Source organism: Hippopotamus amphibius, chromosome 10 (assembly GCF_030028045.1).
Source record: "Hippopotamus amphibius kiboko isolate mHipAmp2 chromosome 10, mHipAmp2.hap2, whole genome shotgun sequence".
Lineage (NCBI taxonomy): Eukaryota > Metazoa > Chordata > Mammalia > Artiodactyla > Hippopotamidae > Hippopotamus > Hippopotamus amphibius.
In genome coordinates, this window is record NC_080195.1 from 103153069 (window position 1) to 103225157 (window position 72089).

The 72089-nt window shown below is 36.4% G+C and overlaps 3 protein-coding genes and 2 pseudogenes across 3 annotated transcripts; 3 read left to right on the forward strand and 2 right to left on the reverse strand.

Moving 5' to 3' along the window:
* Positions 1–143: 143 nt before the first annotated feature.
* Positions 144–488, forward strand: LOC130830424 (keratin-associated protein 13-2-like). Its single transcript, XM_057697627.1, has one exon. It carries the CDS (start codon positions 144–146, stop codon positions 486–488), a length of 345 nt encoding a protein of 114 aa, XP_057553610.1.
* A 14039-nt stretch (positions 489–14527) lies between these two features.
* LOC130830425 (keratin-associated protein 13-1-like) lies at positions 14528–15082 on the reverse strand. Its single transcript, XM_057697628.1, has one exon. The coding sequence runs from the start codon at positions 15029–15031 to the stop codon at positions 14528–14530; it is 504 nt and encodes a 167-aa protein (XP_057553611.1). The 5' UTR covers positions 15032–15082.
* An 8895-nt stretch (positions 15083–23977) lies between these two features.
* Positions 23978–24529, forward strand: LOC130830420 (keratin-associated protein 13-1-like). The gene has a single exon (XM_057697621.1). The coding sequence runs from the start codon at positions 24029–24031 to the stop codon at positions 24527–24529; it is 501 nt and encodes a 166-aa protein (XP_057553604.1). The 5' UTR covers positions 23978–24028.
* A 5295-nt stretch (positions 24530–29824) lies between these two features.
* Positions 29825–30313, reverse strand: LOC130830473 (keratin-associated protein 13-1-like; annotated as a pseudogene).
* An 824-nt stretch (positions 30314–31137) lies between these two features.
* LOC130829893 (keratin-associated protein 15-1-like) lies at positions 31138–36582 on the forward strand (annotated as a pseudogene).
* The last annotated feature ends 35507 nt before the right edge of the window (positions 36583–72089 follow it).

Genomic DNA, 72089 nt, shown 5'->3' on the forward strand with positions numbered 1-72089 from the left:
GAGGGAGTAGAAACGTAGGAATGATGACCTTGTACCTGTTAACACCTATTGCTGAGAGTATATAAATGCCACAGGCCAAGAGGTAGAAATGAACCTCAGAATATTCTCAGTCTAATTCAGCTGAACTCACATCTCCTGTCAACATGTCCTACAGCTGCTGCTCTGGAAACTTCTCCTCTCGCTCCCTTGGAGGCTATCAGCGCTGCCCAGGCTCCTTCTACCCCAGCAACCTGGTCTACAGCACTGACCTCTGCTCTCCCAGCTCCTGCCAGCTGGGATCCTCTCTCTACAGTGGCTGCTATGAGCCCATCAGGTGCCTTACACCCTGTGTGGTGTCCCGTCCCTGCCAGACATCCTGCTACCGCCTGAAGACCTCCAGGCTCTGCAGTCCCTGCTGGACAACTTATGCTGGGTCTCTGGGCTTCGGGTCCAGCAGCTGCCACTCCCTGAGCTCTGGATCCAGAAGCTGCTACTCACTGGGCTGCTGATCCCGTGGCTTCAGACCCCTGGGCTGTGGAGTCTGGGGCTTCCCTTCCCTGGGCTGTGGATCCAGATTCTGCCGTCCAACCTATTTTGATTTTCGACCCATCTGTGGATCTGGCATCTAGAGATTAATTTAGTGAATGTCTAGATCTTCTTGCAGACGACTACTATTTTATTCTCATAAGAAACAATCCTCTTCATGTCCCTGAAGACTGGGTATTCACTCACTCTGTTGCCACCCAGTCTAATTAATGTACAGATTGGTTCCTGTAGAATATGAAACTAAGTATCAGACCTAAACCTTAAATCATATAGCTGCACTGGTGATGGAAATCATCCAATTATTAGACATCCTTTAAAATTTAACCATATGTAATTATCTTAAAAATAAACACATTTATTCTGGCATCCGTATATATGTTGCTGTTGTTATTATTATTAGCTAATTATTGACCAGGTGTTTCTTTTACTGTTTATTGGGTTTACACATATAAAAGATTCATTTGATTTACAAAGCAAACTTTGGGATCCTAGGGATTGAGGGATTAGAAATAAAATTTTTGGTCTTTAGAGTCTTTTTGCCTTTTTATATAAACTTAGTATAAATACAGATCTCAAGAGCTATAAAAGCCTCATTTTTTAAATCATGTGAGTCTTTATATCTCTCTTCACAGGAGAAGAAAAGCACAAAAGTTAGTGGATATATATGGAATGCAGAGAGAAAGAATAAAATTTAAACATACTGCTAGGTTTGTACATAAAATAAAAATTAAATATAAATCTAACTTGTGGCTGTATATTTTCAGAAAATACTAAATATAAAGCTTAAGTAACCTCTATTAAGTTCATCCAAAGCTGGTTGGTAAAAGTGACCAATTTGTGAAGCTCAGTGAGTACTTTTCCATGAAAGTAATTTCTTTATAGCATTTTAGAAGGAAGCCAATTATTCTTCTTGTGAAGAATTTTGATTCAGTATGTGTGGGTTTTTATCTCTATGCTTTCCAATGGCTCAAACTATTTATGGCTGAGAAGCACAACCTTTATGTCAGCAAAAAGTGGATATCCTTTATTTTTACTTTTTTATAGTCATGTGCTAATCTTTTTTATAGGACACAGATTTCAGAAAATGATGCATTGCTGCTAGACACAGTTTGAAAAGGAGACAAATCTAATAATAAAAGGGCATTATCTTTGTGTTGAGCTAAATAAATGTTCAAAGAGATATTCAGGTCATTATTTCTTTAGAAATTTAAATAGCACTCAGAGGAAGATAAATTCTGTGTGCTACATATTGTTTTTAAACGTGAGGCGATGCAAGTTCAAAGGGAGTCAAGATCTGGCCAAAGATCCCAGTCTTATGGAGAAATTGATGTTCACCATTTTCCTAAAAAATGGAGCCTGCTATGAAAAGCAAAAACAGAAATAGTATCGGATGGAATAGAGAAAGTTTGGGAAAAGAAAATGGAATGGACAAAGCAGAGATATAAAGTTACCTGCTATGTTCACGGAACATTGGGGCAATTAATTTACAATGGGGCAATTAAGTAATTTGGCAAATAGGTTTATAGATAGCATTTATAATGACTGCACATTACTCCATCATTTTATTTATTTATTTAATTTTTTGGTTGCTTCGGGTCTTGGATGCGGCACACGGGATCTTTCGTTGCGGTGCATGGGCTCTTCATTGTGGGGTGCAGACTTCTCTCTAGTTGTGGCACATGGGTTTTCTCTTCTCTAGTTGTGGTGCATGCAGGCTCCAGAGCACATGGGCTCTCTAGTCTAGGCGCATGAGCTCAGTAGTTGTGGCCCATGGGCTTACTTGTGGGATCTTAGTTTTCCAACCAGGGATTGAACCTGTGTCCCCTGCATTGGAAGACAGATTCTTCACCACTGGACTACAAGGGAAGTCCCTACTCCATCATTTTGAAGATTGAGTTTTGAATGACATTAATCCTAGGTTTCCTATCTAGCTATTAAACTTACTGAAACAGATTTATTTCTAGTGATAATCTTCACTTCAGATTTCTTGTCTATTCTAAATAATTTTGCAAATATTGTAAAATAATTATTTTTACCAACCATCCTTATATATAGAAGTGTAACATGATATTATTTACCAAATATAACTTTTGTCAACATCAGAATGGGTAGTTGAAATCACTACTAGAATCCTAGTAAAATTGGATAAAATAATCTGTGCACAAACACTGGAGCAGTCATAGGTTAAGAACTGCTAGATCAAAATTAGGGGAGATTTTTAAGTCAAAAAAAATATTGGTATTTGGGCTGATTCCTTCCTATAAAGTTGGCCACTAATTCCAGAAACATTAATGGGGTCATAGTGTGAATGAACAGAATTAGTTCCCCAGGGCATTGTAAGGAGCTGGGAATATGGGTAAACATTCTAGGCTTTTGAAACATTCTCAGATTTTAAAGACTTTATTAGAATTTTAAGGGTAAGCAAATAGAATATGTTTCATAGGAACTGAAGTCAACCTTTGAATTACATCAGTCTTGATGATGTAACAATGTTAGTAATCTTACCCCAGCCTGGTACATACAAAGTAAATTCTTCTGCCAATAGACTCATTCGGAGCCTCAAATTATATATAGTTATTGATTAAAAATTATCAATGCTACAAAAAAAGCAAGACAAGAAAAAGATGAGACAACACACAGCACAAACAAGTCTACAGGAGATCCAGATAATGAACGGATTAGAAATGCACACAAAAATAATTGTGATTATTATTCTTAAGAAATTAAAGACAAGTTTAAGAACTTGCACAGTGTGCTTGAATATGTAAAAATGAAAATGCAAAAACTGTAAAATACAGTAACTAAAATGAACAACTCAAATGACTTCAAAGGCAAACTAAAACAGTCTGAAACTATGGGCCAAAAACCCTGCCAGCTGAAATAAAATATGATAATGAGCTCAGGTCAGAGAGTGGCAGCATACCTGGTCAAAGTATAGGCAAATTAGAGGTTCAATCAAGCTGATTAAAATTAGAGACAGAGCTTGCCTAACTCAGTTATTTGGGGAATCTTCTGATAAGCCCTTTACCTGTCAAACAGGCAGAAAAAACGACTTACACATTTCTGGAAAACATTCATCAAAATGTTTTCATATGTATATTTGTGTGTTTATGTGTATCAATTTTATAATTATATAATCATGTGTATATAAAAATATAAATATTTATACTACAAAATACACTGCTCTTTTATATACGTCTGTAATGCAATAAAACATTACAAAAAAAGTCAAAAAGCATGTAAATGTACCCTCATCAAAAGAATAACAGTCAATAAAGCAAATCACATTTAACACACATATTAGAATTAATTGGCTAAAATGCCCATGATGGATATGTGAATAATTTAAGAAAAAGACGGATATAAATAACAACTATACAGGGAATTTTAAGAGATATGAACATTTAAAAAAAAAAAACTAATGGATATTCTCAAACAGAAATTTAAATATTTAAAATAAAAAGTCAGCCTAGAATTTTGTATCAGTTCAAAATATCCTTTAAAAAATAAACACAAAAACATTTTCAGAAAAACGTTATCCTCAAAAATTTTCTATAAAGTAATTAATTGGATGCTGGCTGATTTGATTAACAATTTCTAGAAGCGGGTGCCTTGAAAAAGTACTATACTCTGTGGATAACACTTCTCATACCAGAAAAAATTGGATCCATATCTAAGGAATGCAGACTCACAAATAATTGCAAGTCATTATTTCCACAGTAAAGACCACACATATTTTGGAAATGCTCAGTTTTATAATGTTGACAAATAATTCAGTTTTGTTTTTTGTTTTGTTTTTTTTAAAAAAGCTACCCCTGGAAGCCTACCCTGTACAGAATAATCAGCTCAAGATTGGAGCTGGGTTGATCCAGCTCCCAGGATCTGAGTGCCTGGGAAGTCTCCTTCAACTGATAACCTCATCATTCACTGTAACACAAATGTAGAATTAGAGTTGAACATAAACTAGGAGAGAATGAGGCTACAAGCCTCTTTAATTGGTACAGAGGATAGGAACTAAGAATCTGTACCCTTTGAAAATAAATGGATTAACTTTCCACTTTGTCTAAGAGTAGTTCTGCTCCCTGCTTATCTTGTGATTACTCTTAAGTTTGCCCAGAGGGCTATTTTGAAGTGTTTGGAAAACAGGGAGGATGAGGAAGGCTAAAATATTTACCTCACTTACTGGGGAAAAAAATGAAAAAAATTAATTCTGCTTTGGAATTTAGAAAAATAAACATTTGCCCAAATAATTATATAAATTTTGTTAAGCTATTTGTCACTTCTTTTCTTGTATGATATTTCTTATAAAAATTAAAATAATTGATTTTATTGATTTTCTCAAAATTTAAATTTTGACCTTGTTGGTTTTTTCTGTTTTATAATTGACTTCTATTTCATTGATTTCTGTTCTTTCCTTCCTAATTTCTATCTTAAAATTACTTTGGGTTTAAATTGCTATTTTTGTTCTAACTTCCTCATGTGAAGTACTAAAAAATCAATTTCAAGCTTTCTTGAATTGTTATATGTACATTAAAATCTAAAAATTTCCTTCTAAACAGCTATATCTCTCAAATTTTACTGGGTTATATCATCATTACACATTTAAAAATATTTACCAGTTTTCATTATTTTTTTCCTTTGATGTTTTAATTATCATGAATGGTATTAATTAATTTACTGCCATATGTGGTTTTTTAAAAATTTTGTAGTTTATTATCTTACATCTACTGATTTTGCACCTTTTAAAAATGTATTGCCGGCAGTAGACTGAACAATAACCCAAATTTAAAGTCTAATGTCAGTATTTGTGATAAAATTTATTTCAATAGATTTTCTTCTCAAGATGAAATTCACATGAATTAAATATAGTGAATCTCTTAATCCAAAAATAATGTGGTGGTTTCTTATCTGTGTATTTTCTAATTTTGTTCTCTTGTCTATTTGTGGGATTAAAACGAAAGATCAATATTCCCCTGTGAATAGGCTTTGAATCCTAAGTTGTGCAAGGACTTAACTAATGTCTTCAGAATTTTAAGAGTCTTAATATAGTAATTTCCTGGAAGCTCATAATTTGAAGGCACAACTTTCTCTGGCTATAAATCTCAGAAGCAGAAGGGAGCTGAATTCACTCATGAACTGCGTGTCTGTATCTGCAGAAGGATGAAATTAGGAAGTTAGCATGTACACCAGTTATATAGAAAGCAAGGAGAGGGCTTCCCTGGTGGTGCAGTGGTTAAGAATCCACCTGCCAATGCAGGGGACATGGGTTCGATCCCTGGGCTGGGAAGATCCCACATGCCGAGGAGCCACTAAGCCCGTGAGCCACAATTACTGAGCCTTTGCTCTAGAGCCCACAAGCCACAACTATTGAGCCCATGTGCGACAACTGCTGAAACCTGTGCACCTAGAACCCATGCTCTGCAACAAGAGAAACCACCACAATGAGAAGCCCGTGCACCACAACGAAGAGTAGCCCCAGCTCATTGCAACTAGAGAAAGCATGAGGGCAGCAATGCAGCCAATCAATCAATAAAATAAATAAACAAACAAATAAATAAATAAAATAGAATTAAGAAAAGAAAGCAAGGAAATAATTTAGTTTATATGATTCGGTTCATATTAAAAGAAAACAACTAAATGAAGGACCTGTATATATTTGTAAACTTGAGAAAAGAATGCCTATGAGCTTTCAGTAACTAAAATTGAATTAGCACAATTTTGGTTGGCAAGAGTATCTGAATTTTGACAACCAAAACAGATATATGGGCTGCTCTAGAAGCTGTAGAAGGGTCTAGGTTCAGAAGGCATGGGTTTCATCTTGATGTTTTCCCAAGTCTCAAATTCAAAGCAGCTGAAAGTGAGCTTCTAAAGCTGCCCATATGTCTGTTTTAGTTGTATTTCACATGAAATTGGATACTATTTGATTTTTTATGGTTACTTTCTAAGCTTTCATAAATATATATATAATATCAGGAAACAATAAGTTGCTAAAAATACAACTTGTTGTAAATGAGCCAAACATAAAAATAAAATGCTATCTTTGTGTAGAGCCAAGGAATCTAAAGAAATTTCTTATGATTTATTTTATTATACCCTCAATCAGAACTGTGAGAAATTCAGCCATTATATTTTAAGGTCCTTTTAGTATATGAGAAAAGAAAGGCTCAAAGAGAATCAAACCTGCCAAAGATGGCATTTCTTTAAGAAAATGAAAATGTTCCGCTCTCTTCCTAAATGCATTAAATATGAGAGACACAAGTAGCTGTACAGATCCCCAAGTTGAACTTACTTATTGTATAGATGTAGAACTTGAGAACTAGAAGTTCATTTCTAGGTCTCGTGGGAAGTTAATGGTAAGGGTGACAACAGAACTCCTAATTCCTAAGTTTCATTTTAATGCAAGTTCAGTTCTGCCACACAATCTTATCTTCTCTCCCCTTCTGTCATTTCTCTCTCTTCTCCTCTCCATTTTCATCACCATCATCGTTACTACTAGAATACTTGGGAAATATCCATGGTATCTAGACTGCTACTGGGAAATCTAAAGGGATCAAAATAATGAGAGAAAATATAGAAAATTTTATCTGGCATCCCCTGACAGAAATTGAAATAGTAATGTCAGGTTGCTCCCCAATGAACGCAATCTTATTTTGTTTATAACTTCCATAAGTTTCAAAAGTAAAATAATCCAAGTTATCCTCACATGCAAATTCACACTTTGGCTAAGTCGGGGCAATCTCTGATGATTAAAAATTATCTGCATATTTCATGTGAAAGTGGTTCTCTGGCCTCTGGAAATACTCTAGTTAAAAAGCAAACTTCCTTTTAAAGAAGAATCAGGGATAGATTCAATAATATTTATACAGCCATAAAGTGAAGTACTCACACACAACTAGTAATTACAATGTTGGAAAAAGTAAACTTGTCATATCACAACTGGTGTTGAAATTAAATATAATAATGTTTCATTTAAGGATATAAGTGTCAAAGTATAAAAACTTCTATCATTATTTCTCAAGAAACTGTCCCAATCCCATACAACAGCTGCTCTAGAAACAACCAACTGCTACCTCTGAAACTGAGAAGGACCTTGTGGGGCTCCTGGGCACAAAAGCCTTTCTGTGTCCCCTTCCCTGAGTTCCAAAGGGTAGGTTCAAACAGTTGCTGGTCAGGGAAAGGAGGGGACGCAGAGATAAGGGAAGAGGGGTCAAGAAACAGTGGTGCAGCCTGGGGGCAGGGTCCTGGTTCCCCCTTACACAGAACGATACCTTTGAGTTCTTCTGCAGAACTAAAACCTCTACCAAATGGAAGATGTTAACTACTTGATGAAGCATTCTTCATTCCAGAGAAGGTCACGGTTCACCCATCATCACCTGATGCCACATGATCTCTAGATTGAAGGAATGGAGGCCCTACACGTACCCTGATGCTTATCAGCAACCCTCATCCTTGATTTTTTTTTTTTTTTTTTTGGCTGTGTTGGGTTTTTGTTGCTGCATGTGGGCTTTCTCTAGTTGTGGCAAGTGGGGGCTAGTCTTCTTTGCAGTGCATAGGCTTCTCATTGCAGTGGCTTCTCTCGTTATGGAGCACAAGCTCTAGTTGCTCAGGATTTAGTAGCTGTGTCTCATGGGCTCAATTGTTGTGGCTCGAAGGCTCAATAGTTGTGGCACATGGGCTTAGCTGCTCCGAGGCATGTGGGATCTTCCTGGACCAGGGATTGAAACCATGTCCCCTGCATTGGCAGGAGGATTCTTAACCACTGCACCACCAGGGAAGCCCCAGATCCTTGATTAGAAAACTCCTCACAATGGCCCACCCCCCCCCCCAGTTGTTGGGACACACAGTTTTGAGGGCATTAGCCCTCTGTGGCCCCTTTTGCCTGGCAAAGCAGTGAGTCTATTCTTTTCTACTTTACCCAAAACTCTGTCTCTGAGATTTAATCCAGTGTCGGGGTACAGAAGCCAGATTCAAATCTTTTGCAACATTCTGAATTTATCAGGATCAAGATAAGGTTTTCCCTATATTCCAGCAACAGTGATCCTGGATCTTCACTTCCCTACAAAAGCAGCCCTGCTCTCTACCAGATTCTCATTATCTCTCTCATAGATCCTGATCCTCCTAGACTTCTGATTTCCTCTTGCTGCATTCCCTGTCCATCTATTACACTCAGTGTCTCTGTGAAATTTGAATTCAGTGGTTCAGTTCCCAAGCTCCTGCTGCCTAAGCAACTTTATTTCCAGGAATTGCCAGTCATCTTTTTACCACCCAGCATTTGGTTCTTACTTCTAGGAACTAATGTATTCAGTTTCCCAGGAAACTCATCATGAGTCATTTCCATGTGACTGATTTCACCAATTTCTATTTATTTATTCTTGTCACATTAGTGTTTACAGATAACAGCTTTGTTCTCTTGCAACGTTAACTCCCATATTTTTTATTAGTCATGCCTCAGTAGTACCTTGTCAAACATCTTGTCAGCTCCACTCAGTCCTAAAAATAATATTCATTTGGCTCTGTTCTTAGGGAATGCATGATGAACAAATGTTTTATTACATTTTTTTCAGGCAGAATGTATTCATTCACATATTTCTCTATATTAAGGAAAATTTAAAACTGTTCTTTTAATGGGGTTTCCGTTTCTCTGAACTTACCAACTAGCAAGGTTAACCAAATAATGATTTAATTACAACAGTAATTAAAGCTGTTAATGAGCAGTTCCTCAACATATAAGTACATTTAATAATGAGACCTTAATAACAATTGGAGATGTGAACAAAGCTTCCCAGAGAAGGTATTTTATAAGCTGAGTCTGGACAATGAGTAAAAATAACTTGATCCGGGTAGAAACTGGAGGAAAGGTACCCAATTAGATGATTGCATCAATTTGAACAGAAATAATAAAACCTATATTTAAGAAATCAGCATATCTACATGTACCCATCCTATATTGCTATCTCTGTCTCTCATTTCTCCTTTTACTGTAAACCAACTGAATTTCAACTCTCCCCTGGACAGAAGTTTGTACTTTTCCCCTCTGCTTTGGTCATTTCACTTCATCTTCATGTATTTCCCCTTATCTATTCTCATAGCTCTTGTGTTTTTGATGTTTAAGAGAATCCCAACTTTTAGATTCATTTTTAATGCCATTTCTTTATAATTATTCCATTATCGAATAAAAGTTTTCTTTCCATCTTCTGAAATTGGAGCCAAACTGAGTTACAGTGAAATTTAAAGAGTGAGGTGATAGGGATAATACGGTATAGTGAGTATGGCAGTTTTGAATTAGACATTTAATTAGTAAATTGCTGTATATAAAGGCCCCATTTCCTGATCTGAGGAGAGTTTGAAAATGGAATTCCCAGGCTCATGGAGATAAGAGAGTAGGGTTTTTTTGCAAATGCCTTCTAAGTGAACTAGATTAACAATAATCATTTTTCATTCACTTCCCTGGTCAGATATAGTTTGATGCTATAAACAATGGGCTCTTAAATCTAAAAAGATACATATTTATTAATTGCGAATAGAGAAGGTAACACACTATCTACTCAAACAAACACACACAAAATCAGCCACATTAACATATTCCCACAACATTTCTAGTCATCATTGTACTATAGGTCTTAGCCAGAGCAGTAAGGCAAGAAAAACAAACAAAAGGCATAAATATCATCAAGGGAATAAAAAAGTTGTCTTTATTCACAGATATAATGATTGTCTACATAAAAAATCCTAAGGAATGTACAAAATTACTATAGAAAACTCTACCTTATTTCTATATACAAACCACAAATACATGAAAAATTATCTATTTTGTAGTGACAACAAAACATATCTAAGAATATATTTCAAAATTAAAGATTCCCATATTAATACTTATAAAATATTGAAGAAGGAAATTAAATGACTCAAGTAGAGACATATTATAGATTGAAAGCTGTTCATTATCCCTAATTTATAAATTTAATACATTCTGAACAAAAATGCCAGCAGGCATTTTAACAGAAATTGAAAAACTGATTTGAAAATTTATATGAGAGCAAGAATAGGCAAAATAATCTTTAAAAAGAGAATTAAATGTGGAAGACTTTTATTATCTCATTTTAGGACTTAATGTAAAGGTATATTAAGATATTATGGTATAGGTGATTATTTGGGGAACAGACTAGAATTCTGAAATAGATTCACACGTAAACTGTCCATTTCTTTTTACAAAGATGTCAATTCATATGTAGAAAAATGTATCTGTAACAAATGCTGTTAAAATCACTGGATACATTTAAAGAACTAAAAAAAAAAAGGAAAAATGTGTTGTACAACAATCTTATAGCTCTACTTAAAATCATTCAACAGCTCTCTTTGCTTTTAGAAGAAAGTGCAAGCCTGAATTAGACACTAAAGACCTGCAGAAAATGGCCCCCAAATCTTTCTGGTCTAATTTCAAGTCATTTTTTCCTTTCCTCTCAATGCCAGACAAATGGCTTTCAGTTTCATAATGCACATCTCAAGACTTTGGTCCTAACAACACTTGTTCTCTAAGCTCCACCTACCTATCCCCTACTTATTCTTTAGACCTGTTTCAAATGCAGCTCCTCTGGGAATCTTTTCTTGACTTCTAAGGCTAGGTGAGGTTCCCTTGATGTATGTTATTGCAGCATCAAGAACTCATTCACATTCATTATTTTGCATTTGCTTTCTCTGTTAAACTTTCAGTCTTGTTAGAACAAAGACCACACATTTTCTTATTCTATTTTTCATTATGGAGTAATACAATTTTATTTTAAAAAATACATTCAAAAATATATTCAACAGTGTATTTCCATAGCAGAAATTTTGGCTCATGGTAAAGGTTTAATGAAAATATTGTGAAAATAGTTAACAGTGGCAAAATGTTTGACAGTGTGTTCTGAGGCATAACTAATTTAAAAAAAAAATGGGTACAGGGAGTTGAGGAGGATAAAGCTGTTCTCTGTATTTTCTAATGAAATAAACATTGATAAGTAGAAATTGTTGTAATCAAGTGCCTAGAAATAACTCATGAGAGAATTACTTGGGAAACTGGCTATAATTCTTCTTGAAAATCAGAACTGGAAACGAGTTGGCAGGCAGATAATCAGCAGCTTCTGGAATTTTACTTGTGTGGGCAGCAGTTTGGGACTCAAACCCCTGGGTTCAGAGTCCACGGTGGTATTCATCTGTGAAAGCATGCAACAGGGGGAAACTGGAAGCAACTCGATGTAAGCCAGATAAGTGCCAGCTGGTCTCCTCTTAGCTGTGTAGAGTGGGTTTAAGTTAGTGAAATCTGGATGACCACTATACTATTCACTATACTATAATTAATTGAGGAAATATAGAAAGAATAAAATCTGTGCTCTGGGAAATTTATAGTATGCCAGAGACTTGGAACGGGTTAAGATGCAGTTTCCTGAGTGGTAATGGTAAGACATCAGCTCAGGTGTTGTGAGTTTCCTGTTGTAAAATAATACAGTTTTCTTATTTTGACTATCCATATGAAATGGGATATTACATTTAATTTCAGGCATAATTGTAGTATTATAAACTCATTGTCTCCACCATTGAATTTTAGTGTTTGTTTGTGATCACTTCATCATACTGCTAGTTACACTCAATCAATCTTTGAGTTGTTTTTATAAATTTGCTTGTTTACTAGTTTTGGTAGGAAGAATAATGGCCCCTTAAAGGTACTTATATACCTTGTGAATATGTTACATTACGTGGCAAGTGTAATGAAGGTAGCAGATGAAATTAAAGTTTCTAATTAGTTGACATTAAAACAGAGAGATTGCCAGGTGGGTTCAATATGATTATAAACATCCTTAAAAATGGAAGAGAGAGGCAGAAAAGTAGGTCAGGATCATACAATGGAAGATGGATTTGACCCTCCATTGAAAGGTTTGAAGATGGAGGAGGTGGGACATAGGCTAAGGAATTCGGATAGCTTCTAGAAAACAAACAAAAAAAAGGCAAGTAAATAGGTTTTCCCCTAGATCCTCTGGAAAGAAATGCAGTCCTTCCAGAACCATGATATTAGTCCAGTGAGACTGTCTGACTTTTGTCCTACAGAATTATAATAAATTTGTGTTTAATCTATATATATGTATATGTATATGTACATCTATGTATGTAGGGCTTACTTGATATAGTTTGTTATAGCAATAATTTAAAAACTAAGATATTACTATATTCCTAAAGTCAGAAAACTTTCCACTCCTGCATCTCAAATTGAGAGACATTAATAGTGGAGGCATCAGCTTGGCCAAAAAAGCTACAGTGTTTCCCCATGAGCGCTCTGCTGTTGCTTATGTTTTGAGGCACAAAATTTGATTACTTGTTTTGGTTGGAGATTATGCACATGAGATGAACTTGAATCATTAAGACTCATAAACAGGACTGTTTACAGAGGAGTTTACTGTTTATCATTTAAATTTTTAGAATGCAGTGGCTGATGATTTTTTCCCATTTTTTCATTATTTCTTTATTTTTATTCCTCTCACTATACAAGCCCCATAACTATTTTCTAAACATGGGGGAGGTAAAGGAGGAGGGAAAAGAAGATGCGGAAGAGGAAGAGCATATGGGGGGAGAGAAAAGAGAGAATGGTACAGTTAGATAGAATAAAGTCATTCTACTTCATAACTCTACAATAACTTGCTGTGTAATCTTGTAAAATTCTATTTAATTCTTTTATGCTTTAATTTCCACCTATGTAGTATAGATAGCTTGGATATGATGAACTCTACAGCTCTTTTTTATATTTTATATTTTATCACATTGGTAGTAAAGGAGGAAGTAAAGAGAACATGATGAGAAGACAGAAATACTTGTAAGACTAGGTTTTTGCTAAACCTCTCATACTCTGCATCCCATTTTCTAATTTCAGAGATGTTTGAGAATCTTATAAAATAAAGATAGGAAAATATTTAAACATTACTTGTTCTATATAGATATTAAGTTTCTGGTTATTATTACACTATGTTAGTACTTTACTTTCTCTAACACTTGGATGTAAGATAGACGAATGGCATAAAATAAAGAATATCCAATTTTATCTCAATATACAAGTGAAACATTCATTTTTGATGATATTAAAACTTTCTTGTTTGCAGTTAGATTCAGTTTCTATGTTGGCTAAGAACCCAGGTGCAACTTCACACCTGCTGAGCCTAGTTCCTTCTCATCTAAGTTTGTTGCCTGCCTTATACGAATGGTGATAATTAGAGCAGATTGAAAATAGTAATTGGGGTGCAGGGATTTAGTCAATTAAAAAAATGAGAAAATTTCCTCCACTGTGATTATCTAAAGCTCAGAGTTGCTCTTTCTCTAAAAATGTACACCTACACACTAGTCTTCCACTTTAATACCCTTCATGTACAGGCCTCATCATAGAAGTCTAACTTTTATTCCTACACTCTTAAAACCATTCTCATACATAATGTCTTTAGAGATGCATGGTCCACGTTTATTGTGTGAATAAAGATATTCAAATCTCTTGGATTTTCTTTTAAAGAAAGACTGTAGCTAGAAACTGAGGGCATCAGGGAAAACTCTTGCTTAAAGAAAGAAAAATATCTAAGCCTAACCAAAATCAGTGCATAGTCCCCCAAATCTGAGCTTTCCAAAGCCCGTTAACAGAAGCAATGACAATACAAATTCTAGTTGACACGTTACTAATGAATAACAACATTCACAGCATATTTGGGTAGCAGAATAAAGAGTTTATTAAAATCAAATTATTTGACTTTCCATCTATCTTTGGGAAAAGTGCAAAACCATAAATTCTATCGACAATTCAACTTGAATTTCTCATCAATTTTGTAGGTTGACAGAGTTAATCTATCACCCAGTGTTCGAGGGCTAGAGAGGTAAACAGTTGCCGGCGATCAGGGAATATTAGAATACTTTTCAATGGAGGAAATTAAGATAATAGACAATCACAGTACAGAATCTAAATTTCTCAAATGAATTTGGCTATTCTACAAGTTAATCAGTAGAAGCCAGATCTACAGATTGGCCAGTAACAAGATGAACAGAAACTCCTGGAAGGAAAGTTGATTGGGTGCCAGAATCTGGGTCCACAGCCCAGGGAAGGGAAGCCCCAGACTCCACAACCCAGGGGTCTGAAGCCACGGGATCCACAGCCCAGTGAGTAGCAGCTTCTGGATCCAGAGCTCAGGGAGCGGCAGCTGCTGGACTTAAAGTCCAGAGACCCAGGGTAAGTAGCCCAGCAGGGACTGCAGAGCCGGGAGGTCTTCAGGCGGTAGCAGGATGTCTGGCAGGGAAGGGACACTACACAGGATGTCTGGCACCTGATGGGCTCATGGCAGGTCTTCTGACAGCCACTGTAGAGAGAGGATCCCAGCTGGCAGGTTCTGGGAGAGCAGAGGTCAGTGCTGTAGACCAGGTTGCTGGGGTAGAAGGAGCCTAGGCAGCGCTGATAGCCTGCAAAGGAGCGAGAGGAGAAGTTTCCAGAGCAGCAGCTGTAGGACATGTTGACAGGAGATGTGAGTTCAGCTGAGCTACAACGAAAAGATTCTGAGTTTGAGTTTCATCTTCTGGAGAGGTGTGTATATATATACTCTCAGCAGTAGGTGTGGTAACCTACAGGGTCATTTTTTACATATTTGTGCTTCCTTGTTTACATGTGTGTAACTCAGTAATCTTCTCTGTAATTGCAGTTGGAATAGTGTCCCCATATTGTATTTATGGATGCTATAATTTTGGTGTTATAGTCAAGACCGATGAACTACACTTATGTCAGAAATGCTATGACTGTTTCACCCTAATGTTTATCCCATCATAGTCAGGAAAGCCCCTCCTTTTCCTCTTATTGTAATCTTTGGGTATTTTGTATCTGGCAATGATGAGAAAATGCTTTTCTCAAATGGTGGTTAAAAAAGATAAAAGTGTTTTTCTTCTTTGTTGATGGATCAGAGGCACAACTTTAGCTTGAATGAAGAACCTACTGAATATTGACCTTGCTTGTCTCCGTGCTTTCCCATTCTCCAAAACTTTATTGCCCATCTATTACATTCTATTACATGTGTCTCAGATACAATGCAGAGGAAAATATCTCAGCTAGGACAAATTGAATATCATTGACGGCTACTAGCAGAGGGAAACCCAGACAATTATTTGGAGGCATGCTGACAGTGAGGAACAGAATCAAGACAGAGTCCCAAGTGCAGGGCAGTTTGGAAGAGGATCAAAGAGCTAAGATATATTGAGCTAAGGGAAGGAAACAATTGAGTTTTAGATTCAGTGTATCTGATATGAGACCTGTAGTAGTCACAGAGTCTCATCTGTGTATGTAGCAGCCCTGAGAAGTTACTTCTCAGATCTTCATTCACGGGGATCTTGATTGACCAAGGGACCCCCACACTATGGTCCAAAATCCAACACTGCACTGTCATGGAAGCCTTCCTTTCCATGGGGCTGCTCCCAGGCCATGACTGGGCACAGCAGAGATATCAGAAAGGCTCATTCCTGGGGCACATGGGATCTTCTGATGGCCAACAACCAAGGATTCTCCAATGGCCTTGAGGAACTACCCTTAATCTGTGGCTACCTGGAGCATATCCTTCCCTCTCTTCTGCACTCGGGTCAGACTCGCATGGAAGTCTGACAAGTCTCCTAGCCTTCTTCACCCCCTCCCCCAGCTCTTTTCTCCAACAGACATTTCCCAATAAAATGCTTGTGCCTTTAATTCCCTGTTGGTGTCTGCTTCTTGAATGACCTGCACTAACACAGTAGGTTATGGAGTGACTTTTGCCAGCCCAACTATGTCTCTTCCAGGCCTTATGGATTTGTTACCAAGAAAGCTATCTGGTGTTACTGATTTTCCATTTCCTTTTTTGTTTTAAACAGTAAATTCTGCCCTTTTGATATTTCACTCTTTTGCTTAATCTGGGATTAATGTATTGATACTTTCCTATTTTCACTCAATATGGGTATGAATTCAGTGATTTTCAGCCATTCTTCTAAAGTGGATGCATTTAAGGCTGTAACTTTACCACTAAGCACAGTTTAATTTAGATATTTTCGATTTTATTGTGCTTTTTCTTTGAGGATGGATTGTTTACAAGCATAGGGCTTAATTTCCAAACATACGAGGATTTACTAGTTCATTTTGTTGTTCCTGTCGCTATTGCTTTTCAGCTTAAACCACTATCGTCAGCATATGATCTATTTTGGTAAATGCTTTGTGGGCACTTGAAAATAACTGATATTCGGAAGTTTGGACTTCAACGTCTTATGCATGTTAATTAGGCCATATTTGCTAATCATGTTGTTAATATTTTGTATGCCCTTAGTGCTTATTTGTCTGTCATCTGTTTCTATCAGAAGTGAAAGAAGAGTGTTAACATTTCTATTTATGATTGTGGATTTGTATATTTCTCTTTGTAGACTGTCATTTTTTGTGTGACGGCCTGAGCCATCTTTTTCTTTGTATTTATTGTGTTTGGAATTTGCGATGCTTCCTAAATCTGTGTGTCAAATAATACCCAGATGTACTTCTTTGTTTTGCATGTTAAACATTCTAAATGATTACTTTAAACGTAAGGGAGACAGTCATTAAACTTTGTCTTAAAGAAGCAAAGGCAAGATAAGATTTAAAATACAAAGGGGAGATTCTGGTGAGGGAAAAATGCAGGAAATCTGAGTACATTGAAAATTGTTTACACGTTTTTGGAATTAAACTAATTGGTTGGTGGGTAGGAAGACATTCAGAATGAACATTATGTCTTGTATATGCCATCCTGAGTTAAATAAAATTACTTCAGTTATTTAATAATCAAAGAAAACAAGTTGGGAGTTTAGCTTTGGAGCATTTTTTGCAGGCTGTCTCTGGGTAATGTCTGCTAAAGCCCATCTTTCAGCCATCTCAAATTTAGGCCAGCTTTTCTTATTTTCCTTATTACTATTTCACATTTGAGATGATGCCTTTCATCAATTTTGATAAATTCTCAACTATAATATCTTCAAATATTGTTTCTGTCTCACTCTTATCTCCTTTTTTTTCTGAGATTCTAATTATAAGCAAAATATACTATTAAACTATGTTATATGCACCTCTTATAGTCTTTTCTCTATTTTCAATCTTTTTGTATTTTTATGCTTTAGTTTGGGAATGTCCTTCTATTCCATCTTCTAATTATTGAATAATTGTCTATTCCGCAATGTTTAATCTCCTGATAAAACATAGCAATTAGGTTTTCCAAATCAGCAATTATTTTGTAAATTTCTAAAATTTCAACTACATTCTGTTGTCTGATTTTCAGTTTTCTGCCAAAATCCTCAATCTTATCTTTAATTCTTTAAACAAAATTATTCCTTGATAATAGTATTTTCCTATCTCATATTGTTAAATTCTTCACATGGGTATTTTAATATCTGATTTTGACATGTCCATTATATAGATTGTGTATTTCAAATTCTATTTCCTGGTGTTCTCTTTTGTTCCAGTCTTATTTTCTCATATTCCTGCTATATTTTGAGAGAAGTAGATCCTTCACATACATTTTAAAAATCTGGGTGACTTTACCTCCCTCCAGAAAAGATTTGCATATGTTCTTGGAAGGCTGATAGGATGAAGATATCAGAATTCTAGATTATTTCATTCCAAACAGGGATTGTGGTAATTCAAACCTGGGCTTCAATTCTTACAGGAAGCTGTCTATTAGCAATTCAGTTTTACTTCTAGGAACTGGTTCTCCAAAATCTGGGACATTTCTCATTGTCCCAACTCCTTGGTAAGCCTAAAATTCTAATTTTGTTTCTCTAGCACTCTTGGTTTATGGAAATTCTCTCCTCTTAGACAGTACTTTCAAAATCAGCATATAATTTTAAGGGAATAGCAACTCCAAATGTAGGCTCATTTTAAAAAAAATTTCAGTTGTGACCCATAGTCAAATCTCAGTTCTGTGACTTTGGAACACTTTGATATTTCTCTGAAGTTTTCAAACAGAGATTTCTAAAACTTTTTCTCTAGCTTTTCTATTCTCATTGAGAGGAATGGTTCAACATTTTAGGCAATGTTAACTTGCTAATTTTATACAATTTTGAAAGATTTATTTCTGTTTAGATTCATAAGAATGTTTCAAATAAGTGAGTAGCTATACTGAAGATGACTATTTAAAAGTCTGTTACAGTAGTTTAAATAGGAATAGATGACAGTTACCAAAAGTCATGAAATTTAAATGCTGCTGTTGTGGGTATCAGGCTTTCTTTCTAACTCCGTCTCCCATTCCCATACCACTTCCCAGGCCTTACATTGTGTTACATTATGGCCTAAACTCACCACGTGCCTTTCTGAGTTTCTCATCCCATTTTGTCCTTCCAGATTTTATCTTATTCCTTGCCATATTTATTGTATCTTTGCTTCTCTAAGTGACACCCCACCCCCAACAGAAGCTGTCTACACCCTGCCTACGTCTCGTGGGTAATCATCTGTACACTCTGAAGACTGATTCTTGGGGGTGATCTTGGGTAGACTTGGCCTGCAGAGGCTTGAAGCAGGGTTTTGGTTCCCAGCCAGGGACTGAGGTCGGATCACAGTGGTGAGAGCACCAAATCCTAGCCACTGGACCAGTGGTCAGCGACAAGGCCCTGGCCCTACTGATATGCAGAAAAAGAATCCCCACAAAGACGGAAAGTAGTGAAACAAGTAAAGTATTTATTAGGAGAAAAAAAAAGATTATGTGTGGATAGACACACAGGCAGCCTCAGAGAGAGAGTTGCACCCTCATGGCAGTTTAAAACACTTATATGGGGCATTTCTTCCGGGTTTCTTTTGGCCACTCATTTTGATTTGCCTGGTTCAAACTCCATATTTGGGATATCTCAGGATCTTCCCATGTGCGCACACATCTCTTAGCCAAGATGGATTCTACCCAAGACACCTATGGGTAGTGAGCAACACTTAGCATCACTCCCCTTTTGACCTCCAAGGAGTCTTTTTGTGCACCTGTAGTCCGGGAAGGGCTCCTGATTTCGAGAATGAGGAATTTGTGGTCTCTTATCTTCTATCTGGGCAGAGCCCAGCCTCCTCTCTCAATCCTCCTGCTATTCTCTTCTTGGAGTACCAACCATTTGCCCTGAGGGTCCCCTCTGTCTCCTGCCTCAGGGAAGGTTGTAAAATTCTGCCTAAGGACTTTTTCACTTCACAGGGGCATGCTGAGCAGTGCACAGGGAATTCTCCAGTATAACTGAGCTCCAGCTGTCTACAGTGGTGCCTGACTTAATAACACACCCTGTACTGCCTTCCTTCCATTTGCTTTCAATCTACCTCCACCCCTTACAGATGTTTACTGTGATCACCTCCCAATAAACAACTTGCCTTTGAATCCATGTTCTCAACCTTTGTTTCTAGATAATTTATAGAAAAACACATACTTGGATGGCTCATTAATATGTTTAGATAAATCTTCAATGTTTCTTCAGCTTATAAAACTGTAATTATAGCACAGGGAATTATATTCAATATTTTGTAATAACATAGGGGAAAAATCTGAAAAAGAATATATATATGTATATTATAAGTGAATCTGTGCTGTACACCTGAAACGAGTGCAATATTGTAAATCAACCATACTTCAATAAAAAAATAAAAATAATAGATTGCCGAGACCAGCTCGGCGACTCGAGGTGAGTGACGGGTGCCGCAAGCTTGAAGAAGACACAGACACAGACTGAAGAGAAAAGTGGGACCGGGGGGCTCAAGACCTCTCGGATCAAGAGCCCCGCTGACTCATCCCAGGCTGCTTTTATTGAGTTCGTGGGCTAACATTCTCAGGTTACACTCATAAACAGTCAAAGGCCTCACATGATTGAGGCAATTATCTTTGTTTACTTCCTGGGTCCGAGTTGAGCAGGTGTGGATTTGAGCTGGGGGTGGAGAGCAAAACAGCCCTGGGGGCAGGAGACCTCTCTCAGATATTAGGGGTCTGTGCCCCACCCGTGTTGGCCCCTCTGCGACTGTGCCTGTCTTAGGTTGTTCCTCCCTTGAGGAATCTTACCCGTCTCTGGCTAACCAGTCATCCTCCAGGGCCAAACACGGTGATATAAGGAAGGTTCTATGCACCACCCCTGTTGGCCCCTCTGCGGCTGTGCCTGTCTTAGGTTGTTCCTCCTCTGAGGAATCTTACCCGTCTTTGGCTAACCAGCCATCCCTCAGGACCAAACAGGGTGATATTAGTCTCCACGCCCTGCACCCTCAGCTCCTCCACTGCTCAAGAATCCCATCGCTCGGCCCACATCAAAAAGGTTCCCGAATGTCTTCCCACAATAGATAAATTGTAAATTAAAATTCCTAGGGAAAAATATTAAGAATATATTACAGAGAGAAATGTGCTGTAGTATTGCACGTGGCACATTTCAGAAAGTCAGCCATAATATTTTTGTTCAATGAATATATTTTTTAAGAATATAGAATTCAAAAGTCTTCTAACCTATGTTGGGTAATAATAAAGAACATATTTTGGGGTTAATAGGTAAAAATAGGTAGTGATTAAAGGGAATCTTTATATAAGAAGTGGCTTTTGTTTATTGAGTTTCAAACCTAGATGATTAATAAAAGAAAGATCCCCAGCATGTTAGTGACGAGTTGACTGCTAATTTTTTTTTTACTGGAGTATAATTGCTTTACCATGTTGGGTTATTTTCTGCTGTACAATGAAGTGAATCAGCTCTATGTATCCATATATCCCCTCCCTCTTGGACATCCCTCCCACCCCCACCTCCCAATCTCACCCATGTAGGTCATCACGGAGCACTGAGCTGAGCTTCCTGTGCTTTATAGCAGGTTCCCACTAGCTATCTATTTCACACATGGTAGTGTATATATGTCAATCCCAATCTCCCAAAGAGCAGAAGATGGGTTCCAACCATTGTAACTTTTAATTATGGATGAGATTCTGTTGGAAACACACCTCACATATCAAAACCATTTTGTTCATAATATAGTAATTAGACTCTGCAATTAAAATGTCAGAAGTCACTGGATGCACAGCCCAAAGTGATAAATTTTACATGAAATATCTCAATTTTTAATTGCTAGTAAATAACTCAGTTAAAAAAAAGAACAACAATAATGGTGGAGGTCTATATTACATAGAACAAACAACATAATCTCTGGGCTTAATTTAGTCCAAGTTTGGGGAGTTTACAAATTTTTCTTGAATTTATATTAATTTAAGGTAGATGAAAGTTTAGCAATTTAGAGCAAAGGGAGGAGAAGAATACCTCTTGCCAGAGAAGAACAAGGAAACTGGAGGAACTGAAGACAAATTCACTAAATTTCCCAGTTTTGCCAAATAATTTTATGCTCCTCTTTTAACACAGACATTTTACCTATGAGATTTAAAAATTTTTTCCAGCTTTATTGAAATATAAATGACAAATAGAAGTTGTATATATGGTGTACAACATGATGTTTTGCCATAGGTATATATTGTGAAATGATTACCGAAATCAAACTAACATACCCATCACCTCATGTGGTTACAATTTACGTGTGTATGTGTGGTGACAACACTTAAGATCATCTTTCTGAGCAAATATCAAGAATATAGAATAGTATTAATGGTATTATTAACTGTAGTTACCAGGCTGTACATCAGATCTGCAGAACTTATTCATTCTGCTTAACTAAAATCTTGTACATTTTGACCAACATCTGATTAATTTCATAGTTGTGTCTGAAAACAGAAAAAATGGAGAAGGAATAGTGTCCACAGTGTTGTATCAATAAGACATTTTACCTACTTGCTGAGGCACAGCAAGGAGAAATGAATTCAGGTCTTGAAGAACAGAAAATAAAGGACTCACCAAGTAGCTACTTGAATTGGGTGCATTTACTTTTTTCCTCAGTCCTCTTTTTTCTAAAAGATCTACATTATGTTACTTTGCAAATTGCTATAGATCTTACGGACAACATTCAATATTTTAAACATTATTATTTTTTGTAAGTTTATAATAGTTTTATTAGAAAACAAAATAAAGAGAATATTGCCATCAAACACAACACTACATTTCCTCGAGTCTGGAATATAATTTAACTGGTTTTATTTTAACATTGAATATTTTGTGAATGAACTTAGAAAGTAGCTGTTTATATTCTCAGAATATGATAAATCTAGCAAACTTTGTTTTTAAACTTTGAATCCATAGTTAAGAAGAGGAGATTTTATTTATATATATATGGATATATATACACATAGGAGACTATATATATATATATGCATGAAAAACAGAAGAGAAAATCTAAGTTAAACACAGAAAAAAGAAGAAAAAAAAGTGTAGGGTGGGAGCAGAAAGAAAGAAGAGAGAGAGAAAGAGGGAGAGAGAGACATTCATATATCCTGCAGAGGAAAAGAGAACTGGAAAAACAAAAACAAAAACCAACAACAACAACAAAAACTTCACATTTAGGCAGAAAATCATTCAAAGCCTGTGGAGAGAAAAACTAAAGACATTCTAAGACAATAGATGCCCTAAATATTTATAAATGTAGATGATAAAAGGGACAACATATCAAAATTTAAAAATATATACGAATTTTGAAAATTTTAACTATATTTTAATGTCTTTAATTATAAAGACATTAGGAAACAGACCATAATTTGAGCGCAATAGAAAAAAAAATTTCCTGGGCATTCTGTGTTTCGCTTTCAGTTGTTTCCTCCCCTCATCAGACTAGTGTTTTCCTTGTGGTTGAATAGAGATGGCCCACACTGATCTTCCTTGGCACTATTTCACTTGAGCCTTTTTTGGGTCATCTTATCTTTACATACACAGCAAGCTGTCTTTTAGTTTCTAGTCATTTCTCAGTCTTTTTGTTTTGTCTATTTTTGGTCTCTCTTCATTGGATTAGAGACAGGCTGTGTAACTGTGATACTTGGTGTATTAGTTTTCTATTGTTGCCATAGCAGATTACCACCAAGGTAATGTGGAGAATGGGAATAAATGTTGACAAGGTGGATCATTCCAGAAAGGCTTCCATCCAGGTAGAAACTGTGCCTCTGATCCACTGTATCAATACCAGAAGAAAATGGATGTTATCTCATTACCCACTCTTAGGAGGAAAGCATCCACCAGCCAAACCAGATGTGGATACACAGGAAGCAGATTAGCATAAACCAGTGGAAAAGCTTTCCTGGTCCTGATGCTTTCCTGGCCATGATGGGATGCGCATTAATGTAAAACAGTCATAGCATTTCTGACATAGGTGTAGTTCATTGGTTTTAGCTATAACAACAAAATTATAGCACCCATAAAAACAAATGTGGAAAACTATTTGAATGCAACTGCAATTACAGAGAAGACTATTGAATTACACATATGCAAAAGAGACATCTAATGTAGGAAACATGACCCCCTTGTGTGCCACACCCCTTGTTGAAAGTATATAAATGTCACAGTGCAGGAGTGACATTCAAACTCAGAATCTTCTCCCAGTAGCTCAGCTGAACTCACACCTCCTGTCAACATGTCCTACAACTGCTGCTCTGGAAACTTCTCCTCCTGCTCCCTTGGGAGCCATCTGCGCTGTCCAGGCTCCTTCTACCCCAGCAACCTGGTCTATAGCACTGACCTCTGCTCTCCCAGCTCCTGTCAGCTGGGATCCTCTCTCTACAGTCAGGAGACCTGCTGTGAGCCTGTCAAGTGCCAGACATCTCGTGTGGTGTCCAGTCCCTGCCAGACATCCTGCTACCGCCCTAGGACCTCGACACTCTGCAGTCCCTGTTGGACAACTTACCCTGGGTCTCTGGGCTTTAGGTCCAGTAGCTGCCGCTCCCTGAGCTCTGGATCCAGAAGCTGCTACTCACTGGGCTGTGGATCTCGTGACTTCAGACCCCCGCGTTATGGAGTCTCTTCTCTGAGCTGTGGATCCGGATTCTGTCGTCCAGCCTACTTTGCCTCCAGTGGATGCCTGTCATCGTGTTACAGACCAACATGTGGATCCGGTTTCTATCATTCAACTTGTTAAGGGTCTAGATCCTTTTGAGTATTGAGATCAAAGTCTCTACTTAGTACAGCCATCATTTTCATTTTCACCATTCACCACTGTTCTTTTATTCTTACATCATCAGTTTCTTGCATCACCAACTTTTGAGAGACTCTAAACTTAATGAATAACTCAGTGTGAAGTCCTGTCTGTACTATTGCTAGAATATATGCTATTGGATGTTCATGGAAGAGCAATTGAAAATGAAAATTTTAATCTAATAAATTTATGTCATCTGTCACCAAAGTCTATTGTTTGTCATTATTATTTGCCTATAGTTCATTCAAGGATTTGGGAATTTTAAATAAAGATCGATATGACTCTGAAACTGGGTTTGGGGACACACATTTTGACAGATTTGAGCCAATTTCTGTTGCCATGACATATGTTCCCTACTGGGAGTATTTATTTCCTGGAGGTACATATTTTGTATGTCTCAATATCAGTGATGCTTGCCTGAGAATGCAGGCATGGATTTCTGCTGATAAAGGAAATAAGAGAAATTGGTACATAACTAGAAACGCAGGCAACAAGAATACAATATAATTTATAAGCTGAGATTATACATAGACCAAAAGCATACCTGAAAGTCTAGTATCTGAGTGTAGATTTTCAACTGAGAGAAAATAGGAGCCTTAAACAATTCCTAGGATAGATGTTTTGCTCTCTGTTGGTTGGCAAAAGTGCCACGATCCTTCCCTGAGCCTGGTCCCTGAACATGACCCATTCCTGAGCTGCACCTATGAACATATGTAAAGAGATTCACAGTGATCTTAAGTGGGGACTAAGTGGGTTAAGGAGGTGTGGGATAACCTCCTGATGCTTCTCCGAGGCTCAACCTGAATCAACTAAGAGCAACACACAGAAACAGAGTTGACCACACATTTGTACCTATTGGTCTTATCCTGGATCTCTCTCTCCCCTAAAGCAAAGCTGAAGTCAAAAACCTAGGTATAGACAGTGTACGTAGGACGAGACCCCTGGGAGCTTGTTTGGGAGACCATGAAAGGTGAAAGAATCAAAGAGGAAAATCTTACAAAGGGACATATTTTTTTGTTGTTGACAATGGTGGGCAATGGGAACTTCATCTTTTGGGGCCTTTTTAGGAAGGTATAGAATGACTTTTGGAATTGTCCACCCCAGGATCTGATCAATAGGGAGAAGCATTTATCCACCTGCTCCTGTCTCCCATTGCTGGAATGTTGTCCCAGATGTGTGTTAACTTTCCGGGAACTCATTGACCATGTAAAGAGGATTCACAGTGCGTTCCTTTTGTTTTCCTGACTATGACCTCTGAGACGCCCAGGTAGAGAGTGGAAGAAATATTGTCTATGTGTGAAGGGAGATACTGTCTGTGCAAAGAGGGTTGAGGTCTGCATGAAATTGTTTACTAGAGCTGTGTTTGGGATCATAGGTGGGAGAATGAGGATACAGTGGAGGGTACAAGGGAACCAGATAGACCACTTGCATTTAAAGCTCAAACATCCTTGTGAGAAAGACAAACATTATATCCTATAGATCTTACTAGACATGAAGGAATGAAAAGTCAAAAATGATTAGAAGCTTGCCAAAGTTTGTACATCAAAGACCTAGCAGAATCGGATCTCTTGAATCAGTCTTTTCCTGTTCTTTCCTGAAGTTTTTTTTGTTTGTTTGTTTTTAATTCCTTGAGTACTTCTCTACAGAGATTGCTTTATCTGAATAGATTTCAACTTTTATTGGATCTAGTTTCATTAGCCTCATGAGTAGTATTCACAATAAAGAGAAAAATAAAAATAAACGTAGTGTTTAGAAGAAGAACACTAAAGAAAGATGAGCTAATTTCTCTTGAAAACATTTGCATTAACTGTAATACTTAATAATAGACCAAGAGAAATACTTGATTACCCCTCAGGAAGATATTGCTAGAAATCCTGAGTGCTATGACACATCCTATATTATCTACTTTAATTATCTTTATTAATGTCACATTATAATGTTCTCTTCCTCAATAGCTAATGCTAAGAACAAGAATAGTAAAAAACAAAACGAACACAAAAAACTCTTTCATAGCCACACATACAGAATTTCAACACCAGCAACCAAAAAACTGAAGATGATGAACTTCTCGTTAAAAATTTTTAAAAAAATGAGATAAAGATGATTCTTATATAACCTGACAGATTTCTTATCTTCTCTCCAAATTCACCCAGCACAAACATTGTCACTCCTAGAAGCTTTTCTCTGAAAAATTTAAAAAAAAGTAAAATTGCCAAACCGTGACATCTCACTAATCTGTAAACTGCATTCCCATTTTGGTAAGTCAGACTGAAGGAGCCAGGAGTCAATCAGGATAAAATCATGGGAAAGTCCTTGAGGAAAGAAAAGTAATATAAATAGATGCAAAAGTGACAAAAAATGTGGCAGAAAGACTGAGAATCAAGCATGGAAGAATGTACAGCCCAAGCAAGAGATAAAAATAATTCCCCTGCATGTGTGCTTTGTTATATAAAATAACATACTAATGATATGAAAATCAACAACACAAAAGCACGAGGAAAACAATATTAGAACAGAAGTGGATGAGGTGGCTGATGAGGTAAGGAAAAACATGCCAAAATAATCTACTCTGGGAATATACAAAAGTGTTTTAAAACTACAGCTTATGCTTTGAGTAGCAGAATACTACAGCATGTTTGGATGCAATTATGACTTACATGTTTACAGCAATTACAACTGTACTTTTTCTCCATAGGACTCTTACTTTATTGTTTTTACCATGATGTTGCTTGTCCTTCACCAAAATTTGTATTTTTATTGTTACTGTGACAACCAAAAATGTTACCTTTGAGAACTCTTTAAATGATTTTACATTAACGTTGTCAAATAGAGTATTATGAACTTTCAATAGCTTTACGTGGATTCTTTGGACTGGATGAAGAAATCAAACCATTATTAGAATTAATTCATTTTTGATTCGGAGCATTTAACAATACTGACATCATCCTGGCTTCGTTAATCCTTAATGAATTTTTTTGTTTGCTAATGGAGGAGCATATCATCAGCTACTGCTTCATGTGTTATTATATTTTGTTTTTGTTTTTGTTTTTTTGACTTGCACAAGAAAACTTGGGATTTAACATGAGTAAAATAAATAAAAATGATTTAGAATAGCTACATGACCTAAACGAAACGTATGCATCAGAGTGATATATTAACACAGCTTTTGCAATTGCTAGTGATAAATAATCATCTTTGGAAGTAACTGTCTTAAAATTTCTATCTTTTTAAATAGTGATGCTTCTTCAGAAAAATTGTCTTTCTTACTTTTCATATGGTAGGTGATATTTCTGACGCCCATGGTGGAAAGTAAATGTTATTGAATTGTTGTACAAGTCATTTATTCACCACCAACTTGCTTTAGTAATAGAAATTAAGTATTCACATTTTTGAATTAAATATGAACTTTTAGTTTTGGCTCACTGCTCCTAAAAAGATTTTTTTTTTGCAAAGTCTAAAGAAGAAAGATGTTCCCAAACAATAAAATGAATACTTGTAGATTTGAACAATACAATATGTAGCCAAGACACTGTAGTAAGAGCATTTAGATCAATCTTTATATGCCGTGAGCCACCCTCAATTTTATGCCCGTATTTTATATACACCTAATCAGTTATTCTAAATTTCTCACTATTTCCACGGACTAGTAGTTTGGTGTGTATTACTGCATCTCTTGCAGGCTGTGGAAAGAGCCACTGCAGTACTGGGCTAGGATAGAACAACAAATTACCCTCCACCAAGATTTGAACATGGGAGCTGTTCTACTGCTTGTATCTGAGTGTAATTTGTTTTCCATGATTCCTCTGCAATAAAAAGAGTTGTTCTATTTTGTTCAAGCAGGATAAGCAAAGAAAAGATAGGATATGGCTTCTCTTCTTTCAGATGTAACACTGATTAAAGTAAAAACTGTTCACTGTTCTTAAACTCCACTAGATGAAACCACAGCAAAAGCAAAGTGGAGGTTTCCTAAACTGATCATCACTATGTTAACTCAATTATTCATTATAAGTAAAAAGTAAAAAATCTAAGACAATTACCAAATGGGACTGGATGTTGAGATAAACGGAATAAACCAGGACATATGGTTACCCGGTGGGTGAGAATCTAGGTCATCGTACCTTTTAGTAATGATGTCCTTGACCTAATGGATAAAAGTTTGGAGCATAACTGCTGATTTGGATGTGACCAGCTGCCTAAATATTTAGCTGGATCTCGTAACAAGAGAATATTTGCATTGTTTTTGAGTTTTGTTTTCTTTTCCTTTGTTTTTTTCTAAACTAATATCAACAGAACAACTAAAAACAAAAAAGAAATAGTAGCAATTGGGACTCCATCAAACTTGTATAACTGATATATGGAAAATGTTGGGCTTCCTTGCTAATAAGTCCTGGAATGTGTTAGATGTTTCATTCATAAATCAATTAGAAATTTCATTTGATTTTTTATATGCTAGTAAAGCTGGAGGAACTGGAATTCTCACCAAATCTAACTCACTAACATCTAACTTCTTATTGAATATCCTCACTCCAATTTCTCAAATATTTTAGAATGTATTTATAATTAATCTTCCTCCCAAAATTAAATGATATAGTCAATTTAATATACCTTATAATTTGTAATTATTTTATATAAAAATATTCAAGTTTCTAAATCCCTACAAAAACCAAAGGTCACAGTTATTTGCAGTCTTAAAAATGTATTTTCAGATTTTATCATATGAAGGTATTAACAGATGGAGTAAACATAAAAGATGAAATACCTTCTTCCAAACTTAAAAGACACTGGACAATTTTACTTTTTAAAGTAAGGATTTTTTAAATGATGAATACAAGATACAGTAATATCTAGCCAGATATTTAGAAGCAGTTTTGAAGACACAGAGTAAACAAATAATATAAAAGCTAATATGTGGATACCATATACCATATTTTTATTTAAACTTACATTTTTTCTACTAGTAAAATTTGAAATAGATTCATTAGGAGAAATAAATAGGAAATAAATGTGCTTCAGTATCACATCTCTATAACTGCAAGGAAGTAGTTTTGGCATCTTTCTTCAATGAACATATTTCCAGTTACTGGTATTCAAATTATCCCTAATCTATAGTAGATAACAATAGAAGTCAAATTTATAAGCTAAAGGTAGGACAATAAGTCAACAGATAGTAAAGATATTGATATAGTAGGTGTTCCACTAAATTTTTTGATGCAGTAGGTATTGTGCTCAAGCATAATATTAGTAGATGCCAGACCCACATGTTGGTCGGAAAGAGACTGGTAGCCCCTAGAAGAGAAGTAGGTCTGACGATAAAAGCTGGATCTACAACTGAGGGATGAGAAAGCACTGAGGCCACAACCCACTGATTGGAAACCAAAGGACCCAGAGCCCAGAGATGGGACACCACAACCAGAAGATTGAAAGCTATGGTGCCAAAGCCCAGAGACCCAGAGTAAATCGTGTGGCAGGGACTGAAGATCACAGAGGTCTTTGGCTGGTAGCAGGATGTCTGGCAGGGACCGGACACCACGGGAAATGTCTAGCACCTGAGGGGCTCATGGCAGCCACTATAGAGAGAGGATCCCAGCTGGCAGGAGCTGGGAGAGCAGAGGCCAGTGCTGTAGACCAGATTGCTGGAGTAGAAGAGCCATATGAGGAGCCTGAGTAGCGCAGGTGGTCCCCAAGGGAGAGGGAGGAAAGGTTTCCAGAGCAGCAGTTGTAGGACATGTTGACAGGAGATGTAGCTTACAATGGGAAAGTCCTGAGTTTGTCACTTCTTTGACAAGGGCATTTACATACCCTTATCATTGACTGTGTCACCCACATGGCTCATAAAAACAAGTCACTTTCCTCTTTTTAATTGAATTGAAAAGATCAGCATAGTTACACATATGTAGTATTTGTGGTTTTACAGCTGGAAAATGCAGTCATATTTGTGCCTTGGGATTCTGGTAATAGTATTGAATCTTCAAAGCTCTTAGTCATCCTTCTGTACCAAAAGTCATGGAGCAGCTTGCTCAGAAAACTTTAGAGGTAGTGTTTGGGCTGAGGGAAGCTGACTTAATTAAAAATAATTGATACCCCTTTCACAATCTGTCTTGAAATCGCTGCCATCTGGATAACAAAGTTGCTAACTGATCTACTCAAAGTCATTTTTTAAAAATAAAAACATACATTGATTGTTATCAAGAAGTGGAAAGTTTACCTAATGGATAGTGCCATCAGGATGCAGCAATGGTAATATGCAAGATGTATGAGGGTTTTTTTTTTAAATTGGATCTCAGTTTAATGGCTTTAGTGAAATATTAACTGAGATCCACTTATTTCTGATGTTCCTGCTTAAAACTGTACCCAAACTAATGAGTCCATCTTAGCTTTTCTGTCTTCTGTGTGTGTCTTTACTGTAGAATGAGTTAAATATTGAGTGTAAATATAACTTTATATTATTTTGGAATGTTAGAGGTTATTTAAGATATTGGAAAAAAAAACATTAAAAATAAGGACAAAACACGAGGCAAAATGCCCAGTGTATTTCTCTCTAATCAGGGGCGATGTTTATCACTAAAAAGATTCCCCAGAGTCTGAAAAATGCTCCTGTTCTACAGAAAGTTTATACGGTAATTGCCTTGAAGTTTTGGAGCAAAGGAGCCATCTTAAGGAGATCCTTCCTTGGCCTCAGAAAGCAGCATACATCACTTTGACACAAATTGTTTTCAGGTGTTTCTGACAAGCATTACAAAATTTCTAAAATAATGGTCATTTTTTTTGTTGTTGTTCTATGACTTGTAGTCCCCCTTTATGCAGTAGGATAATGAAGATTGACAACCTTGAAGAAGAGGAGAGATTAAGAAGGTTTGTCTTTTTGTGGCTTCCGTGTGGTTTGTTCATTTCCTAGAAAAACATTTCCCTTCTACTTTTGAAAAAAAAAGTGCTTACGTGCAAAACCCCCCATTTTGTTGAGAAAAGAATGTTCAAAATTACTTAATATCTGGTCTCATAGAATATCTTCCACAGAAATAGCTTATGTAAGAGTGGATGACATTGAAACAAGCAAATTCAATTTAGCAGAGTTAAATATTTATACGGATATTTTGATGTTCAGTAATTTAATATCAAATAAAACAGAAAGGTTTGGAATGTAATAGAATGCTTTTCTTCTATGCATAATTAAGAAGCCTAATAAGTAAGAATTATTTAGTTTAGAAATGGAGCACATATCATGCTACCTAATATGTGGAACATGACTGGAGACCAGTTTGCCTACTCAAAATGTTGGGACTCATAAAGTCTACAATTAGGAAGGGAGTTTTGCGATTACCTCCAGTAATCCACCACATGGGAATCCCACTTGCAATATCTTATTAGATGGATATCTAATAACTGCCCCCAAGATGGAAATTTCTATTACCTGCAAAGATACATTGTTTTAGATTTTTAACTGAATCTTTCCTCAAAACTTCCACTTAGTGATCTCAAATCTTCATAGAATGAGTCTCAGCTCATTTCCATTGGACAATATATCAGTTTTTAAAGACGGATGTCTTAAGAGATTTGCCTACACCCACAGGTTATGTTAAGCCATTCCCTGTACCCACGCACTACTCTATTTATACTTAGCGATGATGAACTTTATGGGAGAGTCTAGAAAAATATTCATATTAGTTCCCCAGGCAGAGTATATATATGCCATTTGATATATTTACCATATCAGAGGTCCCAAAAGGATTCAGTCTCTTTTTCACATTATCATCCATTTTGATACACTCCACCCTCATTTCAATTTATAAAGATCATTTGTAGGTATAAATTTTTCTTGATCTTTCTGTGAAGTTTATCTGGGGTTAACACTTTTCTAATCTCTTGATTTTATTTACCTTTTGCAGTAAAAATCCCAGGCTATGAGTGAAAACTAAGGGAATAAAGACCCGTTTTTTTTGTTTGTTTGGTTGTTTGTTTTTTGGGGGGGTACACCAGGTTCAATCATCTGTTTTTATACACATATCCCCATATTCCCTCCCTTCCTTGACTCCCCGCCCCTCGAGTCCCCCCCCACCCTCTCCGCCCCAGTCCTCTAAGGCATCTTCCATCCTCGAGTTGGACTCCCTTTGTTATACAACAACGTCCCACTGACTATTTTACAGTTGGTAGTATATACATGTCTGTGCTACTCTCTCGCTTCATCTCAGTTTCCCCTTCACCCCCCGCCCCCTCCCATACCTCGAGTTCTCCAGTCCATCCTCTGTATCTGCATCCTTGTTCTTGTCACTGAGTTCATCAGTACCATTTTTAGATTCCGTATATGTGAGTTAGCATACAATATTTGTCCTTCTCTTTCTGACTTACTTCACTCTGTATGACAGATTGTAGTTCTATCCACCTCATTACATATAGCTCCATCTCATCCCTATTTATAGCTGAGTAATATTCCATTGTATATATATGCCACATCTTCTGTATCCATTCATTTGTTGATGGGCATTTAGGTTGCTTCCATGTCCTGGCTATTGTAAATAGTGCTGCAATAAACATGATGGTACAAGTTTCTTTTGGGATTATGGTTTTCTTTGGGTATATGCCCAGGAGTGGGATTACTAGATCATATGGTAGTTCTATTTGTAGTTTTTGAAGGAACCTCCAAATTGTTTTCCATAATGGCTGTACCAACTTACAGTCCCACCAACAGTGCAGAAGAGTTCCCTTTTCTCCACACCCTCTCCAACATTTGTGGTTTCCAGATTTTGTGATGATGGCCATTCTGACTGGTGTGAGGTGATACCTCATTGTGGCTTTGACTTGCATTTCTCTGATGATGAGTGTTGTTGAGCATCTTTTCATGTGTTTGTTGGCCATCTGTATGTCTTCTTTGGAGAAATGTCTATTTAGGTTTTCTGCCTATTTGTGGATTGGGTTATTTGCTTTTTTGGTATGAAGCTTCATGAGCTGCTTGTATATTTTGGAGGTTAATCTTTTGTCCGTTGTTTCATAGGCAATTATTTTTTCCCATTCTGAGGGTTGCCTTTTAGTCTTGTTTATGGTTTCTTTCACTGTGCAAAAGCTTTTAAGTTTCATGAGGTCCCATTTGTTTATTCTTGATTTGATTTCCATGATTCTAGGAGGTGGGTCAAGAAGGATCTTGCTTTGATGGATGTCATAGAGTGTTCTGCCTATGTTTTCCTCTAGGAGTTTGATAGTGTCTGGCCTTACATGTAGGTCTTTAATCCATTTGGAGTTTATTTTTGTGTATGGTGTTAGAAAGTGTTCTAATTTCATTCTTTTACATGTTGCTGTCCAATTTTCCTAGCACCACTTATTGAAGAGGCTGTCTTTTTTCCATTGTATACTCGTGCCTCCTTTGTCAAAGATAAGGTGCCCATATGTGTTTGGGCTTACTTCTGAGTTCTCCATTCTATTCCATTGATCTTCCTTTCTATTTTTGTGCCAGTCCCATATTGTCTTGATCACTATGGTCTTGTAGTATAGTTTGAAGTCAGGAAGCCGGATTCCACCAACTCCATTTTTCCTTCTCAAGATGGCTTTGGCTATTCGGGGTCTTTTGCGTTTCCATACAAATCATAAGATTTCTTGCTCTAGTTCTGTGAAAAATGCCATTGGTAATTTGATCAGGATTGCATTGAATCTGTAAATTGCTTTGTGTAGTACAGACATTTTCACAATGTTGATTCTTCCAATCCAGGAACATGGTATGTCCCTCCATCTGTTTGTGTCGTCTTTGATTTCTTTCATCAATGTCTTAAAGTTTTCTGCATACAGATCTTTTGCCTCCTTAGGCAGGTTTATTCCTAGGTATTTGATTCTTTTGGTTGCAATGGTGAATGGGAGAGTTTCCTTAATTTCTCTTTCTGCTCTTCCGTTGTTAGTGTATAGGAATGCAAGAGATTTCTGTGCATTAATTTTGTATCCTGCTACTTTACTAAACTCATCAATGAGTGCTAGCAGTTTTCTGGTAGAGTCTTTAGGGTTTTCTATATATAATATCATGTCATCTGCAAAGAGTGACAATTTTATTTCTTCTTTTCCAATTTGGATTCCTTTTCTTTCTTTTTCTTCTCTGATTGCTGTGGCTAACACTCCCAAAACGATGTTGAATAATTGTGGTGAGAGTGGACACCCTTGTCTTGTTCCTGTTCTTAGAGGGAATTCTTCCAGTTTTTCCCCATTGAGAATGATGTTGGCTTTTGGTTTTTCATATATGGCTTTTATTATGTTGAGGTAATTTCCTTCTATGCCCATTTTCTGGAGAGCTTTTATCATAAATGGATGTTGAACTTTGTCAAAAGCTTTTTCTGCATCTATTGAAATGATCATATGGTTTTTATCCTTCAAGTTGTTGATATGATGTATCACGTTGATTGATTTGCATATATTGAAGAATCCTTGCAACCCAGGGATAAACCCCACTTGATCATGGTGTATGATTTTTTTAATGTGCTGTTGTAGTCTGTTAGCTAGTATTTTGTTGAGGATTTTTGCATCTATATTCATCAGTGATATTGGTCTGTAGTTTTCTTTTTTTGTGATATCTTTGCCTGGTTTTGGTATCAGGGTGATGGTGGCCTCGTAGAATGAGTTTGGGAGTGTTTCGCCTTCTGCAATATTTTGGAAGAGTTTGAGAAGGATAGGTGTTAACTCTTCTCGAAATGTTTGATAGAATTCACCCGTGAACCCATCTGGTAAAGACCCGTTTTTAATGTACAATGTTTATCATTTTATTCTTAATGACATCAACACCACCAAAAATTACTTAAATTTTATGGGGATAGAGATTTTTTTGAGAATTAAATTTATCAATGACTTCTCTCAAGAAGCAAGTCAACTTCAGAAGAAGGATTTCTTGACTTAAGTATTTTTATAATGTAGTCTTCAAAGCACTCCTGCAAATATTGAAGCCTGATTCTTAAAGCAAAAACTCATGCACACAAAAGCAGCTTGGGTACCTGTGCTATAAGAAAATTAGGATGTAAATGTGTTAGACACTCATTTAATATTTGTATCAAGTAAGGATCATAAGTTGGTTATTTCTTCTGTAAGGTACCCAAGATTTGGGAGATGGGACAGATACTGAGGTTTTGTTTGTTTGTTTGTTTGTGTCCTTAATTTGGTTCCTAAACTTGGAACAAAATGAATGTCCCCTTCAGACTACAAAGTATTTTTAGAGCTTTAAACACAACAAAATTCTCACCATATTACGCATACAGTACAGTATCTTGAAGGATAGGATGAGTGAAACACCAATCTTATAGGTACAATTATGGTACAATTACAGTCATCTACCCAAGCTAGATGAACGAGAAATAACATTTTTGCTTCATGAACAATTACTTTGAAAAATTAATGCAAATCTTTCGTTTAAAAGTCTGCATTCATTAAAACAAAAAGGTCTTTGAAGGTCAATGCATTTCATTTTGACTAGAGCCTAATTAAGAATTGTTATTAAAATGGGCACATGCTATTACACCCATTGCTAGAGTACAGTATATAATTGTCCAGTGTAGAAGGTAAAATTCACACTCACAAACTTCCCTCTGCAACTCAGCTGAATTCAGAACTTCTGACAACGTCTTTCAACTGTAGTTCTGGAAATTTCTCCTCCCCCTCCCTTGGAGGTTACCTGGGATACCCACTTTCCATCCATGATTCTTTCTACTCCAGCAATATAATCTACTCCCCCAGCACTTTCCAGCTGGGCTCCTCTCTCCATGGTGGTTTCCAGACACCCTGTGCTGTGACCAGATCCTACCAGACATCTTGTTTCCATCCAAAGAATTTCATCTTCCATAGTCTCTGCCAAACAAATTACACCGATCTCTCGGTTTTGGAAATATTGGCCTTGGATCTTTGGGTTATGGAAATACTGGCTTCAGTCTCTGGGCTGTGGATCTAGATTCTGCCACCTAACTTACTTTTCTTCCAGGAGTTGCCAGTCATCTTGTTACTATCCAGCCTTTAGCTCTCGTTTTTTGGGGTCAACTTACTGAAAGTCTCCCGTTACCTCATGGTTATATCTGTACTTTATGAAACTTTTACATTCAGTCTAACATCTTTGATTACTGACCGTCTTCATCACCAGGACTGGCCATCACAGTCCTCCTGGAAGTATATGATTCACTGTGGACAAAGTAACCTTGACCTGTAACCTTTGCTAAATCAGACAAGTGAGATATATCTTGAATTTTCTTCCCTATGCCAGTGCTCAGAATCATTTCTGTTACTATTTTACTAAGATTCCTACTTTTCTCCTAAGATTCTTTCACTTGTGTATTTCAAATAGGTATGGCATTTAAAATAAACTTCTTTCTCTAGCATGAATTATGGCATTCCATTTTTTTTATTCATATGGTACATTTAGTGAATGAATCTAGTACCTTCAACTGTCTTCATTAGCTAAACATTTTGTTGTTGTTTTCTTTGTTTCATATGTTTCATTAATATTTTGCTAGGTAGAAAAGAGGAAGTTTAGAGAATTTAAGTATATGGCATATCTTACGTCTTAAGAGATTTCTATCCCCTCCGGGGTGCATTTGTTCATCTAATTGCTTTAGAAAATTTTGTTTGTAGATAGCCGTTCATTGAAAAATATTTATTGAGTTTCAGTTATAGACCAGGCATTTATGCTGAATGAAGACATAAATTCCCCGCCTTCACGGAATTCACACACTCACAATGTTAACTCCTTGTCACGTAGCAAGTGCCATAATGGTGATAAAAACATGTTTAAATGGGAATATAAAGAACAGAAACTTCAAAAAAGGGTGAGAATATCACATGAAACTCATTATTGACAACAGTAAGAGTAAATTACCAGTTCCTATAAAAGAATAACTCTTGCTGTTCTGATGTGTTAGTTGCAGTCCTTTGAGAAATAGCTGCCACCTAGGATTTGACATGACAGCTATTTGTTGGGGAAAATACCCGTCAGTGAAAATGAGGAGACAGCTGGAGAATTCTGGGAGAGCCAGCAGACAACTATGCAGGTGTGAACTCTGCGAAGGAACGAGGGAAGGGAGGAAGGAAGTGTGGGCTAGAATAATCTTCTTTAGGGCAGTTCCAAGACAGTTTTGGTAAGTCACCCACAAGTCACAGAGATGGACCTGCCTGAGTATCCCTGCCAAGCTCAGTCACTGGCCAAGAACAGGGCACAGCATGACCTTGGCATAAATGTGGGGGTAGATTCAGAGACTGGCAGCTGGGACTGTAAGTCAATTATACTCCCTGCAGTGGGAGATATGAGAGCTACATTTTCATAGCTTCCATGTTCATGAAATTTATTCTGATTTTAAATAAGCCAAAATAATGACAAAAGTAAAATAATAAATGAAAACAGACTTTTCCATGAATTAAGTTCAATATACTTTGTTTCATTGATCAAAAAATTAATTACTATATTAGACCCTATATAGACTCATTAGTGAAAGTCATTAGACTCATTGAGTGAAAATCAAACCCTACAATGGAATGTGAGAAAGAATTCAGAATTATGGGATGGCCATCTTTGGTTTTAAGTGCAACTGATGTATTAAACAGACTGGACCCAGTAGGGCATAATTAGGAAATTGCTTCATTTTTCTCCTGCTAGTGAACTTCACACTTGACCTGAGGGCTCTGACTTCTCTGAGTTTCTGAACAATACCATGGGCAGATTTATGATCACATTAAGATATTAAGAAACATTTTCTGGTACAGATGAACCCAATGACAGGGCAAGAATAAACATGCAGATGTAGAGAATAGGCTTGAAGACACAGGGCAGGGCGGGAGGGTGAAGGGGAGCGAAGGGGAAGCCAGGACAAAGTGAGAGAGTAGCATTGACATATATACATTACCAAATGTAAAATAAATAGCTAGTGGGAAGCTGCTGCATAACACAGGGAGATCAACTCAATAATGGGTGATGACTTAGAGGGCTGGGATAGGGACGGTGGGAGGGAATAGCGGGAGGGAGGGGATGTGGAGATATATGTATAAATACAGCTGATTCACTTTGTTGTACAGCAAAAACTGGCACAACAGTGTAAAGCAATTATATTCCAATAAAAAGTGTAAAAAAAAACAAAAAACAAAACTTTTATTTCATATTAGTAGTTAAGTTTAATCTAGTAAAAATTAAAAACCCGTCTTAACAGCCATATTAAAGCTCCTCCCTTTTCCCTGGGCTCAAGCCTGTCATGTGATTCCATAGGCCACCGGTGACTTGGAGGGGACCAATCATTTCATTTACCCTCTTTTCCCTCCTTTGTCTTTCATCAATAAGCTGCTCCTGGCTTCTCCTCTTCAAGCCAAAGAGAAAGGATGGGAGGAAAGGAAATGACAGTTGAGGCCATCTGTCTCATCCTGCTTTAGACCACCTGTGTCAACATGACCTAGTTGATTCAGGAAACTCTTCCTGGGAAAAGATGAGATTAAACCAATAAATCATTTCACTCTATGCTTCAGGAAACTCCTATAGTATTGGATACAATGGTCTGCAGACCTGAAATACAACTCCCTAATTAAGCAACAGTTAACTTTTCAAGAGACTCATGTCTTTGCCATGCCCATCACTTCTAAACTCTCAGCTAATAAATTTGCCTAGTCCCAATCAATTCTGTGCCTTGAAACCATCTGAGCCCAGAATCTCACTTCTAACACCTGTCTTTGGAATCACAGCTATATCTCTCTGTGCAATGATGTTCCCCTTTACTGCAGGAAGTTCAGATACACTTCATTTTGCTTAGTTAAAAGATTGACCGGTGATATTCTGAGGTGTCCAAAAGGGACATAAAAAGTCTTTTCACTTCACTAGTGCTAAGTGCTACCTATGGTTCTGTCTTTGCTGTTGAATATCCTCACTTATCACTCATGTCTGAATACTGTGTTCTTTCTGGTAGAGATGGTGGTATGTTTTCCAGAAACCACCTACTTACCACCCCGCCCCACTCCCTGGGACCCTCTGCACTGAACCATTTCCCTGACAGTTAGCACACACTTTCATAAATTTTCCTTAGCTCCTCACCCTCAGTTCCTGCTCACCACCAGGGCTGCACCCCACCCAGCTTTCCTCTTCTAGCATCCATTTGCTCTGGAGATGACCCCCTTAGCCTAGAGGAAACACACACACTTGCTATGCTATTCATGGAAGCAGAGTCTGGCAGAATGCTTCCAATGGGCAGAATTTCTTTTTCTCTAAAGCTCTTAATTGATTGAATGAGCCCTGCCCCTGTTATTAAGAGCAATCTCCTTTACTTAAAGTTAGCTGATTATAAAGGAAAATTCATTCACAAAATGTCTTTACAACAACAGCAAGACTAGTATTTGACCAAACAACTGGGCATCATAGCTTAGCCAAGCTGACACATACAATTAACCATCAAAGTCTCCATTTTCAAGAAAAATCTGGGCAGACTGTTTCTATTTCGTAAAAAGTATAGTTTAAATTGCTGCACAAGACTTAAAGCGAGAGTAGATTAAAATTTTACTTAGAAGTAATCTCTCGCAGTTTATAAAATTATTTTCATACTTGTTAATGATGATTTTCTGAGATTCTTATGTCCAATTTGTAAGAGAGATTTCTAGCACAATTTCACGATTGCTCCCTGGAAAAGCTAAACCTCTTAATAAAATGTCTATGTGTATTCACAAAAATAATTTCTTTTCTGCTAATGAGCCCTCTGGACTCTTTAGTTTAGTTCTGCTAAACACACAACTCTGACCCAGCTGTGCACAAGCGACTTATTAGGGCAGAGGGCAATGTTCAGAGAATTTATTTCCAAGATCATTTTAAATCTATTTGCCCAACTTATGCTATGTCTGTCATCACATTTCCCATATCGGCTTCCTTCATTTGCTTTTTCCACGTCCCCATTTTTTGTCATACCCTACTTTTATTATTTTCTACTTTTCTGCTTTGTTTCCTGTGCTTTATACAGATATTCATTCTCTTCACAGTTTCCCTAATTTTCGGCACTATTAACATTTAGGATGAGTACTACTTTGTTAGGGCTGTTTTGTGCATTATACGATGTTTAACAGCATCCCTGATCTCTTCCCACTAGATGCCAGTAGCACTACCATCCCTCCTCCACACCAGTTGTGACAATCATGCCTTCAGATATTGCCAAATGTCCTCTGGAGGCGAAATTACTCCATGTTTAGAACCACTGATTTAGATGGGTATTATGAGAAGGAGCTGTTTGGGTTCGTTTCTAACTGTGAACACTGGACCTACCCCACATTTGGGATTAGGGCTAGGACAGTAAAAATGCATTAGTATATTATTCCATGGATTAATGAGGCATTATGAATGATGACTACCCAATAACTGTATTTATACTTCATAAACTAAAATCATGCTGAATGCTTACTTGACAGATATTTTTCCACTGTTGCACACTGTATAGTAGTTGTGATTGTTTACAACGATCACCATTATAATGACCAGTTTAACTGCAACTAGAGAAAAGGAAAAGGTATTTGTGTGACAAGCTTCTCAGCCCTAGAACGTCTAAGTTGTCTGTTGGGATCACACCTATTCTGATCATCTGAGACCAAGAAGTAATAGTAAGGCTTAGGTTATCTTCTGACTCTATTTCAAATAGTAAAGACCGATTGAGGCCAATTGCTGGCTTATAGACTCTGCTGCAATATCTTTTGGACATTCTGAGAGATTTCTTCCATTTGTCTGACTCATTCTGTGTACTCCACAAAAAAGACTTCAACTCTTTTAGTATCTGCCAGCAGTGGTGAAGCTGATCATAAACCACATTTTTTCATTTTAGGGCTTTGAAGCTGACATCACAGGTTTTACTCTCTAAGGATCTCAACATCTCAATTCAATTCACCATATGGGTACTTTACTATGAACTTCTTCAGCTGTATCTACCAAATATTTCATGCTAACAAGCATCTACTCAAAGAGATTCATATTTCAAATATAAGAAAACAAGTTTACTTAAACAAACATTTGTTTGTTCCTTCTATATGCCGGGGTTAATGCTGGGGCCTAGAGAGTTTAAGTAATAATGTAATGGAACTGACGCAGAGCTATCAACAGTACTGTAAACTAGCTATAATTTTAGTTAGACTGATATAATCTCACAAGACAAGACATGAAGATTGGAGGACTTTTCCCAGAAAAAGTAAAGCTCAAGGCAGGACCTTGAAGATAATACATTTGAATAGGCTGAGTAAGGTCAAAGGAAAAGAAATAGGACAAGTGAAACATGCAAAGCGTACGAGGATACTCCTTTGCCCTTTGAGTGCGGAAAAGAAGCTTGAGCTTGAACTAGAAAGGTTATTTGGCCATGGATATCATGGTTACAAATTTAGATTATATTATATAAGAAACTGGAGATCAATAAAAATTTCTGAGTAATAATTTTAGAGTTTCATTCTGTCATCTAAGTTTAATGTGCATTTCGGGGAGCAGATTTTTAAATGAGAACTTTCATTTGATTGTTTTAGTCAACATTTATTCTGCAGTATATTTGCAATGCACTTTTTTTTTCATGTTTTATCATTTGGAATCATTCTGGCCAGAAAGGTATTAGAAATATTTTGTAGATTGTGGGCTATATCTTTTTTTTCAACTCTTGCTAGAAAGGAAGCCTAAAGACAAGAATTGTAACTTTTACGTAATTTGGTACTTTCAGAGTATGATTTAATAAAATGCTAACAATTGATTCACTCTTCTTTCAAGGGAGCACAGTACTCTAAATATAAATTATTTATTAAATGTAGAAAACTACCTTGATAGCTTCTATCCCTGAGAAGTTGTCTTAATCAACAAAAACCTCTATTTTTCCCCAGTGTTTCTGATGCATACCTCATTACTTTGCAAACAGGTCATGCTTCCTGATAAACAGAAGAAAACTTGGGAGACAGAGCAATCCTCTCAAAGGAGTTGAATGTTCCATCTCGGAAGCAGCACATAGTTCTTATTAATGACAATCTCAAGCATGCTTGTATATAAAGGGATAAAAGATGTTTTAAACAATGTCCCTCCATTAATACCACGTTATACTGTTAGGTTTTTATTGCTGGTTGAAAAAAAGATTACAACATTTAAAAAGTTTCATTGTAGACAAAAATAAAAATTAGTTACCACAATTACAACCATTAATTCATCCACTTTTGTGTTACTTTTAAAAGCAGTAGTGTAAATTCTGTGGGCTTTCATTTTTAATAATACATGTTATAACAATATACTATTATAATCTATAAAACAACACAAAAGGTTGGGTTCGGTATTAGTTCAGTTTTTTGTTTATTTTTGTTTTGTTTTTAAATAATGTACAGAGAAGTTAATTTGTCCAAGATCATCCAGGTACTTAGTGGTGTATTGTAAACTCAGTTTTCTTTTAAAATTCTATCTTTGTAACATATCACCCAATGCAAGGAGTGAAAATTAGTTAGAAAATAATACATCTCGATGATGGTGAACCATCACAATCTTCTGGGTAATAAAGTATCTATTTTCCTTGTCAATATTTTCTAGCATTTGACATCAAGGAAATAGCATTACTTTCTCAAAGACCTTGAAAAATGTAGCATTTTGTTATTAGGAATCTATGCTGTTAAAAAATTGCCTTTCTTCAAATTATTTTATAAAGCCCAGTAAAAGTTGCTGAAAAATATTCTGAATAATTATAGCCATACTCATGAGTATCTAAGAATATTTTTTCAGCAAGTGGAGCACAAATTGAGAAACGATGATATGAAAGAAATAATATGGAGAATTCGACAGTATTGCATGTAATCAAAGAGTTTCTATCGTACTTAAATTGTGACATCTCTACACAAAGACAGGAGCATTCCCGCAGAAGACCCAAGTAAAAGCAGGCTTTCTTACATATGATACAATGCATTCTCATTAAACCCATGTGGCTACCACGTTCTCATAACAACTAAATTAAGAGATTTCCAACTATTATGAGATTGACTTAAGTAATTGGATTTCACATAATTATAGAAAGAACACAAAAAGTACCAGCAAGAAAATGAAAACTATGAAACATTTTAATTTTGCTCTTTTGTATGTCATGCACAGAATATTTTTGCTGCCTACTGAAACAGAGGAATGCAATTTGGTAATGATAAATTCTAAATTGCTTAAGCTCATAGTACCAGGCTCCTGTGAAACAGTGGTCAAGTGATTGCAAATTTATTCTAGCCCCTTAAAAATTATGAAATAAGCCAATTTTGTACAAGTTTTATTATGAGGATTTAGGATTTATTTAGTTTGTCCATTGTTCACCTCAGCCTCTGAGATGCCTTAGATGTCTATATTTCTTATTTTGTTGCATATACAACCATTTAATATACACAACCATTTTATATTTATATATAAAATAAGCTATATTAAGAATAAAAATGTTTTCCGTTTTTAAAAGTTTTTTTCTGAAACCAATAACACCAAGTAATAAAGAGAGAGAAAGAGAAAGAGAGAGAGAGAGAGAAAAGCTGAGGTCCTGAATATTCTGTGAGCTGTGTCATGGTGGAAGGATGACCCATCTCCCAGTTTCCACATCTTCAAAAAATCTACTTACGTTTTGTTTTCCTTTTAAACTTAGTTATCAGGGGTGATTTCTTCCTGGCATACAGACTGGTGACCCTGGTGACTTCCCTCCCAGCCTCAATTTCTTCATTTTTATAATTGGATAAAATCATGTATTTGGCAGGATTGGACTAGGAATTAAAGAAGACATTATGTAAAAAATACTTATCTAATGGAAGGTGGTGACAAATGTTAGCCCCTTCTCTCTGTTATTTTTTAGTTTTAAATTGCACGTCCTAAAACATGGAGATTTCTTCAGTGGATACTTAACACTGAATGTCAACTGTGTAGCAGTCACTGTCCTGGCCCTGGGTTTACAAAACAAAGCAACATAGTTCTTACCCTCAAACAACTCACATGGTCGTTTAAAAAAAAAAAAGCCGTAGAGAGAAGGAAAGTTCTCATGTGTATTTAAGCTCATTAGAAACAATAGACTCCATCTAGCACAAGAAGAAAACGGTTTTCAAGTGCTGGAAGAGTAAAACGAACACTTTGCATAGGGATTTTACTATTTCTCTTTCTATGTATGAGTCTTTAAAACGGTATCCAGAACTGTATCTGCTATCCTACTAGCAGATTTCCCACATCATCCCTGCCACAGTGAGCTTCACCATGCAGGTAGGAGAATGGGAGACAGGGAAGCCTCTTGTAAGTTCAGAGGCTTTCAAATATGTGTGACCCTGACCTATACTGAGAAACATATTTTACTTCAGAAACTATTTCTCCTTCTTTCTTTCTTTCTGTGTATGTTTGTGTGTGTGTGTGTTACCTCTCTCAAGAACCAAACTTCCAGAAAAAATGTGTGAGATAACTCTGAACTTCTCTTTCCCATCTCATCCCATCCCATTGCATCATGTTCCATTTTAATCTATTCTATTATTTCTCACTAGAAGAAGTACTGGTCACCATCAATAAATAGATTTTGTGACCCACTAATGAAATAGAACTCACATACTGAAAACCTTTTCTAAGGAGATTATCCGCATGAGATTTATTGAAGCAGCTAGTTCAGTGTCTTCCTACTTGAACTTATTTCAAACATTTTCCATTATTTTATATAACATCCCACTATCTCTCTCCCAGTAAGTAGAACAAAATTCCTGTTAAACAACGGTTCTATCGCAGACCACTAGATGTTCATAGAAGAAATCTTAGATTTCTGGACACTTTTTATCAGATGAAATTACAAACCTTAGACAGAAAGATAATTTTCGACAAAATCAGAGTTGCTATTCTAAAAGGGATAAAAAAACAATTGGGAAAGTATATTGATGCAAATTTAAATCAATTAAAAAATAACTCACATGTCTCTGCTTATATTGTAATCAAGAAGAATATTAATCAAGTGCATATTCAAGCTTGAATTATTTCAAGTAAAACTCTTAACAAAGCTTAATGTTCCTTAATGTTCATATAATGTTTTACAGTTTATATAGTACTTTAATACACTTACATTACACTGTGAACACCATCTATGGTGCTATAGAAGACACAGATATTTACTTCTTTTACAAAGATATTGCATTACAACGTCCTTATAATGGAGAATTTGCAGACTGCTAATATTCAAAACTAGAAGAATCCCACCAAAAGGGCTAGCACATTGATTGGTAGGTCCCATAAATTCAGTAATAGGTCCTAGATGCTAATGTACCAGTCACAAGGTGACAAGTTTCTCCACATGGTGAGATATCATAAGTGATCATAACATAAAGATGGAAACCCAGGGGATCCTCTGCTCAGATAGTAGATTCCACTTCTATAATCTCACTATCTGGTATAAATCCTTTGTTAAAAATGAGACAAGAGAAAGTTTCGGCTGGATATACAGGGGCTCAGCACAGATAGCCAATGGCAGTGCAGACAGAATTGTGGCAGCCATCATGGATTTAGGAACTGTCTTGAAAGGTACGAGGAAGAGAATAGATACTAAGTAAGTGGCTTGGATAGGAAGACCGAAGGAGAGAAGCAAAAGGGAGTCCCAAGGACCTGACTGAAGTTTCCAGAATGGCAGGTGATAATGGTTCTGATGCCTTTGTTTTTAGGGAGTGGTCTGAGAAAGTATTTCACCCAGTGTTCTAACCTTTGTGCCTTAGTAATGGGTGTGATGTCTAAGCATGACGATTTGGATGAATCTATCACCTTAATGAAACTGCAGGCAGAAATGTGTCACGTGCATTAATATTTAGTTGAATTTCCTGGGAATTGGTGGTGAGGGAGACTTACTTATATGTTATAAATCTTATAAAATACTTCATTTTCAGAAATCTTTTATCTTTTTAAAGTAATTGTTTCACATAATTTTAGCCATTTATTCTCAAAACACTGAATTCAAGTATTTGCCATGACTAAGCATCTAGGGCAACCTGCGCTAACTGGATGTCTAAAAAGTAGGCCTTTAAACATAGTCTGATGATACAGTTTTATCAGATTTTTTCGTTTTATAATTTAATCTAATTGCCACCCACCTTTCTTGGAAATCTTTAAAAAAAATATCACATAGCTTCAAAGGAACTATGGGAAACCAAAAGAATTAAAAGCTGACACCTCTCTCCATTTAGATACTTAGGATCCAATTAAGGAAATATACATGCAAGTAAAAGCCTAGAGCAAGTGAGTCAGAAAGGGCTTCTGTGTCAGGCATGTGCTGGGTATAGAGTGTTGAACGTGACAGAGAAGATTCCAGACCTCGGAGAGCTTACGTTCCACTGACATGACCAGGTCTACTCACTAGATCCATCATAATCCAAGGCGTTCATGCCAGTGCTGACTTGAGCATCTAGACTGACTCAGAACAATCACAATAAAACCTATCCACTTGTAACAAATAAAAAGTGTGAAGTTAAACACATATATCATGAGAACAGAGAATAAATGAATAAGAGCTGGTGAAATCTGATTGTCGCAGCCCCTTCCCCTGCCTCCATGCTAGTTATACACCTCATCCCCATTTTTCACCTCCATGACTCTTACAGACATCTACAAATAAACTTTTTTTTTTAAAAAATATTTATTTATTTGGCTGCAGTCAGTCTTAGTTGTGGCACATGGGATCTTCATTGCCGCATGTAGGATCTTTAGCTGTGGCATGCGGGATCTAGTTCTCTGACCAGTGATCGAACCTGGGCCACCTTCATTGGAAGCACAGAGTCTTAACCATTGGACAACCAAGGAAGATCCTACAAATAATCTGTACATTTGATGTCTCTTCTTTATTTTTTACCTGCTCACCTGTGTTGGCCACCACCACTTCCTCTCTGCTGAAATGCTGGGTTAATGGTCACCAGTGTCCTGCTAGTGCTCAAACTCAGTAGTTTCTTCTCAATCTTAAACTTACCTGCCCTTTCAAAACTGTGTCATGGGACCATTTTTCTACATGCTCTTGAAACTCTCTCTTCCTTTGGACTTCTTGTGAAACTATTTATTTGATTCTGCACCATTCAGATCTGTCACTGTCTACCTCACCATAAGTTCTCCATTCCCATGTCCTCCTATCCTGTCCTCGAATGTAGGCATCTTGCAAGACAGAATACCATGCTCTCTTTCTTTTTTTAAGCTCCATGTTCCCTCCCAGGACAATTGCATCTTCTTTCATGTTTTTCCCTATCAATTTTGCAGATAGTTTAAAAATTTGCATTCAAAATTTTAACTACTTTTCTAAGAAAATTCTTGAATGTCAACTAATTCCTAGATACCTCATATTTCTTGCCATGTATTTTTTTTTCCAGATTTTTTTCATGTGGGCCATTTTTTTAAAAGTCTTTATTGAATTTGTTATAATATTGCTTCTGTTTTATGTTTTGTTTTTTTGGCCCTGAGGCATGTGGCATCTTAGCTCCCTGACCAGGAATGGAATCCGAACCCCCTGCACTGGAAGTCAAAGTCTTAACCTCTGGACCACCAGGAAAGTCTCATCTTGCCATGTGTGTTAACCATCAATATCTCAAAAGCAGCTTGTTAAATTTGAACTTGTTGTTATGTCTTCTTATCTCTATGAAGATAAACCCTAGCTTCTGTAATCGACACTCAAAAACCTTGATATTGGTTTGTTTTTCATCCTTCTCTTAACCTTCATTCACAACCAGTCAGATTAGTCTATACTTTGAAATGTTCTGAATAGCTATCATTTCTTCCCATTTCTACCCTACTCTCTTAGTACACCTGTGTGATCTCTTGTCAGGCAATACTGCAAGAACTTCCCTGTGTCTGATTACTTTCCACATAAATCTAGTCTCTGCATTGAATCAAACAGAATTTAATTAATAAACCAGAGTTGAATAATAAAAACAGAGTTTTCTTCTTAAATGAATTCAGAGAACATCATTCTTCCCCTTAAAGATGTTCAGTGCTTTGCCAATGATAATAACAAGAGTAAATATTTATTGAGAACTCCTTGTCGGCATATATGTTACATAGCTTACTTCAGAACTCAAAAAACTGTGGGCCAATAGTTCCTGCATTCATTCATTCAATCAATCATTATTCATTCATTCAATAAGTAGTTATGGAGAATCTCTGTATGTCAATGATTCTTCCAAGTTTTGTTCAACTGACGTACGTTGATTGCCCTAGTGATTTTTTGTTTGTTTGTTTGTTTGTTTTTTTGCTGCATTGGGTCTTCATTGCTGTGCACAGGCTTTCTCTAGCTGTGACGAGTGATGGCTACTCTTCGTTGCAGTGCCTTCTCTTTTTGTGGAGCACAGGCTTTAGGTGCACGAGCTTCAGTAGTTGTGATGTGTGGCCTCAGTAGTTGTGGTGCACAGGCTTAGTTGCTCTGCGGCATGTGGGATCTTCCAGGAGCAAGGCTCGAACCCATGTCCCCTGCACTGGCAGGCAGATTCTTAACCACTGTGCCACCAGGGAAGTCCTGTTTATTTGCTTTTTAATTTGAACAGGTTTTCAAGATTTTAAAAGGGAGAAATTAAAAGATCTCTTGCTACTCTGATTTTTTTTTTTTAATCTGATATGGCTCAGTCTGACTCCTACAGGACAATCTATTAAAACTGTAGAGATGCTTCCTTTTATCCTGGAATATGATCCTCAGGTTTTTGCAGTTCACCTCTTTTGTTTAAACTGAGAACTAACATGATTAGAATTTTTTAATGTACTTGTACTATTTTCTATCATAAAGTAAAATTTAAAAAGCAGTGAATTATTTCTTGAACCCTAGTCTCTATCAAAAGTGAAAAAGCATACTGAGTTCTCTATGTTTTTAAAAATATTAAAGCACATACTTCTTTGTGAAAGAAGACTATGTCAACATACTGAATATACTAACCACACTAACCAAGTGTGTTTGTGAGAAAAAAAAATGGAACCTAAATACCATTTCAAACATGATGTACTGAATCCTTACGTATGGCTCTCTTTTACTCATTTATATAAACTGCCTGGCTCTTGTTGCTGTTTAAATATGAGGTCTCGTCTTTGCATGAAATATCTTAATTCTCACAGTTCTGTGTGGTTGGTACTAGAAATCAAGGAAAACAAATAACATGCCCATGAACACACAGGAAATCTTAGCCACTATTCTTAGCTCAGTCTGAATCCAAACATCTTTTCAGTATAATTATTTCACATGATAATCTATGATTTGATTCCAACCTACTTTTTCCAATTCATTTCTTGCCACACTCCAGATTATTCATCAATTCCTCTTATACTATGCTTTTATGTACACTTGCTTTTGTTTTTGATCCTGCTCTATTTTTTACGTATTGAAATGTTTGACTCTTTCTAAGCCTCTTCTTACTTTCACCCTCTCAGAAATGTTCTTCTGCTCTATGAGATTGCTACTTATATTATGATAACCATTTTTCTCTTTGTATCAGGGGCATTCATGTATCTTTGTTTCCTACCATTCAAGTACATACTTCCTTAAAAATCTAAAACAACATTCAACCCATTTTTTTATTATATACTAGAAATTTCATTTTTATATTTTCCAGTGGACTTAATGTAATTAGAACAGGCTACCTAGATAATATTTCATTTATTTACTTATTTAATATATTTATTTATTTATTGGCTGCGTTGGGTCTTCATTGCTGAGCATGGGCTTTCTCTAGTTGTGGTGAGCGGGGGCTACTCTTTGTTGCAGTGTGCAGGCTTCTCATTGCGGTGGCTTCACTTGTTGTGGAGCACAGGCTCTAGGCACACGGGCTTCAGCAGTTGCAGCACATGGGCTCAATAGTTGTGACTAGCATGGCTCAGTAGTTGTGGCTCAAAGCCTTAGTTGCTCCCCAGCATGTGGAATCTTCCTGGCCCAGGGATCGAACCTCAGTCCCCTGCATTGACAGGTGGATTCTTAACCACTGAACTATCAGGGAAGTCAAAGACAATGTTTTAAATAATGACTCCTACAGTATTGCTCTTCTTTCTAATTTTATGGCCTTTAAAAAATATGGAAATACTATGACACGGTAATCATTTTACTTGTAATCTGCTACTTCTTTAAAAGATAGTGGATGTTGTTCTGATGGGTTGAGACGTTGACATCACATTTGGAGTGCATGCTTAGCTTGTAGCGGATGTTCCAAAAAAGGTGAATTCTTGCATGAGTAAATAAATATTGGAACTTACACATAAGCATCAATGGTGGGGTCAAAAGTGTTTTGTACCTTTTTCCAATTTTCTCACATTTTCACTAAAGGCACAGGAATATGGTATACTCACAGTGACGACTTTCTGAAAGGTTCAACAGTTGGCTTTTCCTTATGAAAACCACATTGCTAAGCAACATGTGCATTGGTATATTTCTTTCCACAACCTTCTATCATGAGAACAGTTCAGTGTTTTTTCACTTGTAATTACCAGAGTCCCTTGAGAGATAAACCACAACACAGCCACTAAGCTTTGCTTTGTAGTTTGCATTGAATTTATAGAAGATGTGTATTCCACTTGACCCCCGAATGCAGAGGTGATTGCCAGCAGAGACATTTCCGAAGTGAAATAGAATATGATTTATGCCATGCCTTCCGAAACCACATCGGCTGCTCTTCTCCATTATGTTGCTTAACTCTGATCTGTATGAGGGATTCACCTTACAAAGACTGTGCCTTGCAAGGAAATCAAAAATCATGTTTTCTATTATTGATACACAGCCTCTGTTTCCCTCAGGTTCAAGTGTTATAAATCAACTGGCTGAGAAAGCTCGGTTTTTATATTCAATTTTACATTTGCATTTCAATTTGTTCTGAAATTGTAATAAAGATGTGTGTGTGTGTGTATACAGATAGAGAGCGAGAGAGAGAGAGACAGAGAGAGAGAAAAACAGAGGGAGAAATCTCCTTTTCTTTTTGTTGACAAAGGCAAAAAGGCTGCAATACTATCTTCTGTACACCAAGGGTAATGTGTCAGCAGTTTCAAAAATCTATACTCTTTAATAACTAAAAATAAAGGATTTTTGCTAATGAATATTTTTTCTTTAAGGATCATTAGACAGTATTCTAGGACTTTTTCTATGTGTCCTTAAATATCACTGATTTGGCATTGATTTTAATGGGGTTTGTTCTAAGTAAGGTCTAAAAGATCCTCAGCAAACTAGCAACGGAGTACAACCATCCAACGCATGTAAATCATGGAAAACTAGGTCGAGCTCATCCTAATTTGCAGCAGTTTCTACCTCAACAGAAGTGTCAGGCTCCATAGAACAAAGAATTTAGGCTTAGAAATAAAGAAAGTTTGAAGAGCTTTATTTCAATCTTAAAATGGGTCTCAGTTGGCCTATAGATAACACTTGTAGTAGAAATTCCCAGCCAACTTCAAGGTCTCTGGTCTCCAGGATAAAATTAGAAGAGACCAAAGGCAGTCTTGAAAGATAACCAAATTATCAATGAGATGGTGAGGAAGAGAGGCAGTGCATAGAGAGTTCTGAAAATTACTTTAGAAATTTCCTAAGTGGTGAGAGTAGACAATGGTGACATGCCCCTGGTGGACAGAGGTACCCCTGAAGCTGTTTTGCCTTACTTAACAAAAAAGATGTCTATCTCTATCAGGGATTACTAGAGGCTCTTGAGTCGTGAGAATATCAAATAGATTCTCTCCACAATCATGATTTTCTTTTTACTTTCAAATATTATTTTATTAATAACTTCATTTAATTAACACTTCATGTATGTTACCTCTGCTATTTAAAACATCTGCCTGCTAGTAATGCCCAACCACTCTTAGCACAGAGAAGCTAGACTTTATGTGTTAGCAACATTGCACATTAGAAAATGTTCTGTGGAGGGTAAACTCCATCTTCTCTTTTTTTTTGCGTATCTGTGCTCCTTCTGGATTATCCTTGCAAAATTTCTCCTTCCAAACACCTAGGCTATCTCTCATGAAATGTCTTGTTCCACCTGGGAGAAGTTTTGCAAAATTTACCTTCTTCAAAAATTATCAGATAGGGTTTGAGGCATTATATATCCTGTGGTGAAAGAGAGAGGGTAAGAGGAAGATGAGGAAAGATTAGAATCTACTGCTTACATGACTATTCTTCCTTCACCCGTATCCAGCTAGACCAAGTCCCATTGCTGCAATCCCGAGCCTTATGAATTTTCCTCCAATAAAGTGACTTTTCTGTCCCTCTTCTACTTAAAACTATGTCTTGTTCAACAGCTATACACAAAGTATTATTAAATTTGATATGCTAAAACAAAATGCTATAGAAAATGATTCCCAGTTGGCTTATACTAGAGTTGCCTGAATTTTTCCCAGGTATGTGCCGATGAAAAACTTATAATCTTAAGCAAAATTCATTTTCTCTATTTGTTTCTGGTTTCTATAACTCTGTTGAATTTCACCAATTAATGCTCAATCTTCATTAACCAGTGAAGACTACAAAGTCAATTTACCATCTCTCATAGTCCACAGATTATCCCAAATATCACCACTGCTGCCGGGTCTCTGGCAACAGCAGCGTGTAGCATAAAGAACAAACGTGGGTTTTGAATCCAGAGTCAAATCCTGACTTTACCACTTACCAGCTGTTTGGTCTTAGACAAGTCACTTACACTGTCTGACCCAATTACCTTATCTTTACAGTGAGGATAGTAATGTTTTCAGAGTTTATGTAAAGTATTCAAAATGCCTGGCTTAAATTAGATAATGAATAAGTGATATCTACACTATTTTTGTATAACATATTTCTATTATTGTACTTGCCACTTTTAAAGTTCTTAGTATCTTTAATGCTAGCTAATCTCATATCTTTTCCTCTCTGCAAGTACCTTTTTCTCCATATTAATTTTTTATAAAGTCAATACTTTATAAAGCCACCCATGGAAACTTCAGTACCTTTCACTCAAAATAGAAACAGCAGTATCTGCACTTCCATGTTTATTGAGTATTATTCACAATAGCCAAGACAGAAGAAAACTAAATGCTCATCTCCAGATGAATGCGTTAAGAAAACGTGGCGTATTTATACAATGATACTACTATAATACTGTTTCTCAACCTTTGTATAACAAGAATGAAAGCAATTTAGCAAAACATTTCTTCTGTTTTCTCTGTATTTCTCATTTTGATTTCTGAAGACTCAATTCCCTCCTTTAAGAGACTCAGAGAAAAGAGATGGAAGATGATGTGTTTAAAATTATGTCTTCACAATTCAATAACACTAGCTGATGAACACTCAGACTGAAACAACCGACTTTAATATTTTACCAACTCATATTAAAAGTACTTTTTTTTTTCTGCTTTGAGGTTAGATGCTCAAAAGCCTTTCAGTCATATTCAAAATTGAACATATTCCTCCTAATATTGATGCAGATAAAGATTAATACAAATTTCACTTTAAATGCTTTGCAAAAGATGGTCCTCACATACAGAAAGTTCAAAATCTACATATGCATTTGTTCCAATGCAAACGCATACTTGATATTTACCCAAAAAAGGGAATTGTTTTTGATATTTGTAGTTTCTGTCTAATCTGCCAAGGGATATTTTTGTTGATACTGTGTATTTTTCTATTATTTACCTTTAATTTAGAGATATACTGTAGGAAGAATTTAAGGAGGCAAACATGTTGGAAAGGAATTCTTTTTTGCCTTTTTCAGTAAAGGAAATGTTTAATGGGAATGCTTAGAGAAAAGAATGGGGCATTTGGACAAAAGCGATAAAATAATGTGACCTAAAGAAGTTATAATGAAGGAAGAAAATGAACAAATAAAAAAGTTGGTGAGTCCAAGGGTACTTTTGACAACTATTGCCTTGTAATGAAGGGAATAAAACCTTAATGAATTTTATGAAAGAAAGGGATTTTCTTGCTTTTTCTTCTCCACCTATAGATACATGAGAATAATAGAATATTTAGTGTGAAATTGCACATTTAAATAGCAATTTTTTCCAGCTTTATAGAGGTATTATTAACAAATAAACACTGTATATATTTAAGGTGTACAACATGATGTTTTAATATACATGTACATTGTGAAATGATTACCAGAATCAAGTGAACTAATGTATCCATCATCTCATATAATTAACTTCTTTTTTGCAGTGAGAACACTTGAAATTTCTTCTCTTGGCAAATTTCAGGTATATGATACATTATTTTTTTTTACTTTTTTATTTGTTTGTTTATTTATTGGCTGTGTTGGGTGTTCGTTGCTGTGCTCAGGCTTTCTCTAGTTGTGGCGAGTGGGAGCTCCTCTTTGTTGCGGTTCATGAGCTTCTCATTGTGGTGGGTTCTCTTGTTGCAGAGCACGGGCTCTAGGCGCGGGCTTCAGTAGTTGTGGCTCATGGGCTCTAGAGCACAGCCTCCGTAGTTGAGGCACACAGGCTTAGTTGCTCCGTGGCATGTGGGGATCTTCCCGGCCCAGGGCTTAAGCCCATCTTCCCTGCATTGGCAGGCAGATTCTTAACCACTGTGCCACCAGGGAAGTCCCTACAATACGTTGTTACTAACCGTAGTCCTCATGCTACATATTAGGTCTCCAGAACTTATTCACCTTATAACTGAACGTTTAAACCCTTTAACCAACATCTGCCCATTTTTCCCAGCCGGAAGCCCCTGGAACCACCATTCTATTCTCTGTTACTATGAGTTTGATGTTTTTAGATTCCATACATAAGTAATATCACACAGTATTTGTCTTTCTGTGTCTGGCTTATTTCACTTAGCAAAATGTTCTCCAGGTTCATCCACCTTGTTTCAAATTATTCAGCTTTAAGTGGTGGATTTTTTATTAAGTTCAAATTAATTGATCCCAGATGATTAAATCTGAGGCCAGCCAGACTAACTAATTGCTAAGCACTATAACTCAAACTCATCAGAAAGCATATGTTCACTTATTTTATTTTTAGCAATAAAAATCAGTTCATGAAGGGTAAGGAAATGTTCTGAAAATAAAAATCAGTTGACTCAAGTTATTTCAAGTCATGAATTTAAATACTCAGTATATTCTTCAGTAAACACCAAAGAACAAGTATCTTTTATGACTTTGTACTTTAGGTAAAGCTGGAAACATATATCTGGCTTGTAAGTTGTAGCACTTTCTTTGCAGATTTTATAGGCTACCTATTAGATAATCAGGCAACTAATACAGACTAGGAACTGACATTTCATGAAATTCTGTTAAGATAAAATAAAAAATATATGAAAGCACATATATCTGTAATAATTTGTAGTTGCGATAAGAATTCTTAGCCATCTGTTTTAAACCAAAAAGAGGTACGTGTGTATATATATTTATTTATTTATATACACACACACATATACAGTAAAACCTTGGATTGCAAGTAACTTGTTCTGCGAGTATTCCACAAGATGAGCAAACATTTCTAATAAATTTTAACTTGATAAACGAGCGATGTCTTGCAACACAAGTAGTACGCGATGCCGAATAGCACATGATCACAACTGAGCCAATGGAGCTGACCACCGATGAACTGATGCATTTGCATCACGAGCAACAGCAAGAGGTTATGGAGGAGATCTCATCTGCAGAAGAGGAGGAGAAAAAGGCAAAGGAATCCCTCACTTCAAATGAGATTAGAGAGATGTGTAAAATGTGAGAAACGGTGTAAAATTTTGTAGAAAAGCACCACCCAAGTAAAGCTGTAGCAGTACGAGCAAGGAATCTGTTTAACGACAATGCAATGTCACATTTCTGCAAAATCCTCAAATGGAGGCAAAAGCAAGTGTCATTGGATAGGTTCCTTGTTAAAGTTGCATGAAAAGAAGATTCCATTGAGCCAATAGATAGCAGTGATTCCATTAGTGATAGTGAAAGTCGTCCTACACAACAACACTCCTCTCTCTTGCCTCCCTCACACCAGCCACGAAGATTTTAAAAGGCAAGTGCAGGTTCATTTGTTTATTTTTCTTTATATTATGTATTTTCTTTATTATTTTGTATATATTAGAGTATTGTAATCATTTTTATATGAATATTTTGGGGTTGTGGAACGAATCATCTGAGTTTCCATTATTTCTTATGGGGAAATTCGCTTTGAAATACAAGTGCTTTGGATTACAAGCATTTTTTCGAAATGAATTATGCATGTCAACCAAGGTTTTACTGTATGTGTATCTATATATATAGTATTTGGCTTTATTTTCTAAATAAAAGTTTAGTATGCAAAAAGATCCCTGAGCATAGTAATGGTAAAAACAGGATCATAGAATATTAAAATACCTTGGTTACAAAATGGGTACAACATCCTAATTTCGCAGATGTTGAGAGCGAGGCTCGGTGAATTATGAAAGGAGTATATAACGTGAGCATGACATATAACTATGCCACTCTTCAGACTAAAAGTTGAAAAAAATTAACTCTGCAGCTACAGTCACAGCTAAAGTCACCATAGACTATTTACGGGTGTTTCTAAAAGGAAACAAGTTTCTGTTAAGAGTTTAAAATTATTATAACAGCTACAACATTTAAATTGGCTTTGAAAAACCCCTGTGTCTACCCAGTCATCATAATCAGGTGTCTATGGGAACAACACAGACTATTACTAAAAATAAGAAATCATTGCTCATTGAGAAGGCCCAATCAACACCAAAGAAGGGTGCCACTCAGAAATCATTGCTTTTTTTTACAATAATAGCAAATAGATTTAAATTAAAAATACAAAGGAAAAAGGTATGCTTCACAGAGTCATTGTGAAAGATATAAACTGACTGTTGGGATCAAGGTCAAGCAAAGGTTAAAAAGTTACTGCACAAACACAACCACAGAGTTAAATGAGCTGTAGGTAAAACTGACTTTCTCAGTTGAAGAGTTATTACAGTCAATGGGTCAAACAGATTGTATAGGGTGTCATAATCTTGATGTGCTTTGCTATTAAATCTTTATTGAGATTAGATGGCCATTTCTTCTCATGTCTTTTGTCATATATATGGATTTTATTTTTACCCAGAGGCTGAATATTTAACACATCAAAAATATTAGCGGAAAATAAAAATAAATGAGTGTTACTCTACGTGTTGTAAAATTGGCTTGTTTGATCATGAGCTTGGACTGACTGGTTTTAATTGCTGTTGACTTAGTTTTGCACTAGCATCCCCTGCTGCTCCTGATACTAGCTACATACTTGCTGTTTGTGGTTTTGGATATTACGTGTTTCCTTGTTTCCTACCACTCGGAATAAAAAATAAATATAAAAGACTGTCCACAGCAACAAAAAGCCCTCATTAGAACAAATATAACTGAAAATAACCCTCACCAGGAATAATCTGCCAGAAGAATAATGTCCTTTGAATGCCATTATCACACTTCATCTCAGTCGTGAGTACCTTATGAGCTTATTTCCTTAATCCTATAGAAACATGATATATCTGAGGTAGAAATTAAGCAGCTTGAAAGAGTGCAATGTGATTCGTAAGGTATCAAAGCTGAGATTTAGTCTACAACGATTAAATACTAATCCCTATCTGAAAGTGTTTGGGGGGGAAAATGTCATGTTTTAATATCCTGGTCCACAAATGTAATGGGACAAAGATAGTATTAAATTAATAAATCCAAACTGTTAGCATCTTGTGAATAGGTGTTGAACAGATTAATGAGAACACGCAGCTTCCATGACCAGACAAAGGCCAGAATATTTTACTGTTTTCCAAAGTTCTCATCTCCATAGCCAAAATGAGAGTGGTGACTAAAACCTCTAAGGTCACAATACCCATGGCAAAGCTTCAGGGGAAGCCTGGATTGCCAATAACAGCTTACTCTCTGTTACAGGAATGAAACCAGCTGGGTAGTAAAGACAAGGTACTTGAGCTTAAATATTCCTCACTGCAGTGACTTTACAAATCCTCAGAAGTGGGACTGGTAAAGCCTGCAGGCTTTACATCTCAAATGGCTTCTCAGCCCCCAGACTTTTCAATATTCCCTTGATTCCAGCAAGGGAGGGACTCCTACAGGTTAACTTGTTTAAGTTAGTATTCTTTTCATCAACTTTATGTCAATAAGAGGTCATTTTTTCATCCTTAAAGCCTTGGCTTTTATCTGACCCTGGCTGAGATTCCCATAAACTCACTCCATGAAGTGAGGTAATACACCGACTGTATTTCAAAGGATTATTTAGGTTCACTAATTATATATGACTGCTTCTGATATCCTCTGTAAGAAGATAGTTTATGTAAATGTCATGTCCACCATTATTCAAAACTAGCCTGTATAAAAGGGTTGAAACCACTTCAACTGAGTCTCTGAAACAGACACATCTGTCAACTTGGTAATAATAATAGTAAAAATAGTAAGTGTCTATTCATACTTCTTAGGTACCAGAAACTTAAGATGTATTAATTCATTTAGTACAATCATCCTGTGAGGTAGATATTATTATTACCCCCTTGCACAGATGACTTAGAGCACTTAAGTAAGAACATGTCCAAAGGCATCACAGCTATTAACTGCACGAGTTGGATTTGAATTTGGGTAAGAGACTCGAGAGCCCATCTGTTTTTCACTTGTCTGTACCACTGATTTAGAGAACCCTCCAGAAGAGGACTAAGATAGACACTCCTTAATGGTGATTCTACAACACACTTAGAACAAGTCAAAGCTTGGGGCATAATTTTTGTAGAGGTGATTGGTCTTTGGTGATTTCTCATCCATTTCCTTTGGGTCACAGTCTCTCACCTGTCACATCTGTTTTTAGAATCTCCCTCACGATGTGCTGTCTCCTGGGTTTGTCAACTGAAAAAAATGCACAACCTAAAAACTGAGAATTATGTTTTACTTGGCAGACTCTCTGAGGACTTCAAGCCTGGGAGACAGCTTCTCAGATAGCTCTGAGGGACTGCTCAGAAGAGGTAACAGAGGAGCCAGGATATACAGAGGTTTTTGCAACAAAGACCAGGCAATTGGAATATCAAAAGATAGCTGTTAAGTAAAGAAAACTAGAGACCTCAAGTTAATGAATTTAGCACTTTTCTATATATGGGAAGATGCAAGAGTCTGGGCTCATTGAAATCATCTCTTTGATATGCACCTTAGCTATCCAGGGTCAGTATCCCGATCTTTCTCATCCTGAGTCCCCTTGGGGTGCAGCAATGAGGATGTCTGCAGCAGCTGAAGGCTTGGCAGTGGGCAGACCATTTGCCTCCATCTTTAGTTCCCTCAGGGCTCACTGGAGGGGCAGCTGTAGCTTGATGGCTGCAGCATGTTTTGTTTACTGATGTGGCTGGCGGGCCACATTTTTTCATTCACAGTTTCCAAGGCTTTCACTGTGCCACTGCACAGGAGTCTGCCCTCTTGACACCATATCTCTTACTTCAGATTTATCTCTTTTTCTTCTTCTTCTCTTTCGTTTTCCTCCCAATATTTTTGTGTCTAGTGTTCCAGGGACAGGTGGGGAGTAATGTACAGTCTATCTTCTTCTCAAACCCAGGGGAGATAAATTGACAGTTCTAACCTCGATCACATGTCATAACCCTAAGTGCTAAGTGGTGATTTGATTTGATTTGATTGGTTTGATTTAATTTGATTTAGGGAAATTTTTATCACCTATAGAAAACTGGAGGAATTGTTTGGAAGGTGCATCTTCAGGGTCTCCAGATAAACGGAAGCAATAGTACGTGCGCCTGCACGCGCACACACACACACAGAGACACACACACAGAGACACAAACACAGGCTGGAAATTCAGGCAGGAGTTGGTACTGCAGTCTTAAAAGAATTCCAAGTCCTTCTTTGGGAAACCTTAGTTTTTGCTTTTAAGGCTTCCAGTTGATGGGTTTAGATCCACCCACATTACGCAGGTCATCTCTTTTACTTAAATCGGACTAATTACGGATGTTAACCACATCTAGAAAATACTCCCACAATGTAGTGTAAGCCCTTGAGAGTTGTTTTGTTTTGCTTTTTCCTTTTTGTAACGCAAGTGCCTGACTTAAGCTTTGATTGCCCAGGTAATCTACTTCAAAGAGACATCCACTTCAAAGAAGCTATCTCAGATAAATGCAGTGCCAGCTGCATGATTAGATACAGAGAGTCAAGCCACCTTTGTTTTAGAGCTCTTGGTTGATTTCAATGACTGACCATTTGGGCCTTTTATTTTCTTTCTCTTCCTGCACTTTAAATTCTCACTCTTATGTATTAACTTCACCAGTAAAGTGAAGACAGTGAAACCCTAGGTCCTCACCCTCACTCCTAATAAAAGCAGAACCCCAGACCCATGCAATCCCTCTCTCCCCTTGACCTCGTTGTGTGACCCCAGATGTGTTGTGTAATTTCCAGGTCCTGTAAGTAGTAAACCTTTCTTCCCCCAAAGTTTCCTGGTGTTTATTGCTGACAGTGTCTCACGATTATAACAACCACAGGACTGTCCAACTACATCGGTCCAACTGTGACAGTAATGGGTAAAGTGATATTGTATCAAGACTATTGCTGTATCATTGGTTTGGTTGCTAGTCCAGCCATCTTTACATCCCTGGATCTTGTATAGTTGGTTAAAATTAACCTCCCAGCTTACCTACAGGTTCTTTGAGTTACCTGTATTCTCAATAAAATTTTTTAAGTGGTTTCTATCTCTTTCAATTAAAACCTGTGTCTTATATATCCCATTTCTCCATACATTCTTTCCTTCTGATGGTGAGGACAATGATAATGACTTGGTAATCTTTCCTGCAATTACTTCCTTGCTTAGTAAACAACGCTGCCCTAAGATATTTGGACAGAACCTTGGAGTAGAGGGGTGGGTAGAAGGAATAGACTGGTGGTGAGAACGTGGGTTTGGGCCTCTTCTTATAGACTGTTGCAATGGGGGTTCTAATAAGTTAATGTATTTGATTGTGCATTCACTGTTTACCTAGGACGCAATGTAGTGTTTTATATGGGCTGTTTAAATCTTTTTAGCAAATTATTTCAGCTATCATCTTGGTATAAAAACATAGCATAAAAGAAATTCAACTTATGATAAGATCATATCAAGTTTAAGAACCATCTAGTATCATAGTCAATAGGAATCTAGTATTACAAGCAATGAGTGAAAAAAGAAAGTAAGACATTTCACTATATGAGTCTGTAATGAATTTCAATGTAGCTGCATTAAAGTTGAGTAAATCTACACTTCAGTGAAGGAGCTCACTATTGAGCAGGGGAGAAATATAAGCAAACATCACAGTATAAAACAAGTTGTGAAAAATATAAAACATGTGAAAAGAATATAGCTGAGGACAGATTTTTTTTTTCTGGACCATGATGTAAGAACAGTTTTTATATGCTAAGCCTTTCAGGATGAGGAGGTGCTTCTATTGAATGAAATAGAGGAAAGAGTTATTACACAGTGATGAAAGTATTAAAGTAATAATTATGCTTATAGCTCATGTCTATTATTTACTCTGTCTGGCCATTCTTTGGGCTTTACAAGCATTAGCTCATTTAATCCTCATATTACAAGGAAAGCAATGAAATCGTGTTCAATTTTCAGATAACAAAAATGAGACTTAATGAGGTAAAATAAATTGCCCAAGGTCATAGAGTTAATTGACATTGACATTGTAACCCAAATAGTCTGACTTCAAACTTTGGGTTTCTAACCAATAAGATGGATGTAAAGAAGAATGGAATCTTGAGATGTGAATGGAGTAAGAACTGATTCAAGAAGACTCTTAATCGAGCATATTGTAATGAAGAGATGAAAAGATGTCAAATAAAGGAGAAGAATTGGTAATGAGGAAGATGAGATCTCTTTTAGGAAGATTTAAACGGCAGAATCAAAGATAAGTGAATGAATGAGGAGTGGAAACAAACAGAATTATTTTCATGACTGATTTTTCAGTCTTGGAGTTTTAGGTGGATGGAAATACCAGAACAAAGGGCCTGGAGGCAGAAAGGGTACATGTGTGAGAATAATCTTTATCAGACCATGTTGAGATTCAGTTGCTTATGTAGACACACATTTGGAAACATTCTTCAAGCAGAAAAATATCAGAAGAAAGGCCAAATTAAGAGGGACACCACATTGTGCAAAAAAAATAAAATACAAAAAATAAAAAATACCAGAGTGCCAGTTAAATGTGAATTTCAGACAAATGACTTTTTTTCATACAAGTATGTTCTATGTGACATTTTGCACATTCTTATTTTTTAAATGTATTTTTTGTTTGTCCAAAATTCAAGTTTCACAAATTGTCCTGTTTTCTGTCTGGTATCCCTACAAACTGGAGATATAGATTTGAGCATCATCAGCTGGCAGAGAAGAGACCATTGATTGCTTTGAGTGATGACATTACGTACGAAAAAGAATTTCTCAAAGGTAAGGACAGAGAGTGAGGTCTATGATAGAATGCAAAGCTCTGCCCCTTCTCTCATCTATTCTCTTTGCCTTGTGACTATGTAGTGTTCTCCCAATCTGACCCCTAGCTCAGCCATATAAGATGTTTTGAACAATGAAACAAGATAGATTTAATGTTATGTCAGGTATCTATTTTGCTTTCATACTTTGCCATTTGCATGAAAGCATATCTGGTCTAAGCCTATTGGGGAATGAAAGACGTGTGGTGCAGAGCCAAGGACCCACTTACCCACACCGAACCCCAGGCACGTTAGTGAACCCAGCAAGTTCATCCCACTTTCCCCAGCTCTCAGAAGGGTGAGCATTAGACTTACTGCTGTATAAATTGAGATTTGTGGTCTTTACCCAGAAATGTGATGGCAGCATGCAGGTAACACTCTTATAACCAACCATATTTATTACATGTACATGGACTTGTGCTGAGGTTGAAAACCGTTTACTTTTTAATTTATCATTAGTTATTATTACCTCACAACTCACTACTGCATGATTTGGAATAAGTAATTTAAGCTCTCCAAACTATAATTTCCTCATTTATTGCACTGGAGTAATAATAACAATCTCTTAAATTCTGAAGTTTAAGTGTGATAACAACAAAGTAAGTACACAAGGGATGTTATAATTATTAGTTATACTGATGTTAGCTTATAATTATGACTTTGTATGAAGCAGAGTTCCTAGCATATTGTAAATGGTTAATAAATATCTATGGAAAAGATGAATGAAACGATGTTTAAAATAACAGCTTATTTTTCCATTTTTGTCGATAGAATCATATTATTATAATAAAGGACTTCCAATTTAATAAAGAACAAGACATAAAAATAATTAATAGATTAGTGCTAGTAGAAATTTATTCAGTATATATTTTATGAAATACTTTAAATGGATCAGACATTGCTCTAGACACTGAGGATTCATATTAAGTCCCTGCCCATATGGAGTTTACATTCCCTGGGGAAGACACATAATATGTGAATAAATAAGCAAATATATGGTACACATTGGTGATAAGTGCTATGAGTGAAAAATTACATAGTGGGCTAGAGGCCAATAAGGTAGCCTAGAACTGGCATTTGTACATGATGCTGTTGGGTGCCTTGTGGAATTAGAGAAGACATCCCAACAGAGAAAATAATTAGGTTGATATTTGAAGATGCGTAGGAGCTCATCATGAAAAGTGAAGACCATACCATCTGAGGTGAGGAAGGAGCTAGGACAAAGGCAACTATTTGCGAAAGTTTATGGATTATTTAGGTAATTACACATATTCATTCAGTCAATGTTTATTGAACTTCATATCTGGTGGACCAACTTTATGGTCCATGTTCTTCTGCAAATTGATTTTTAACTGAATTATCTTAGCTTTCTTTCCATATCAGCACACTGGCAGCTGTATTATTCTCTTCATAATAGTAGCATAAGGTGTCATCCCCAAACAGATAAGAAACCATGTTAAACAAAGGGCTTTCAAAAAAGGGACCAAAGGATGAGGGGAGGCTTCGAATCCTGGAAGGAGATAAGAATAGATGAGGATGTATAGCAATAGTCCAAGTGACAAATGATGACTATAGACTTTAGAAAATGGGTACAATGAAATACATATATTAAATAGGTAGCAGAAAATGGTAACCAATTGAATATAGAGATGGGAGAAAAGACGTGGGAAGCCTCTCCAAATTCTGACCTGAGTGGCTGTAAGGATCATGGCACCATTATCAACAAATTGGACAACAGCATCCACATGGTTTCTACAGCCCATAGCAAGGTGCTTGGCAGGAATATAACCAAATATATATCAATATGAAGCCTCAGAATCTCCAAGTTCATAGATATAGTTATAGACAGACTCATAACTTTACCCTAGGCCCCCTTATTTGGAGACCAGCAATTGTATTTCTTAAATATATTAAAAGAAAAAAAACAACTTTTATTTCAGACTTGGAAAATTGACCAGGTATACTGAATTTTTATTCTATGCACACATGATAAAATATTTACTAAACTGCCTTCTCATATGAACAGAGCATTTTTCATTGATTAAAGAATTTTATATTGATTTTTATCATTAGATTGCCTGTGACCATTTTGAGCTGTAATGAGACGTAATTCTGATTATTATGTCTCTAAAACCCTTTTCAGTGGAGGTAAGAAATTTTACTTTTTGTATCCACCTTTCAAGAAATTATTCTCCCTCACCTACTATCCTCTAACATTAATCTCGGGTCCTAAATTATGCAATCTTTATTTACTAGCATACCAGGGATAAAACTAACACTGTTACACCTTCTTCAAAATTAGGACCTTATTTTTAATCCAGAAATTTCTCCCCTACTTCCATTCAGGAAAAGCGTATTATCTAACATATTACTGACAGAATAGATATAAACAAAATTCTCTCAACCGAACTATTTAGTGACGGCAATTTTAAAATATTTCGTAATCCTAGCTTCCAATTCTTTTGCAATCTAACCAAGGACATAAACATCACTTTCACAATATGCTTCTACAAGCTCTGACATTCAGGAGAATTACTAATTATACTTCGGCACAAATCCAATTTAATAGCATCTAGACAGTTCAGATAAAAAATCAGAAACACTTTCAAATAAGGCCAACACAAACCTAACATGCGTGGTATACAAGGTCATACTTAGTAGGAGGTACTATCTGTCTGTAGATAATTAAGTTGAGCAATCACATACTATATATTCCAAGTGATGGTCCTCTAGAAGGTTCATATTTTTTATATGTTTATCAGAGTACATGCAAATCACTTTACATATTGTTAAATTTTAGGCAATAGAAAATGAAAAATCAAAGATATAAATCATATAGAACAGGAACTACAATTATCATTATTATTAATCTGCAAGGATCACTCCACTGTCCTTTTGGTTAAAAGACAATTTTCTGAAGAACTCTTCTATTTTATCCCAGGGATTTAGAACATGCTAAGCTTCATGTATGAAAATAAGAAGATTATGCATCACTAGCAAGATTAAATGCATACAAAGGGATCTGCTGGAGATTCTTTGAATTGATGCTTCCATTTAACAGCTTGGGCATGTGTTCACTCTGGGTCTCATGTCATCCTCATAATGTAAGCCGTCTTCTGTGTAAGTCACTGAGCCCTTGATCTATGAATTCTTTTTCATTTCCTTTTTTTTTCTTTTGCTTCCCATTTTTCTTTTTTTAAATCTGAACTGCAGTGTAGGTTAAAAAGTAACACAGAAAAACTGGGAAATTTTTCATACAGTCATGTTCTTCCTTTGGATTTACAAAATTTAAAAAAAAATTCTCAAGAGATAAGTAACAGGGGTCCAGGTATGAATTTAAGTGGATTCAGACACGTCTGGTCATGTCGGACAAACTGGTGAAACAGGCTGCTCTGTTGAAAGTTGGCTAAGAAATCTTCTAGAGGAGGAGTCAATCTGTGTTCACCGTTTTTGTTCCAAAAGGCTTGTTCCAAGTGGTGAATGAAGAAATAAGCCAAAAAGAAAGTCCCTCTAGAGAAACTGAGGACTTTTCTGGGAGAGAAAGGAGAAAGAAGAAAGAGCCAACCAAGTTCCTTGACCCTGACTGAGTAATGGAGCCAGAGTTGACAGCCATGAAAGACTCTTATCAGCAAAGCATCTTTTGTGTTACTAAGGTTTGACTTGTTGTACCATCATCCATTCATGAAAAAATGTATAGGCTATTAAGAGCCCTCTAACAGAGTGCAAAACAAAATGAGAAAAGATCCATCAACCCCTATTTTCTGTAGAACCCTGTACCTCTGGATTGCAGTTCATCCTGCCAGTGCTAAGTGGATCAGCCTTGTAAGGGACAATGGCCTTCAGTAGATGCCAACTATAGAAATGTAGTTCCTGCCTAGGAAATGAGTTATACTTCCCCATCACCTCCCCTTCTCCAAGAAAAAGGTTGGAAAAAAAGCAAAAGCATGTCTGGCCAGTGGTACCAAGAAGATATCAGTGGGAGAAAGGGTGAATGAGAGTAGTATAGAAAATATTTAGGACAGTGAAAATACTTTGTATGATATTATAGTGATGGATGCTTGCCATTGTGTATTTGCCCAAACCCACAGAATGTACAACACCAAGAATAAACCCTAAGGTAAACTATAGACTTTGAGTGATTATGATATGTCAATGTAGGCTCTTCGGTTGTAATCGATATATCACTCTGGGGGGATATTGGCAGTGTGTGGGAGCAGAGTGTATGTGGGAAATCATAATACCTTCCTTTCAATTTTGCTGTGAGCCTAAAATTGCTCTAAAAAAAGTCTTTAAAAAAAAAGATATTCAGCTAACATCAGTGTCACACAGAAGAATGTACTTGAATGTAAATATTGAGAACACAATTCTTAGTAATTCTAGAAGCATCTGAGGGACATTTGAGAGAGCTGATAGCTAAGTGAGTAGACAGGAACAATTTATTTTCATTTAGTATTAACCTGACACCCTATGTGTTCTCAAGCTTATGTAATGTGTTGAACTAGAAACATTTGCATCATACTGCAACATGTAACCACAGCTCTCACTGCGTCTTAAGTAAAATTTTTATATTAGTAGCAAAAGAAGTTAAAATAATAAAAATTAAAAAAATAAAAAAGAATCAACATTTATATTTTGATTAATCAGTTTATTAGACAAAAGCAAAATACAAGTTTTCTCTACAGCCTTGCTTGAAAGAGAACATCATGGTAATGGTGGCAGGAAGACTAAACCAAAATGCGGATATAAAACTAAAATGATGATACACATTGATTAATCATTTAGACGGCCAATTTAGAGGTAAGAAGGCACCAAATATTCATAGGGGCCGTGTAACCATTGATAAATGCTATCAATTGAGCCTGGATAAAACAGGATGGATGTTTTGGGGATGAAAGCACAAAATAGGACCAAACAAATTTGGAGGTTTTCCCTCTGCATCCAGTTTCAGCATTTTCTTCAGTAGAAGCTAAGGAATCAGTATCTTCTATAGCAAGATGGACGGTGACAGCAGTGGGATCTGTAGCTTCCACAGCCAGAGCCGTATCCATAGCCTCTGAAGCCAAAGCCATGGTCACAGCCCAGGCCACCAAAGCCTCCACAGCCAAAGCCCGAGCCTCCGTAATAGTTGCTGTGATGGCTCATGGTGTCAAGGGTGGCAAGTTCGTTTGCTGTTCAATATAAGATTCAGAGTGTGATGTCGACGTCTTTACAGGGAGGCTTATATACCCTGGTCAGAGAATGTGATAAAACAGGTGCCCATCCTCTGATTTCATTCCATGAGTTATACTTGCCTAAGACAACTCGTTAATCTATGATGCCCTGACCACACTCATTACAAATGTGTAAAGCAGCTTGGCTACCTGGTTAGGTTGTTCTTGAGATAGGTGCATTACTTTTCTTAAAGTGAATTGTTATTTCTTTAAAGTATGGGCATACCGAACCGTAAGTTGAATTCTTTATCATGAGTCACTTAGCATCAGTTACATTAAATGTTGCTGAATTTCTAATTATCTTCTCATCACAGGCGTTTGAGGCTTGTCATAATTGATTCTACAAAATATCAAGACTCTTAAACTGATCAGTTTTGTCAAAAGGCACATATATTTTGCAGCATGAGAAACAAAGGATGCACCTCTTTTCAGAATATAAAAGAATATTCTAAGTCCAGAAAGATTTGGTTCACTTGCTGTGTATACCGGAAAACAACACCAAAATCTCACTTAATTTCTAGAGTTTTAGAGCTTTGACCATGTACTATGATAGATTTATTTTTGGCTTCACACAGCGGCATACTTGTTTTGGTTTAAAACACAGCAGAATTGGACTCAGAAATGGAGAGACTATCACAGTGATCAAAAATCCATCGTGTGAAAAACCTTCAAGAACAGTTTTTTTTTTTTAATATCCTGAGCCATTTCTCCAGAATAAGTTGTAGTCTCAACGCTACTCCAAATGCAGATTGTAACTCACCTCCATATATCATTTTCTCTTTCTTTACTGTTCATCATTTATCCACATACCTTATATCTTTTTCAAATCCCACTTCAAACATCATCCAACTTCCTTCCTCCATGATTCATTATGCATCCAAGTAAAAGTGTGAATAGAGTAAAATGGTTTTGGCTCCAACCTACATACTCAAATCAACACTGTATTCCTTCCCTCTAGATCTCATTGGCAATATATTACATTTGCCTCTGTCTTCTCTTTACCTAGTCCGTGCCAATCTTTGGTTTTCGGGCATTTCTAATCAGCCTTTCCTAAGATATCAACTAGACCTTTCTAAGAGATTGATACTTATTTAAAAATATTTCAACTCCTAAAATCATCTGAAATTTTAAAAGGACTTGTACAACCCAGAATACTTAAATTATCTAAATGTGCATCACAATTGTGAAAATGGGCAGAGAATAAGGAGACACTTTTTGGAAACATTTGGCCTGATATTCGCAGAGTCCCTCACCTCAGCCCAAAGAGGTAATTACTAATACCCAAAGCTGATCCCATGCCTGAATAAGCCATAGGTAATTGTGCGCATATCTTGAAACTTGGGAGTCAAGAAATATGTCTTACATGACTATAACCATAATGCTAAGCTTTTGCTGAGACTTATAAGTAATATTAGGATGACACATTTTTTGACAGATTTGTTCACTGACCTGACCCTAGTGTCTAAATAAAACATAGCAAACAGTATTTTTTAAAGAATTATATGACTTTAACATTAAAACAAGGAACATGCATCTCGTAACCTGAGCAATTCACTGGCCAGCCTAGGAAATATTTTAAGGTTGACATGAGTTCCAACAGGCTTTCTGGTTATACGATGGCACTGAACTCAACATAAGGCTTTAAACTCCATACTACTCTAACCCTACTTTATTCCATTTTTATTCTTCATTCCAGAAAATCAGCCAATTGAAAGTAAGAATATTTTTATTTTTAATGAATCATTTAGCAATACAAATAACTCATGGAGCATTGAAGATTTCACACTCTTTTTGTTTAACTCTGTCAGAACATGTGACCATGATTAGGAGCTATATTTTTAAATGTGTAACACTCTATATATGGAAAGAATATGGGATACAAATGGAATCTTCAATGATATGCATATTTTATAAATGTCCATTAGCTGTAAAAGCCAAAAAATATTAGTTTGAAAAATATGGAACAAATCTGCTTTTTCCCACATGCGCTTTGGGGAGTTATTGTTTTTCTGTCCAATCAGTGGATCAAAAGCAGATTTGGGTTGTTATTATTATTATTTTTTTAAGTTTTAACCCATGACCTAAGTTTCTGTTCATGTTAGAGGAGGAGTGAAAAATGTTCTCACATTTTTCCTGGAAGTGAAGAAGTCTTTCATTATAAGTTCAAAACATTTTCTCTCAGCGAAGACATAGATCGATGCAATCTTGGCACAAAATTATGATAATATTGATTATACTAAGAATGTCAATAATAATATTGTTTGCTTGTATTGATTACTTACTCAGCCCCATGGATACTGTCCCTAGAAATATGAACCAAATGAAAGGAAAATGGAAATTTTGTTCTCCTGGGTCAAACTGCATAGTCTGATCTTTTAATAGAGTAACTTGCCTTTATTTCCCCTGCTCAGCCTGCTGTGATGCTACACACAGCTCCTAGATAGCAATGACAAAAAGAAGAGCTCATGGGTTTTTTATTTTGTTGTGTCTTGTTTTTACTTTAGACTTGAGATTTAACATTGCTTATTGTTTGGTTGCATTCAAAACCAGATAAACTGGAAATTTGTAAGAACAATTCTCTATATCAGAACAACAAAAATGTTTATGAAACACGGGTTTAATCTAAGAAAAGAGACCAATGTTCAAAAAAAATCAGTTATAATTTAGGTCTTCTTATAACCATGACCAGAACTTTTGAAAGGGTCTATTTGACAATCTTCAAGAAGAAAATACATAAAGAGAGAGTCAACATAGTATAGCTGTCCTGGGACTCAGGACACCATGGTTCTGACGCTACTCATACCACTAATTTTCAAGGGAAAATCATTTATTCTGAGATAACCTGTTTGCAGATGATGAGGCAGCATTACAGTTTTAACATCCCATTCAGGTTTTTAATTCTATTTACCTTTTTGAAAATTATATTTGCCCAGTTTATACCAAATATTATTTGGTTTATGTCATTACCTGAAGATATCTTTTAGTTGTAGGAAAACAGTTTAGGAAATCTAGTATCATATGTATTCTATTCCTTATTTCTTGTTTTTTTTTTATTATTTTTTGGGGGTTCACCAAGTTCAATCATCTGTTTTTATACACATATCCCCGTATTCCCTCCCTTCCTTGACTCCCCCCCCCTCGAGTCCCCCCCACCCTCCCCGCCCCAGTCCTCTAAGGCATCTTCCATCCTCGAGTTGGACTCCCTTTGTTATACAACAACTTCCCACTGACTATCTATTTTACAGTTGGTAGTATTTATATGTCTGTGCTACTCTCTCGCTTCGTCTCAGTTTCCCCTTCACCCCCCGCCCCCTCCCATACCTCGAGTTCTCCAGTCCATTCTCTGTATCTGCGTCCTTGTTCTTGTCACTGAGTTCATCAGTCTTATTTCTTATATTGCAATAAAATGATCAATTTTGAAGGGATATTGTTTTACTGAAATTCCTCTTTATATAATTTTTTGGTAAATTATTGAATGGGAAGGGCTTTCCTGGTGGTCCAGTGGTTAAGACTTCACCTTTTAATGCAAGGGGATCAGGTTCGATCCCTGGTCGAGAAATTAAGATCCCACGTGCCTCACAGCCAAAAAACCAAAAACATGAAGCAGAAGCAATATTGTACAAATTCAATATAGACTTTAAAAATCACTCCCATCAAAACAATCTTTAAAAAAATTACTGAATGATAATTTTGGTCAGTTGAAAGTAGAAAATGTTTTGCTCCTTGATGATATTTCTGTTCAGTTATTGTTCTTACTGGATTACAAATACTTCCGTGTAATAATGATAATGAAGATGAAGGACAGTGTTCACATAAAAGGATAAGTGAGATGTGTGAGCTGAGTGATCAAAGTTCACATTTTTATTATCCAGTTTGTCAATGACTTTGAGGTCATTTCAGTCAGTCTTATCTTACGTGCATAACAAACTGGATGAAAACAGAAGACTGCGAATGAAAGAAGAAAACATAATGCAAAGATTCACAGAAAAACAGAGCTACTTTCTCTAAAA

Coding starts and splice junctions, on each gene's coding strand:
- LOC130830425 (XM_057697628.1), bottom strand. CDS start 15,031: ATGTCCTACAGCTGCTGCTCTGGAAACTTCTCCTCTCGCTCCTTTGCA.
- LOC130830424 (XM_057697627.1), top strand. CDS start 144: ATGTCCTACAGCTGCTGCTCTGGAAACTTCTCCTCTCGCTCCCTTGGA.
- LOC130830420 (XM_057697621.1), top strand. CDS start 24,029: ATGTCCTACAACTGCTGCTCTGGAAACTTCTCCTCCTGCTCCCTTGGG.